At 35.4% G+C, this 63,533-nt stretch overlaps 3 protein-coding genes across 3 annotated transcripts; all 3 read right to left on the bottom strand.

The window, feature by feature from the left end:
- Positions 1–12,388: 12,388 nt before the first annotated feature.
- Positions 12,389–22,468, bottom strand: LOC150109640 (uncharacterized). The gene is made up of 2 exons (XM_090413881.1): positions 20,761–22,468; positions 12,389–15,058 (listed from the first exon to the last, which is right to left on the bottom strand). Exon 2 carries the CDS (start codon positions 15,022–15,024, stop codon positions 14,338–14,340), a length of 687 nt encoding a protein of 228 aa, XP_090270007.1. The 5' UTR covers positions 15,025–15,058; positions 20,761–22,468; the 3' UTR covers positions 12,389–14,337.
- On the bottom strand, positions 19,847–38,553 carry LOC150109641 (uncharacterized). Its single transcript, XM_090413892.1, has 2 exons — positions 38,520–38,553; positions 19,847–20,700 (listed from the first exon to the last, which is right to left on the bottom strand). The coding sequence occupies exon 2, from the start codon at positions 20,671–20,673 to the stop codon at positions 20,206–20,208; it is 468 nt and encodes a 155-aa protein (XP_090270018.1). The 5' UTR covers positions 20,674–20,700; positions 38,520–38,553; the 3' UTR covers positions 19,847–20,205.
- Positions 38,554–43,301: 4,748 nt separating this feature from the next.
- Positions 43,302–57,865, bottom strand: LOC150109642 (uncharacterized). Its single transcript, XM_090409463.1, has 2 exons — positions 57,792–57,865; positions 43,302–44,432 (listed from the first exon to the last, which is right to left on the bottom strand). Exons 1-2 carry the CDS (start codon positions 57,836–57,838, stop codon positions 43,955–43,957), a joined length of 525 nt encoding a protein of 174 aa, XP_090265589.1. The 5' UTR covers positions 57,839–57,865; the 3' UTR covers positions 43,302–43,954.
- Positions 57,866–63,533: the final 5,668 nt, after the last annotated feature.

Below are 63,533 nucleotides of genomic sequence, written 5' to 3' on the forward strand. Positions count from 1 at the left end.
AATCCATGGATAAATGGTGACATACTAAATAGTATTACTCTAAAAAAAATCTATGGAAAAGACTAAAAAAGTCACCCAGTGACACTCAACTACAAAGATTATATAAAACACAAGAAATGAACTAACAACAAAAATTAGTAGGGAAAAAAGGACACTACTACTTCCAAAAATTTGCAGAATATAATCACAGTATGAAACAAACATGGGCTATACTTAACGAATTACTGACACGAAAAAATAAAACTTTAGCACAAAATTTAATTGCAAAAAGCTTCGGTCAGGATATAAATCAAGAAGAACTAGGAGAGCCATGTATTCACAAACAAAATATCACACAACTCAAAAAATAAAAATAAACTAAAATAATAATAATAATCTACCAACGATAAACAAAAAATTACGAGCTCAAAGTGAACAGCAAATTATGTATTTTCCACCCGTAACAAAGCAGTAACCGAAGGAAGCACTCTTACAACTAAAACTAAAGACGGCTCCAGGAATAGAAAAATAAGATCCATAGACCTTTTAACACACTTTGAACAAATAAATCCGTGTGTTTTGACGAACACGACAGTTCGTCAAAACACACGGTCACTCTTGGCACTATAACTCGGCTTGTAATGAATCAAATGTCAAAAACACTTAATGCAACACTAATGAAAATTGCCGCTATCGACAAAAAAAAAAATAGCTACACCCGGTGGCGCCACTAGTTTCTTCTATTTTCGAAAAGTTCGTTTCTTTTTGGACAGAGGGTGTACATTCTGAGTATTCATTTTAGAAACAAACAAAAACTGGAAACGGAAAACAGAACACGTGAAACATCTTTCATTACAAAGTATAAAATGATAAAACTTCTGGTTTGCATTATAACTGCACTCTTATCATTACGTTACACCTCCAGGGAGTCAAGTGTTCATCAGCGAACACTAGAAAATCTCCTGTCGGACCCTTCTTCCGAATATCATTAATGCACAGACTGAACATTACTATTAAGATTTTGTACATAAAACTAGAATTTTGTGTCGTAAGTAGAATAGTTATTTTTATTTAAAAGTAAAGTCAGGAAGTTTACGTCAAAACAGAAAATAGATACACGAATGTGCTCAAGAAAGGATTTAAAAAAATAAAGTATACACTCAAGCGTAAGTGCGTTCTCATATCATGCTGAGAAAGGGATACGCCCTTTCTCATTACATAAATATATTCTCCATATATTACGAGTATCTAATTCCGTCTTCAAGCTACGTGAAATCACCGCTTCTATACACGAAGACCGTTCTATAACACTAACAGTAAAACACGTGACATATTTGTTCTCTCTTCTTCACTATCTTTTTATTATACCATTGGTAGAGTCCTGGTTCAGTAAACTCCCTCTTGTGCCATTAACTTGAAATTTTCAATTTCTCCTGTTGTATAGGGTGGCCCACGGAAGGGTTTATAATTTGAATAACTCATAACTAATAAAAAGAAATCTCCACGTTTTGTATTTCATCATAATAACAAAAAAGACGACACAATCCCACTTAGTCAATATTCTGTCGATTGTCTGAACATTTATTAAAATGCTTGGCGACTAAAGTGGAAGTCATAAACATGACTTCCTTTCTTACACGAGGGAAGCTTCTAATTAATCTCACACTGTGCTGAGCTTCACTAGTTGTATATCAATATGATTTCTGAACTTCAAATCCCTGTCTCTCAAAATCCCCAAATCTTTGTATTCCTTAATTTATTCTAAAGCCTGTGCATTCGGCTTATATCTCCTCATATTACCGGTTGGATATACTTGCATTTATTCACCATCAAATTTTAATTCCTCAACTTCTCTGTCTGTTCTTTTACTCCTCTACGATCATCCAGTAAAGAAATTGTCATCCTAACAATTTATTATTCTTCTCAAATTTACATAATCAGCAAATGGAAATATCATGTGAATCTATCTATGAATATATTAAACAGCGAAGTCATAATATTTACTTTTACACTCTTTACCAATATAATCTGTTTTATTTCTTAATAATAAAAATAATAATAAAATGTTTGATACATTAAATTTAATATTCAAAATGAAAAATGTATGAGAACTTTTTTTATAAATTCTAAAAAATTTAACAAACCTTTTATTTCTTCATATAATAAAACTACAATTAAACATCTAGAGGTATTGAAATCGACGGATTGCACCAGCACACCGGAGCAGTCTTCCTTGACATAGCGAAAGCTTTTGACAAGATATGGCACTTGGGACTGCTACACAAACTCATTTCAGCAGGTATACCATCAAGTATCGTCCACCTAATTAAATCTTACCTCCAGGACAGACACATACAAGTCAAAATAAATGGTACAGTTTCAAGTCAGCGACGGATCTCTGCGGGAGTTCCTCAAGGTTCCCTATTGGCTCCGATCTTATTCTCAATATATATGGCAGACATCCCGCACAACCCAATGTCATCCATCTTAGCACTTTATGCGGACGACACAGCAGTTCTTGCCAGATCTCTACGACCTCATCTTGTCACTAAAAAGTTGCAAGAAAACCTACTACAACTAGAACATTGGTTCTCCAAATGGAGATTACAAGTGAATCCTCAGAAGAGTGTAGCAATACTTTTCACCAGAAGAATGGCAACTCCCATGGGGGACCTTTATCTTTTCAACACCAAAATCCCCTGGCAAACAGAAACAAAATATCTTGGAGTAATTCTGGACAAAAGATTAACGTTCAACCCACACACCAAAGCCTTATGTACGAAAGCATCTAAAACTATTGCACAACTTTACCCTCTAATAAATAGAAAAAGTAGACTGAATACCAGAATCAAAGTGCTCCTCTACCTGTTGACGATCCGCCCAATGTTGACATATGCCTCTCCAGCCTGGAGCCACACATCCAACTCCAACATCCTCAGACTGCAGAGAGTGCAAAATAGGTGTTTACGCATGATATTGGACGCACCGTGGCTCGTAAGGAACGTGCAACTGCATAGAGATACGAACATCCCTTACATCTACTCCTTCCTATTAACTACAGCAGAAAAATTTTTCTCAAAGATCTCTACTCACCCCAACGATCTAGTTAAACAAGCAGCAGGCTATGAAGAGACTGACCTCTTCAAATACAAGAGGCCAAAAGCCATCCTAAATACTTGCAACAATGACTGATCTCCGTGCCCCCCAGGGCGAGCTCTCAGCTCATAAATCTTTCCTTCAATTCATCCTCCTTATCAGACAACGGGGAATAAAAGCATCTTGCTTCACCCTTCTGGCCAATGATGTTATGTTATGTTATGAAATCGACGGATTGATGTTAGACTGATTCATTCAATCCAATACCCTTGGAGGGTAATGGATGGCAATGCAGTAGCCAATGAAGTTCTAACTGAGGCTCGGCTATTGCTGTTACCCTCCTGCCATGATCAGAGCTTTAATAGCTCAATAACACCTTGTCCCTACACTGTCCTCTACAGATAACGGGGAAGATGAAATGCATTCTTGCTTCGCCCCTTTAAGCCAGTCCTTATAAGGACTATAAGGATGAAATCGACGGGAAAGCCCGCTGTGTTTTCATGAGTTTTGCTGTTTTGGAATTGTGGTGCGTTTATTATTTATTATATTATGTGTCTTGAAGATCATGCAATTTTTGATTCAGTGCTCTTGCCAGAACAGTACAGAGTCCTGTAGCAGTGTCCGTAAGACTATAACAGCACGGTAAGCGTTTTTTTTTCTTTTATTTTTTTTTTAAAGATACTTCACATTGATAATTATGGAAAAAGAGCTAAATAAGAAATCAATATTCGAGGAGGTATATAAAGAATTTATAAGACTAGGTGAACTCCTTAACAACAATTGACCGGGAAAAGTGAAACTTTACGACACGTTTACCCCGGAAAGTGTCACAGACGTTGACGCAGAAGATCAATTAGAATCGGTGCCTTCTACTCCTTCAGACTTTGTAGAAGTGCGCGCACGCAAAAAAGCCAAGAATAACAGAAGAACCGCACAATGACAATGATGAAATGGAACAGGATCCTCAGGTTTCGGACGCCGCTATTTCTCCCAAAGAAAAGGTGCCTCCAATCATCCTTAGAGAAAAGCATAAGTGGGCAGCTTTAAGATCCACAATGTCCAATCTGCACAATGGCTTCATTAAGGCCAAAAACATGGATGAGGGCATAAAGATCCAGCCAGCAACAGTGACAGACTATAGAAGGTTGACCAAAGAACTGGACGACAAAGGCATCCAGTATCATACCTTTGCGCTCAGTTCCGAAAAAAACTTAAAAGTGGTCCTTCCTGGTGTCTGTGAACACACTGACACAGCAGAAATAGCTGTTGACCTGAACTCTCAGGATCTGCCTCCAGTCAAGGTCAGCAGAATGTGCAAAGCAGACAAGACTCCCATGCCATTAGTCCTAGTAGAGATTCACAAAATTTATAAGGATATCTACAACATAAAAACAGTCTGTGGTCTCATCGTCACACCAGAACCACTCCGGAAAAGATCATCTTCTGGGCAGTGCCACAGGAGCCAGAAGTTTGGCCATGCCCAGAATCTATGTAGGGATGAATATGGATGTTTGAAATGTGGGGACAGCCACCCAACCAATATCTGCACTAAGCCAAGGACCACCTCGGCCAAATGTGCCAACTGCGGTGGCCCTCATCCTGCGAACTACAAAGGATGTACTCAGCACCCAAAGAACAGACGGATGGAGGCAGTCAATCAACCCTCCTCCTACAGTATAAGAACACCAGAAGCCCAGGCACTCAGCGGCCACAATCGGAGACCTCCAAAAATAGAGACACCCAAAAGCAAACAAGAAGTTATGCCGATGTGACCCGCACAAATAGACCAATACCAGAACAAAATCAACCAACAGCACCTAAAAATCTAACAGCTGTTATTACGGCCTCACTAGCAAACATGCTACAAAATTTCAGCCTATCAAACCCTACTGAAATCTCCACTAAAAGATTTCTTCGTGAAACGCAGGTCATCCTCACAGCTCTCATACATGAATAGTAACAAACTCATTCCAGCATCTCTTCAGATCGTTGCTTGGAATGCAAATGACCTCAATAACAAAATTCTGGAACTCCGAGATTTTACATATAGGCATCAACCAGATGGTTTATTAATCAGTAAAACTCATTTAAGACCCTCAGACAATCCTAAAATAAGGAGTTATCGCCTATACAGAAATGACAGATTACTCTACAGAGGGAGTGGCACTGCCATCTTCACTAAAAATTATATTAAGCACCACTCTGTGAGCAACCCTCCAACCACTAACCTTGAGATCACAGGCGTGGAAGTAGTCAACAGTTCTGCTGGCAGATTGAAAATCTACTCAGCTTACAACCCCTCCCCAAAAATCTCTACTACACTCTGACCTAAATGCCATCTTATGTGTCAGAGAGCCGACCATTGTAGCCGGGGATCTGAACTCCAAGCACCCTGCGTGGAATTGCTCAACTACCAAAAAAAATGGTTGCATCCTTTCTAATTACTTAGGATCAAGCAACGCTGTTGTAGCAGGCCCCACCGAGCCAACTCATCTCAGTACATTTGGCACTGCTGATATCCTGGATATAGCTATCCTGCAGGATATCAAACTTCAATACAGCATTATATCCATGGATGAACTATCATCCGATCACAACCCAATTTTAATACGGCTGGGAAAACAAGAATACCTGTCTCCTCCTTTTCTCTCCTACATAGCATGGGACAGACTGTCAACAGCACTGAAGGATTATACTGGACCTGTTCCTCACATATGCACAAAAGAAGAAGTAGAAACTGCAGTTAAAAATCTCACACAACAAATTAATTCTGCTATACTGGTAGCTACCTCCTACAAATCTGCCCGCAAGCTGGATCGTTTGCCTGAAGACATCATGAACTTGATCAGTGACAAAAACAAAGCTAGGAAAAGATTCCGTAACACGTGTACACCGCAAGATAAAACAAATCTAAACAGATTATCAAAAACAAAGTCAGATCCCTTCCCCCAATATTCTCTGACCAGGGCCTTGCTAACACAGTTGTAGAAAAAGCAGAAGCTATAGCATATAATTTTGAGGCGCAATGCAGGCCTTCGTATGAAAACCTTGACTTTGACCACATATATAAGATTCACAGCAAGGTCAGACACTCACTCAAACTTCTTATCACCAGCACTGACCATATTGCACTAACCTCACCTGCTGAGATTATTATGACATTATTAAAAAGTTAAAGAACAAAAAAGCTCCTGGACCAGACGGCATTACTAATCGGGTGATTAAACTTCTTCCCCGTAAATCAGTAGTGCACCTGATCAATATAATAAATGCAATTTTAAGATTGCACTATTTTCCTTCCACCTGGAAACTGGCTAATGTAATTCCTATACATAAACCAGGCAAAGACCAACACCTACTGCAAAGTTATCGTCCAATCAGTCTCATCTCCAATCTGGGTAAGGTTGCGGAGAAGGTCATCCTCTCACGACTTCAAACCTCAGTAAATGACCTAAACATTCTCCCTAAAGAACAGTTTGGTTTTCGGCAACACCATAGTACTACCCAGCAAATCCACAGAGTTGTTGAATGCATCACCACCAGCTACAACTGGCGTCAGTGCACAGGAGCTGTTTTCCTAGACCTATCCGAAGCAGTTGACAAAATCTGGCATTTTGGACTCCTGCACAAACTTATCTCAGCCGATCCCTCACTAAAAATGGTTCATCTAATGCATTCATATCTTCAGAATACATCAATGCAAATTAAAATCAACGGTTCTACATCGTCCCAGCGTCATATCTTTGCTGGCGTGCCGCAGGGATCTCTACTGGCTCCATTGCTGTTTTCTTTATACATGTCAGACATCCCACACAATCCGATGACTTCCATTTTGGCCCTGTACGCGGACGACACGGCAATACTAGCCAGATCTCTCAGACCCCATTTCTTACCAGAAACCTTCAAGAAAACCTTCTAAAGCTGGAGGGTTGGTTCTCCAAGAGGAGATTGAAAGTCAACCCCAGAAAAGCTCAGCCGTTCTTTTCTCAAAAAGGCCAATGTCTCCGGCAGGAGATGTGTTACTATTCAATACTAAAATTCCCTGGCAGAAAGAAACAAATTACCTGGGTGTAATTCTCGACAAAAAGCTATCTTTCAACCAACACATGAAGTCTGCGTGCGGAAAGGCATCTAAAGCTAGCTCAGATCTATCCACTAATTAATAGAAATAGCAAGCTCAACAACAGAATCAAATTGCAACTATACCAGATGACGATTCGTCCTATAATCACCTATGCCTCTCCAGCCTGGAGCCACACCTCTAATACTAACATCAAAATACAGCGAGTGCAGAACAAGTGCTTGAGAATGATACTGAACGCCCCGTGGTATGTTAGAAACAATCAACTCCATAGAGACACAAATGTCCCCTATATTTTCTCTTTTCTACAGTCCTTAGCATCCAAGTTTTTCCTAAAGACGTCCACACATCCCAACGATTTGGTTCAGCAAGCTGCAGCATACGATCCAACGGACATATTCAAATATAGAAGACCAAAAGCTATATTAGCCTCCTATAACGATGCATAATCTCCATGCTCATTCAGGGCGAGCAAACTGCTCGTAAAGTTTACCATCACTGTAACCACTACAGATAGCGGGGAATAGGAAAAGCATTTTGCTTAACCCCTAAAGACATAAATGTCAATTGTCAATTGTCAATTGCAATCGACGATTCGCTTCGGTTTGTTTTAACTTGTCGAGTATTCTTCTTTTTTTTTTTTGTTATTCGCCTCCCACTCATTCCAATGACCGACATTTCCATGTTTCTCATTAAAATATCATATTTGGGAAATGAGGCAAATGGACTTATATCTGACACTTTACGGAAGTTATATAATACTGTTATTGGTGCATTTTTTTTCTCATTTTCTTTTCAGCTTCCTCATCTTGGAAATGGCTTTTTTTAGGTATGCCATGCTTTGTAGAACAATGGTGCAACCCAGCCATCATCTGCGAATTAGATCCAATTAAGTACAAGATTCGGTTTATTAAAGTAGCAGCAATGTTTATAAAATCGCTTTGTCCATTCCTTTAACAACGAAGGGGTAGTTCTAAGCGAACCTAGGCTGCGAAGGCCCAAAAAGTTGGCGGGATAAGAAAGATTCTCCCAGACGACGAATTTTACTCTTTGTTTGTAGTGAAATAGATGACAAAATGATTGTACACAGCAAGTATACAATCATTTTGTCTGTAATATATAATGAACATCATGAGTGAACAGTGCGTATGGGCGCTTAGTAAATAATCAAATGCGAAAAAACACAGAGAAAGTGTAATTCATCAAACTGTTGCGTTATTTATCGGGGGGGGGGGGGGAACTAGGTCATCAACAAAAAAAATTCATATGAACATAAAGATAATGGGATGTTGACATGTGAGGATAAGGTAGTTATTTTGTCTCTTTATACGGTCTATGACACCGCACCTGGACTACCCACACATTTGGTCTTCTAAGAAGCTGTGAAAAGGATGCAAAGAAGAATTACAAAGATGATATCAGGATTATGGAATGTGGACACTAGTAGACAGGAGAAGGAGAGGTGATATGATAAACTTCTTAAAGGATGTTATAGTTTATCAACTGATGAAATTTTTCGTTATATAAAAGGTAAAAGAGGACGTTTATGGAACTTAAATGTGTTTTCAATTAAGAAATGGTTCTAGAGTTTTCTCTCTCACAGAGTAATGAGTGAGTGAAGCAGTTTGCCTGCTGAATCACCTCACTTCTTCCAAAAATCTGTTTTCGCAGCCTAGGGAAAATTATTCTTAAATACTACACACCTTGAACACAAAAATAATACTCTGGTCCATGAGCTAATGAAGTGATTGTACGGACTGACTATGAGGTTCAACTACACAATCGCCCTGGTCTCATTCCTATCCAAATGATGTAGGTCATCAACAATCAATGTGTTCACTAACTAGAGGTCTACCAATTAATAAATAACCACCAGTGTGGATTCGTCGCTCTATATCAATGACAGGTTAACCTACATCAACAACCAGCGGAAATCTGTGCAATGAAAAGGTATGGAGAAACGTGCAGTTGCTCTTTCTTGGCATTTGCAAAACATTGGATGGTTTGGAATCGAGGCCTGCTCAGTAATTATGTAGTCAGATTTCTCTCTTTAACATGTTCATTGCCAAACACGCGATACCGCGCGATGCAAGTTCTCACGAAACGGCCGATCACGCGTTATCGCGTGGACGTCGTAAACTAAATAAAAAAATATAAAAAAGTTGGCCACCACACGAAATTCCAATTTTCAGTTTGGCAATGAAAGTGTTAATCATTCATATGGTGGATGGTTTCCTCTTTTTGATGACAGCACATTCCAATCCTACTCATTCAAAAACTGTGCATGCTGAAACGTCTCAATCTTTACGATCCACAACCAGTGCTTTTACCGCATCTCCTTGCCGTTCTTTAGTGGAGCGAGGATAAATACATAACGTTCAGTGCTACTAAAATGCAAGCTTGCATTCTTTCTTGCAAAGAAATTCTTAGCCTACGTTTCCATAAAGATCTTCAATAATACATAAATCACAAGACAGGATGAGATCGCTCTTCTTCTTCTTTCTTTCTTTTATTTTTATTTTTGATGTCTGAGAAGACAAAAAAATAATCAAGATATTAATATCTTAATTTTGAACACACCATCTATTCATTTTTGTTCCTTTTCGAATTTGAGAACACATTTTTCATTGTTGAATGACACGTACAGGATTATTCCCTTGCTATTTCAAAAACCTGAGCCATCTTGAAGACATCGCTACCAACAGGAACAAAGACAATACGACTTTTCTTGTCGTATTGTCTGTGTTCTGTGCATGTGAAAATGTGCACATCTTTAAGTTAAAGCATGGTGTTTGCAATGACCAGTGTCTGAACAGAACTCGACAGGTACTTACCACGATTATTAGTTTTTGTTGTTTTTTCATTTTCTCTAAATTTTTTCAAATATTTCATATGTTTGGTATTTGTTTCCTATTCTGTCGGACCTCCAAGGGCCACATTTTTCTTCCTTCTTGGAGTCAGTTGCCTTCTATGCGACCATCGATCGCGATATACAGACTTTGTGTCTCAGAGGATGCAGTTGATGTTTTGGTATAACAAATTCAGTATGTTTTCTAACGTTGAGACAGTGTATGTCTGTGAATTTTGCGGTGGATGTCCCCGAAAACCAATGACATATCAATTATTTATGGGGGTGGTCCACAAAATCCTGGAAGGCCGCAGAAACAATAACAGGAGGAAATAAGATTACGGTCCAAGAATTTTGGAAAAATTTTAACATTAAACACTCAATTGAAAACATTCATAACTCGTGGGAGCAAGTGTCTAGCTGCATGAGAGCTGTTTGGAAAAAACCTTTTGCCAGAATGCGCTAATGACTTAGGTGGTTTTCAAAATCCTGTGAACAACGTGGTCGAAGAAATCATTGCAATTGGTGAAGACCTTGCTTTTGATGGTGTTGATGCAGAAGATGTTAAAGAATTATTGCATTCAAATTCAAAAGATTTTAGTGACAATGATCTTCTTGAAATTGAACAGCAACGCGCGCTGTTCAATAGATAGCAATCAAAGAACTGGATGGAATATTTCGCAGTTTAGAATTGCTTAAGCAGCAAGTATTGGATATGGATCCAGGTATTAATCGAAGAATGCTTGTTGCAGGTCTAGAGTCATTTTGCTCGTTATCGTAAAATTTATGCTGATAAGAAAAACTAAATCTGTTCAAACGACTCTTGATAACTTCTTTTGATAAAAAAAATTGCAGTAAATAATGTAGCTACAAGTATTTATTAAACATCTATTTTGCATTCATTTTTTTATCTTTCCTAAGGAAGTACCACATAAAACGAATTATTAATACAGTAATCGATCATGGACGAATTGTAATTTTTACCATTGATTATTAGATTTGATTAACGTAATTTTGATATAGGATACCCGTATTACGCTCTATTATTTGTAACAATATCTTTCTCTTAATATGCTTCGAGACTCCTTAACTAAATTGAATAACTTGTAATAATATTATGAATATTAACAATAAAAATCCAAAACTTATAAAAATCGAAATAGCAGCTGTTTACCAGTTGTGAGATGTAAAAATAAGGAGAGTTTGTCTGATGGTATTAATGACACAAGAAAAGAAGCGAATAATATTTATTCAAAGGTCATATATCTCAGCCTTAATATACAGGCCATCATCAGTAGCAGTGCTAAGCGGAATGCAAATACTGGATTGATTTGAAACAGTATGAGTCCAGGGATGTTATACTTAAAAGAACTCAATAGTATAACCGAGGAAACATTGTAATATTAGTCATTAACTGTATTATTAATTTAAAAAACATAACAGTAAATCGTGTGTGATTAAAAAGACTCTCCCATATCTTAGAGAGTGAGAGGCAGTCGTACCGATTTAAGTTAGGATGGTGAAATAAGGCTTCAGCGATGTCTTTAAACAGGTGCTCAAATTTATACCAATACCGATGGAGTTAGCGTGTTTCAGACAATAGGATATTGCGATCTGAATCTATTCCGTGGTGTGCTATGCCGGATTCATTGTTGGTGTAATACTGGTGTTCTTGTATTCTCTTTTTCACTTTTGTTGCCTGAGAAGACAAATCGTTATGGGATTATATTCCACACTGATAATAGACATCTGGGAGAGCAGTTGTCCAGATGTCTGAAATTAGCAATGAAATATTAATAGTTTGCGTTGGACTGTCACTGCATTTTCGGGGAATACTTTCCTCGCGAAAGGTTCCACAAATTGAAGATAATAATACATTATCATTATTATTATTATTATTGAGACCTCCAGGAAGTCAAGGACTCATCGAGGGGGGCTATAAATCACCAAAACCAGCTTTCGTACCTTTCCTTGAATTCATTCACACTAGATGCGCTCACTATCCCTAAGGGCAAATTATTCCACTCACTCACTGCTCTCTGGGAGAAAAACCTAGTTCTTACCCCTTTCTTCACTGAGAACAACCTTAACTTCCATGGATGCCCCCGTGTTCTCTCCCCGCCTTCCATATAACGAAAAATTTCATCATTTGAAATGCTATAACACCCATTCAAAAATTTATAGACCTCTATCACATCACCCCTCTTTCTCCTGTTAACCAGAGTCTGCAATCCACATACTCGCAATCTGTCCTCAATCTAAATCCCATAATCCGGATATGAAGAAGTGTTTATGCTTTTAGAAAATGTAGTCATTTTAATTGTATTCATTACAATGATTTTTTCTTCGTTTTCATGGTTGAAAGAATTTTTCCAAACACAAACTGTTTTTACAACATCTTTTTATTCAGTACAACAGCATGCTAATATGAATCTTCGATCATAATCGAATTTGCAACATATAATTTTTTTCTTTACATTATGTACACTGTCTCCAAAAGTATTGGGACACAAAATAATTCAAACAAATAAATAGACTAGAATAAGGTCCACCATTCGTCGGCAATGCAGGGCCTAGATAATTACATATTTTTTTAACAAACTCATTGCAGCAGTATTCCCTCACGTAGGACAGCTATGCGATATCGACGGAAACTAGCCGGTTCATTGCCATGAAAAAACACTCCTCTGTTACTTACAGGCTTTATTTTTTTATGATTGGCAATTGGGAATAGAAGGAATAACCGGATTCATTAGAATTATGATTAAAGCAACAAATTTTCTCTGACTGCTTCTTTTGTGGATGAAAGACAAGTTTTCAGAAAGTAAAAAACTATTCCCCATTCATATGAGAGCAGCTAACTTGCCTTCCGTTTAATAAATCCTTATAAAGTTTTATCGGTTAACCTGGATTCGATTCAGTTTTTTTTTTTTCTACCAAAGGAAAGCCAGATAATCTGGAAGCATTCGCTGATATTATGTGATAATCCCAGCCATGACAGGTGGTAAAGATATCGCATGTTAGTACCTACAAGGATCCGTGGAAGATTAATCATAAAATTGCTTTGGAGACCCAAATACAGAACTTAGTGGTGGTATCACACCAAACGATGACATTCATCTACACCTAAAGACATTTACAAGCACCCATGCCCTCAGCGGGATTCAGATATATGACCTGCTGGCTGAAGAGCAGACACGTTATTCATTTAACCAACTAGGTCTGTAAATCGACCAAAAACCATTACAACCTTCGCTATGCATTCATATTTATTATTATGGGCTTGTAAATTACAATAAATTCACGAATTACCTACTTCTGTTGCAATGCTTGGGAGACTGCAACTTCAATCGAATACAATGTAATGAGATAAAATGCAATATATAGACAAAACTAGGGGCGACTCGTGCATAGTCACTACGTAACTGCAGCACCCACAATTTTTCTCGATATATAAATATATTTATTAATTTATTTATATTTGCTTGTAATATTTAATTTTATTATCAACAATCCTATACAATTCTCTTATTTTGTATAAAAAATAATAAAAATCCATCTTGGAGGACGAAGGACGCTAGCAGCACTGTGTTTCCAACAGTGTTATATTGCTACGCGCGCAAGCATATGCACGTCATAGTGAGATGCGAGCTATTACCGTAATGAGGCACTGTCCGTGGCGCAGTTCCACTGTTGTTTACATGCAGTTTGCGCCAGTAGTCGAGTGTTCGTAGTGCTTATCGTGTTTACGTCTCTTTAAATATTTGGACATTACAATTAAAGGCATAACATTTGTTATAGTTTTTATTTTAGAACATTATTGGGGTTATGATAATGGATTTTATTTTTGAGTAATTTTGAATTATACCAAACTGTATAATTTTATCGATAATAAACAATATTTTTTCATGTTTATTTTTTTTTTAATTTTTACCATAATTCTGATATTTTATCCAAACACGTATACACTGTACCGGTGTGTATGTATATTTCGAAAGTTGCAGCAACCCCACGATTTCAAGCCAACTACCACTGGACAAAACGCTTTCTTTCTTGGTATTATGAGAACAAAAATTTTGCATATTATGCACAAATATTCAGGTGTCCCAATAGTTTTAGATACGTGTGGTGTATAACCGAGTTTGTTTCTGAAAACATTTTAGAAAATACTTAAGTATTTTCAACGTGTTTAATAAGCTTCCAAATATGCACACTCAATGCATCCTGCGAAGGAAGAGCATTAAATAATCTAACAAGCTTTTATATGAAGTGCGAGCTGGATCATCGCCATTCTTCTACCTCCCCTAGTTCAAAGCAGTCGCTATATCCATTGCTAAAAATTGGATTTACAGTTGAAGGAGGCGTCACCGTTTCCATTCCTAAAATTTGGATTAAAAGCTGGTGGAGGCTCAGCACTTATAGCTGGAAGAGGATCGTGATTTGCACTCCCAAAATTTGGATTTAAAGATGGTGGAGGCTCAGCACTTATAGCTGGAGGAGCATTGTTTTCACTCCCAAAATTTGGATTAAAAGCTGGAGGAGGAACATCACTTCCGTTATTGAAATTCAAATTTATAGGAGGATTATAATAACCACTACTAAAATTTGGATATGGTGGAGGTGGAGGAACTGTCGCTGGTTCAGGTACTTGTTGGTGGTAGATAAAGCCGGGATCATATGGCGGATTTCCGGTAGTCGGTACAGCATGGATAGAAGGATTAGGGAAGAAACTATTTACAGGAGGTACTCCACTCATCAATGGCGTTTTCTGTTGCTCTGCAACAGGAAGATTCGTCTCAGGTGAATAAGGATTCCACCCAGGACGATTAAGGTAATTTCCATCTGCAGGACGTGTTCCGCTCAGTAGTGGAGCAGGATTTAACTGCGGGTTCAGCCTTGTTTGAGTCAAAGCAGCGCTCTGGAATCTTTGCGCACGACGTATAGAAACGTAGCAGCAACCGACAATAATCACGAAGGCTGCAAAGAATCCAAAGATGATCACCATAGGCAAGAATTCCATCAGAGATAATCACATGGATCTTGTTTACTTGAACCTGTAAAACAATGACCAAAGTAAAATACTAAAACAAATCAGCGACTTTAAACAGTAATGATTTAGCCTTTTTTTAGTTCAAATTTTTGCAACTACACTATGTTGACAAAAGTATTTAGACACACGTGTCATGCAAATATCGGATTCCACCACATGCAAATATTCAGGGAATGCCTGTTTAAGTCTGGTAAAAAAGGATGTCAATACGCCACGTTCAGCTGAACTGACAGACTTCTAACATGGAATGGTATTAGGTGTCACATCAGTGGTCTTTCCATCCTTGACTACCCATCTCGGTATACCGAAAGCCACTGTTGCTTATGTCATTCGTAGACGATGCTACCACAGCAGCATAACGCCCCGGGAGGCCATTGACACTCACTGATCGAGATTGACGAGCTGTCTCGGAATATTCGAGCATCCGGCACATAGATTACTCGGGGAACGGTTCTGGCAGGACTGCATCATTCCAACTTTCAAGTTTGGTGAAGGCCCGGTAATGGTATCGGACTGTTTCTGTTGGATGGATCCTGGTCCATTGGTAGACGTGTCCAAAACCATAACGTCTGATGGCTACCTGGATATTCTGTTATGTGACTCTTGCATGTTTCAGTACGACAATGTGCTCCATGCCATATTGCACTGCGTGTCAGAGATTGGTTACACAAAACAATGTTGAAGTTTTGGATTGGCTGACTTAGAGTCCAGGCCTCAACACTCAACCCATCGAACATCTTTGGGACGAATTAGAACACCGAATTCGAGCAGACAACAGCGGCTGTCTTCAGCATCAGCAATGGGAGTAGCTTTGTGCGAGGAACAGAATATTCCTATTGTGGCGTATCAAAAATTGGGTGAAAGGATGTCCTGAAGGAGAGTTGCTGTCATTCAGGTCAAAGGTGGTTCTACTCGGTAGTAGAAATGTAACCAAACGGCTTTTTTGACCACAACTAGGTATCCAAATACTATTGTCAACATAGTGTTTTTATCAAAAGTTTGCAAACAATTGTCACCAGCGTGTATGAATGAGTAAATAGCATCGCCACTCTCCAAACCACAGCATATGAATTCAAATCTCACTGCAGGAATGATTGTTTAGCGAATGTTTTTAAGTTGGGGTGAATTTCATCACCTCTCATGTGAAACCACCGTCCTGGTTGGAAGTTTGAAATGGCTTAACACTTTCATTGCCAAGCTGAAAATTGGAATTTCGTGTGGTGCCCAAATTTTTTTTATTTTTTTTTATTTAGTTAGCGACGTCCACGCGATAACGCGTGATCGGCCGTTTGGTGGGAACTCGCATCGCGTGATTGGCAATGAACGTGCTAAAAGAGTTCCACATAAACAGATTATACAACTCTCAGCTAATGTACAACAGGTTTACAACCTTTTGTGGATGGGATTTACCTATTACACACACACAGAGTAGTCTAGATAAATAGCCAATTTTACATAATCTCAACTGATTGAAAATTTGAGTTCATAGAGTACAATACTAATTCGAATAAAATCAAGTGGTCAGTTTGTAAAACTTGTAATAAAGAAGCTCTGTCAGTTGTTTCCACCATTAAATGCAATATACTGCCCCTCATGAAAGCCACTGAAAATGATTTCATATGATTTCATTTTAGATGGAAAGAGTGGAAATTTTGGGGGAAAGAGCTGATGAATGTGGAGATAGTTGGAAACTTGTAATAAAACCTGGTTTGTTTCGACCCGGTGACGCCATCTAGTGATTATTTTTTCGCATAAGACTGTGCAAAAATAAAATATGGTATCATCAATAAAACAACAACGCGGCCTATACTTGCCGAATACAGGATTTCTTAAAATATTATATTATGAAGAATAACTCAAGAATAATGAATGCTGGACGCGTTGTTTCAAAATGTAAGAGAACCCATTTCGAAGAGGGAAAGTATGGCAGAACAAGTAAATCTTGGAAGGAAAAAATTATCTAGATCTTTATTTGTTTTATTACACCTCTTATACTGCAAGATTGTTTTTTATTATGTAAAATTATTTTTGATTTACAGCCGAAGCAGCTAAGGCTATGAGACCAGGATTATTATGCCTGTAGATTGCGTGTGTTCTTCTTCTGGCTGGTTTGCTTGTTTATCGCGCGAAAAAACTCTGCACCTAACTCACCTTCAACTGAAAAGTCCTTATAAAGGCTGATAGTGCAAGAAGAAATGTTCTTTTTTTTAAAATCGAACAAAATGGTTATTTAAATTAGGGGAAAATGTTATTTGAAATAACTTCTAGTTAGTGATAATCTTTGGTTGAGGGAATTTAAGTCAGATGCAGCCAATAAATAACTTTCATTTCTCACATGACGGCTTGCGAGAAATAACGAAAATATTGTACCTTATCTGAAGCATTTCAGTTGCATTGTGATAACTTCAATAACACCAAGAACGATGAAGAAAGACTGTTAACCCAGTTCCGAGCTAGTCAATTATTGGCGCAAGCAAGTACGTTGTTATCTACGAAAACTCTTAATTCCCAGATCAATCGACTATATAAATCACGCTATTTCAGCCAATAACGTAGAAGGTAGCCTTAGAACCACTAGATGACAAGAGTTGCGTGCTGTGTTCTTGTCATCATCAAGTCTACAAATCGTTGGTCAGCTGTCAATTAAGGCTAAACCATTTCGGGAATGAAAATGTATCAGAGAATTTATATTATTTTACAACATTCAAAGAAATAATGATTGTTAACTAAATATTTTAATACGATTCATTTCATTGTAAGCTAAGAGATTTCTATTTCTGTTTGTTTTTTTTTCCTCTTTTTTGTGTGATGTAACGTGCTAAAATTGTGATGGTACTTTCCAGATCTCAGAAAGATTTTCTTATCCGTGAATTTCAATTGATACAATCTTAAGAACAGGATTTTATAAAAAATATACAATTAAGACTCATGCCTAAAGTGTATCAGTAGTTTAAATAATATAACTAACACTAACCACATTTATCATTTACACAATTTAAAAATATAAGAACATTTAGTGTAATAGAGTGGAATTTTTTGTAGCGTGAAGGAAAAAGGCTTCCTTCAGATAAGCACATGATCAAGAAAGGCAACAATATAAAAAATATTAACTAATTCAACAGAGAATACATTCTATTTATATTTGGAAAATAACAATACACCATACGCAAACACATTTCTCAACTGTTTATTCAAGTCACACCCAGTAATTATATGATGGGGAGCTGGACAGTTCTGATAAACAGCTAGACAAAAATGATATTAAAGCAACTGATAAAACAAGAAAGAACATATCAGTAGCAGAGTTATGAAAGTAACTTATGTTCTTTCTTGTGGTTATATGTTGCTTTAATATCATTTTTGTTCTAGGTGTTTAACAAAACTTTGGGACTAATAGAGGATTATAAATATACACCCTCTGTTCAAAAAGAAACCGAACTTTTCGAAAATAAAAGAAACTAGTGGCGCTACCTGTTGTATCTTTTTGTTGTGTCAACTGTTGATGACATTTGTTTCATTAGAAGCCGAGTTAAAGTGCCAAGCGTGACAGTGTGTTTTGACGAACAGTCGGAAAATGAGCTTCAAACAGAGAGCTGCAATTGACTTTTGGGTTAAACTTGGTAAAAATTTTACCGAAACGTGCCAAATGCTCCAAAAAGCATACGGTGATGAATGCTTATCCCATACTCGAGTTTACGAGTGGTTTAAACGATTTCAAAGTGGTCGTGAGATGCTTGAGGGCAACGAAAAGAATGGGCCGTCCAAAAACTGGACTGAACGAAGTTAACATCCAAAAAGTGCATACTTTCATCAAAGAAAACCCGAAATCGTCCGTGAGATTAATTGAAGATGAATTGGGGATTCCAAAATCAACTGTGCACAACATTTTGACCAAGAGTTTGGCCTTCGTAAATTGAATTCGCGATTTGTTCCCCACAAGTTGACCACGACTAAAAAATGTATCGAATTGAATACTGCAAGGACCTGATTAAAAACCGTTCGTAAGGACTCAAACTACCTTGAAAGGATCGTTACTGGTGACGAAACGTGGTGTTATGCGTATGAGCCCGAAACAGAGTGCTGAGTGGAGACCACCAGAAGAGGGACATCCGTAAAAAAATCGCTTGGAGAAGTCAAAAGTAAAGACAATGCTGATTTGTTTCTACGATTCCAAAGTTTTGAAGCGACTGATAGCTAAAATTCGTCGCGTACAGCATGAATATCGTGATGACCGACAGTTCGTCAAAACACACTGTCACTCTTGGCACTATAACTCGGCTTCTAATGAAACAAATGTCAAAAACAGTTGACACAACACTAATGAAGGTTGCCGCTTTCGACAACAAAAAGATACAACAGGTGGATCCACTAGTTTCTTCTATTTTCGAAAAGTTTGGTTTCTTTTTGCACAGAGGGTGTAGACAAGGTAAAATATTTAATATAATAAATCAGTTATTTCTTAAAAATGTCCACCGAACTTTTTTCGCGGATATTTTTGGAGTAAACTGACTGATGGATATTTAAGGTTAACTAATATTATTCGCCTTACAATACTGTTAAGCACATACTAAAGTGGCAAGCAAATCTGATAAATGTTTTTTTTTTTTTCTATTTTATTTTAAAATATGGCCAATTTTGCATGCCTTCTCTGGCCATATAAATTAAACATAGTACAAAACAATCAGTTTCTGATGTACAGAATGAAAAATTTGGATTCAAGTTATTGTTGAGGAACATGCCTTCCATTCTATCACAGTGAATGAAATTGTACAACGAATATAGGACATTACAATTACTTTAAAATTCTTTTATTCCATATAAACAACATAGAAATACAAATCTGGAGTTCAGTTGGACGTTTATGAATTGCTTAAGTGTAAGTTATCTTCAAAATGCTATTATCAACATCACTGTACATCTGCCTGACGAATCATGAAGCAATTAGTTTGCAGAACTCCTAAATGTTACATTATATACACCTATAGATACTCAATCCGAGTTGTTACGAACACTAACAAAATGTAGATATTTTCCCATTTGAAAAACAACATAAAGATTGAGAATATTCACACTTTTTGGTTCAATCAGAGACCGTCTTGACCAGATATTCGAAAAATGATTCTGTAAACATTCCTATCACCACTGTACTAACTAGTAGTTATAAGGTGGAGGAGGGTCGCCATATCCACTCCTAAAATTTGGATTTGCAGGTGGAGGATGATCACAATATCCACTCCTGAAGTTGGGATTCGCAGGTGGTAGTGGAGGAGGAAGAGGCATTTGTTGTGTGTACACAAAACCAGGTGCAGATGGTTGAAATGGTGGACTACACACATTCTGAGGAGGATAAGGCGCCCACGTCGGTGAAGTTGGATAAGCAGCATTCGTAGGCACAGGGGCTCCGCTCATTGATGGATAAGTAGTTTGCTGTTGGTATGAACTCGGAGAAGATACACATGCTGGATTTAAGGCACTGTGTTCTGCTGGGGGTGGATAACTTGTGTAAGTACTGGAATACTGGTGAGCACTCAGACGGCGTATACAAGTAAAGCAGACTCCGATCACAAAGAGGAATCCAAAGACAACGAAGATAATGATCATGAACGGTGGTATATCCATGCGTGATAATCTTGTTTCTTTGGTAACCTACAAAACAGCGATTAATAAATGTCAGATTTCAAATAACGCAATATCTATTCGTCCTACCTCAAATGAGTTGGAATTGGGACCGACGCAACTGATGTGTCTGTTAACTGTGTGTTTCTTCCGGCAGTCGGCTTCCTCTGTAAGATATTTCCAGCAAGTTCCTGTGTAGTTGAGAAAGTTAAGGGAAGTAAAAAACGTTTCACTTTTTAATTTAAAAATGTTTTGGTTTTATATACAAATCCATAATAGGTGTGACTGCTTTTTAATAAATGAAATCATCTGTTTTGGCTCACTCAAATATTCTCATCCATTATCCATTCGCAGCCACATGAAACATTCCATCTGCCCAACTTATTTAATTTACGATCGGTGATTAGGTTACTACAACAGAAACCCGATTAACAGGTTTATATCATTTGCCCTAAATTTTTTTCATTACGCTAATGTATTATCACTGCCACATCACGGAATTTTGAGCATTTATTCCCTTGAAACAATATCAAGTCCAGAGACAAGTTTGAAAACGATGTCAGTGAAAAAATTGGATCATGAAGGAGTGAGTTTCTACGCAGTCTAATTGGCTAGTGACAAACATTTATCTAGCAGCAGCAGACGTCTGATAAATTCATGTCCATTAACAGAAGAGAGCGTGTAAACAAACCCATTAATCTCAATGTTCTCTCATTTCGTATATGCTGTAATTGGAGATCCTTTTGGAGTTAAATATAGTACACTAACTTTGGCTACATCACTACCATTTCTGATAGTTTTCGATCAGGGATGCACAAACTTGTTAAGGCCGAGGGCTGCATAGTTCCACTGTTACTTATGGGAAGGCCGCCCAAAAAAAAACTTGAAAGTTATCTACCATATATTGTTTATTTTATTTATACCTATCATAATTGTTACAAAAAAGGTAATAAAAAGTAAGTGAATTTAATTTGATGCGTGACATCAAATTGCATTGATTTGACAATTGTTTTGATATTTCGTTTTCGAGTTTTGTAGTAGCCAACCGCAAAATTGATTCTAAATTTTCATCAGTCAAGCGGTTTCTATTTTTCGATTTGTTATTATTCGTGACTGAAAAAGTTTGTTTACAAATATATGTTGAGCCAAAGAGGCTTGTCACATTTTAATGCATTATCTAGCAACCCTTTATAATTGTTTTTATCGAGACAACGATAGAAGTTTAATAAATTGCCTTCGTTAAATTTATTTCGCAGGCTCTCATCGTTTTGAATGTCGATGAGTTCAAGCTGTGCCGATTCGGGTGCATTTTCGGGCAAAATGGCAAAAGGATTGCTAAATAAATCTAGCAACGGTTTCGCTTTTTTAAAATCAGAAAACCGATCCTTGAAGGGATCGTTTTCAACATACATAGTTTTGAAGTTGACATTGAACTTTGCAGAAACTTTCTTATAATTAGGAAAATGGATGCAATTTCCTGACTTCAGTTGGATTTGAAATAGATTTAACTTGCACTGAAAACACAAAATGTGGCCGTAAAGTTGAGTAACCAATTGATCTTTGGCCTGAAGTCGCATATTTAACGTATTTAAATGATTAGTAATGTCAACCAGAAAGGCTAAGTAACATAACCAATCCGGATTTTTTGTCAGGGACGTTTTTGTTTTTTTCAATCATGAAGATTTCAATTTCATCAATTAAATTTAGGAACCGCTCCAATGTTTGTCCACGACTTAGCCACCTCACTTCTGTGTAAAAAATTAAGTCACCATATTCACTTTTAATGTTTTCAAGAAACTTTTTAAATCGTCGGTGATTAAGGCCAAGGGATTTTATAAAATTAATCGTTGAAACCACAACTTTCATGACATGTTCAAATCCAAGTTTCTTAGGGCACAAGCTCTCCTGGTGGATTATACAGTGGAATTGTATCAACTCATCGTCGTGCCGTCCCAAATGCTGTTTCAATAATGTCACCAATCCAGAATTAGCTCCTATCATGGAAGGAGCTCCGTCAGTCGTGATACCTGATAATTGTGTCAGATCTAAATCAATTTTAGAAAACTGTTCCAAAAGCCCAGTGAACATGTCATTACCTTTCGTTTGATCTGACAATGAACTCATTCCAATCAGCTCCTCACTTACCTCAAATTCTTGCGTTATTCCACGTGCAAATATTAACTGGGTTGTGGAAATGTCAGTTGATGTCATCAATAGCTAATGAAAAATAGGCAAATTTCTTTGAATAAGATGTTTATTGGTCCTTTACATTTTCCGACATTGCAGTAATTCTTCTTTGCACAGTCATCCTGTTTAACTGAATTTTCTCAACATTTTTAGCTGATTCAGGACAAATTAGGCAATCTTTAACGAAATCTCCGTTAAATGGTCGGCATCTTTTTGCTATAAGGCGAAATATTTCAAAACTTATTTCTGTTGCGATTTCAGAATCTTGAATAGGTTTTGTAAACATCACTTGCTGACTTGTCAATTCTGGTTTCAAAAATGAAATCTTTTGTTTACGTAGTTCTTCGGGTAGATTTGAAAATGTAGAATGCAGACTTTCAGTGTCTCCTTATATTGTATTCGTTTGGTATGGCTACAGCACTTTTGCAAATCAAGCGCACGATATTATTAAACGAATGCACAAAACCATATTTTTCGGTCCAGCTATCCTTTTTTAAAAAAAGACTTTCTGAATATATGATAAAATAACTAAACTGTTCGTGTAAGGGCCAAGTTTCAAAAAGTATTAATAACGCAAAATGAAACAAATTTTGTTATGCAAATAGACTAAAAATCTACTCAAAACTCTTTAGGTACATCAATTTCTTGCTAGTCTTCTTGCAAAAGTTGTCTTGTTTCTTTGGCCAGTTTTCACTGGAAGTATAACAGCCTCATTGTCATGCCGCTCCTTCCATATTTCGTCCAGCAATTAAAACTCCCTAGCTTCGTGCTAAGTCATCATTGCGAAGTACCTCGTTTAAATTGAGATATGTGTTGGTGTAGATGTTTCCTGTTCCGGAGAATTGTGCGTGGGACAGCAAACACACTGTCAACATCACGGAACTACAGGAACAGTTCTTAAGGCGAGGATCTTAATGCGCTTTCTTCAAAACTTCAGAAGCTGGAGAATATCTTGGAATTATAGACGAAGCAACTAAAGCTATGAGTTTTAACTTCGGCCTCCTCTTCTGTCCAGTTTACCTGTCTTGCGGGATGAAAAACCAGTTTCCAGAAGCGCTACCGCCTCCATATGAGAGGGGGGGTAGAATTAGTGAACCCATAGCCATGCCTTCAGTTTGGAAGTACATCTTTTTATGATAAACACTGGCCTGGTTTGGTGGGGATAGCGTCACACACCTGCTCTACAACCAACAGGCTGAACATGTTTGAAATACATCGCAAGCAATTTATTAATGTCCCTTCGGCTAGATGAATTTCAATGACCGGTGTCATACCTTACTTATTCGAGGCTCTTGAGAGACTTGAACAAGTTCCATGTGCAGGGTTTCCGAATTATCCAACGGTGCTAATATATATGAAGGTTTATAACCGTTCATGTGTAAGAGTCACCTTGTATTGCATAAACTAAACCACAGAGATATCCATCATTCATTGCAAGCTAAATGTTGCATTCTAACGTAAAATAAAACTGATTTCTAAACTTTTTTTAGAATATTCAGATACGTTAAGCTGGGTGAGATTGCCGAAATGTTGAACACAATATTTGCAGTAAAAATCCAGCACACGATAAATGTAACTGTCACATTAATCACACTCCTGATAGTGTTCGGCCGAACAAATCAAACGATAAATTTAGAGAATTTTTGAATGATAAATCCCTTATTTCTGAAAATAAGTAGCATAGTTCAGTTGCAGTTTTAGATACAGATGAAAACTATCTTCACCGGATTTTTATTTATTGTTGTTCGTATATTGGGAGAGTTGCAGAGGTCCACGTGCGACGAGCGGTTAGGAGGCAGCTAGATTTGATTAAAATAATGAGATGCTTATCACATTCATGAATCTTAGGTCAAAAGATTAGCCTAATCGTTTTTACCTCTTCTAGATTTATTATTATTATTAAGAGACCTCCAGGGAGTCAAGAACTCATCAAAGGAGGCCATGCTATTCGAACCAGATGTCAATACTTGTTCTTGAATTCATTCACGCTACTTGCACACCCAACCCATTCCAATACTCTATGAGAGAAAATTCCAGCTCTTACTCCCTTGACAGCATTCATTCTCAACTTCCAAGGATGACCTCGCGTCTTTTCCCCACCCTCCATAAAATGAAAAATTCCATCAACTCAAATCCTGTATGACCCTTTCAGAAGTTTGTGTCAATCATAACACTCATCTTTCTCCTGTTTGCAGCTTACAAATTCTCAAACTGTCTTCATAATCAGTATTTCGCAATCCTGATATCATTTTTGACACTCTCCTTTGTACTCTCTCTCTCTCTCTCCACTGTATCAGAATCACCACGAAAACAGGAGACCAAAGCTGAGCACAATATTCCAAGTGAGGTCTTATCAAGGCCTTGTAAAGAGGCAAAATAACATCCTTATCTTTACATGTCAAGGTTCGTTTCAGCATTGCAATCATTCTCTGAGTTGTATTTACAATTTTTGCTATATAACCCTTGAACTTCAACTTCTGTCTACTAAAATTCTAAGATCCCTAGGACCCGAAGTTTTATTGAAACCCACGAATCAATGCATGCCCAACTGAATTTTTTTTTTATATATAAAACTGAATGCATACAGATTGTTGCTAATTTATGGATGTTTGATTGTCTTTAGATGGAAGATGAATTCCACTCCTGGTGTCAGATCACTTCTCCGCTTATATTACAGACCTGGAGTTTCTTGAAAAAAAAAAAAAAAAAAATCAATGTTTGTTCTCAAAGGCCGAATTTCACGATCACATAAAACTAAAATCATCTTAAAATTAATAATACAAAAATGCTCAGATTCTACTATCGTACGCCTACTCTGCGTACGAACGTACAAGTTTATAACCTTTCGAGACTGAATGAAATCCCTTCATGTTTTAAAATATCATTGCTGTGCTAATCTTTGGCGTCGTTCTTCCCTGTATATTTTTCTAACAAAGTAGTTAAAAAGAAAATGATGGAAGATGAAATTTAAATTATTTAGAATGGCCTAAAATTTGTTTCGACTATACCACTTTTGCTGTAACGTTCGTAAAATGGTAGGTAGCTGGCCTCCACCTTTTGTCATCATCCGTAGCCCAGTTAGTTATAATAATTTGTGTATTTACGGGTCAAAATAGTAATGGGGACACTAATATGAGATGGAGGGAGACGACACGTCATCTCATATTCTAATACCAATTGGTATTGTGAGAAGTCCAGCCGATTGTAAAACATTTTGTTGCTAATGTCTACAGTCGATTTTTCTGACTTGCGGGATTGAAAATGTGGGTTTCGAAAAAGAAAAAAAAAAACTACAATGTGTACGTCGATGATCATGTTCCTCTAGTCAGCAACTAGAATCTAATCCACGACGATCATCTGTAGATCTCGCATAATGGAAGTTATAAGGTTACTACACAGGCACCATAAAATTACATCTAGTATACCTAGATGTAAATAATCTTTTAATAATTTAAGATGCGTATGAAAACGCCATTACGCACCTTTTTTTTCTATTTAATTTTCTGCAAGAATTCCCCAACCAGTTGAGAATCCAAATGAGATTGAAACTGCAAAAACCAAGACGCTGGGATTATACAGCATCTTGGTGGTAATTTTCATGGGATTTCTTGTGTCGATTACTTCAGTCATTCCGTGTAGCTCTGCTGATGGCCATCCACAGTTCAGCTTCAAACCAACTGAAGTTATTCTTTTATTCCGACCGTGCCCTCAGAAACATCTCTCACAATGCTTTACTGTTCAAGAAACCGTCAACATGTTTCTTAACTATTGCTGCACACGACACTGATATTCTACAGGATTTGAAATTGTAGTGCATCTAAATTACACAATTTTTTTCCTCGCTGATTTTGGTAGCATTCCTGAAGCCAAATCTCAAAAATTCATACAATAGTTGCGTTGTAATGATGGTTGTAATACGAGATCATGGCCTAGCAAACACATTCTGACATCGAATACACCATAACAAATATAGAACTGGGAACTTTTAGATTATTATTATTTTATGCGGTTGATTCTGTAAACATGTGCAGACTGAGATACAAACTGTGTTTGCGCCTGTTTCTTTCGAATGCAAAATGTTGAAATTCCAAAGAAGTATAATCATAAATGACACACAAAGCCGTCGAAGCAGTTAATAAATAATAGAAACTGAAGTATTCACATCGCATATTCAACTAGAATTATGTTGGCTACAGAAGTAAAGGACATACAAGTCAGTTATATTTTTTGAAGCCTTGAAAGAATTATACCACTTAAAAATGATGGATGAACTCTGCCCCAGGGCGCGTATATTCGCCTTTACTAATATTCAAGGTTTCGATGGTCAGACAGCTGTCAGACCAAAGGTTGGATTCTCATTAGTTCTTTGTAATAGCTATTTGTTGTCTCACTTGTTAGGAAATATGTGCTTTATAAATAGGCGCCACTAACATTTCCCAGTACACCATAACTTGGCTGATCGGATATTACCGATGCGGTCATGAGTGCAGTTCCACCCCTACCCCCTCCCCAGCACGGGAAGAGGCACAGAGAAGTCACACATTATAGTACACGTATATAACTGGTACGCTAACAAGATTAGATCGTAAGACGTCAACAGTAACGTCTGAAATTTAACTAATAGGATGAGGTATTTATTTTTGTGATACTAGTGTTAAATTCTACACTCAGTACTAACCTTGATTATTATATCTCATTAAATCAGAGATCATGTTAAAGTTTTACTAAAAGCCACATGTGTTTTTAAATTAATCCCTGATATAAAGCAATATTTGTTTGTGCAAACAAACCTCACTTAAACACACAGCACAGTCACATAAATTACCAATACATCTGTAAATAAATTACCACAAGAAGCCAGCGATTTAGCTACTTTGATAACTGAAATAAAGCAATGTGCTTTATAAATACTTTAAATCACAGCGAAATCAACCAGTTTAATTAGTTTTGTATTATAGGTGTTTCGTCCATTAAACTTCCGACATTTTCAGAACAAAGTACAGCTGATACTTCGGCTCTATGCAGAATAGCCTAATCATTCTACTTCAGGAGGCAAATCTTGAAAATATATTATTATGCAATACAATATTACGTTCCATCTCACTTGAAGTGTTGCCACCAAAACAACCCAAACCTTTGTTGCTTTCTTCACAATTATTCAGATCGTCAGAACTAAATTCTATGAGAAATGGAACCAAACGTTGAAATTTTAAGACTGTGAGATGCTCTCAACACAAAATGCAATAACGATAGTCCTCTCCATATCAAACACTGTATTTAAATAATTCCACGAATGCTGTTGTAAATTTGCCTTACTGCCGATATTTATCATGCAGTCTGGATAAATATCAAGGCGGTATGATATTACTGATGCACAATTTAAATGACGTTTAACAATAAAGGAATATTCTGATATGAGCGAAATTATCGCAGTCAACTCCTTCGCGACGAATGCAAAAATACACGGGCGTTACTCGGCCTTAAGAGAGAGAAAACTCGACCGTTCTACAAATTTTCCGTGACGTACTTGATATCTACAACTTCGATGTGGATATGACGTAACACTTCTTCCTTTCCCGGAAGTTAATATTTTAAGGCGGTACCGTACTGTTTTACGTAACAACTACCCGGATTTTGTTAGTTTTTTTTTTCTATTAGTAAAAGTTTGGTTTTCGTTTGCAGCAAGGATATGCAAACAAATAACCATTTCGCTTATTTTATCTCTGAATAAATAAAATTCTCAAGAAATTTTATTTATTCAGAAGTTTTATATTACAAGTTACATTACAAAAGCGTTCCTTCTTCAGTATGGAAATTTTAGTCTTGTTTTTCAAGAAACAACTGGTTAATTGAAATTCAAGTATACGATTGCTCTTTTTATAAACTTAGCATGTGAGCCTCGTATATGGGGGTAGGAGGGTTTCCCCTCCTAGAGTTTTTGATCACATAAAACAGGCAAATCGGCCTTGGAAAGAAAGAGCAGAAAATGGTAACTAGTGAAAAGGAAATGTTTGGATTTTAAATAAGTCTGGTGCTGGATGGAATATCACATATATTAAGGAAATGTGCACAGGAACTAACGCCTCTCTTGAAGTTGTTTACCAAGTCTGACAACAAGAAATGTTCCGCTTTATAATTGGGCAATTGAAAATACAGAGATGTGTCTAGATTTTGAAAAGGTGTCCGAATGAATTCCATGTGTCAAACTATAGTTGAAACTGAGTACGGCAGGGTTAGAAGGTCAACGGGTACTCTAGAATAGTTGGCGGATGAAGCCAGCTAACTGTACACGTACGTGCCATGTATCAAAAAAAAAAAAAAGGTCAAAGCAGTGTCCCATAAGATTTTTCTGGAACCGCTGCTGTTTAATTTCTACAAGTTGAGAGTAACTACAGAGGGATTAGAAATGGCTGGAGCTTTGGGAGGATGATTTCAATATTTCAAAGTGTAGTTATACGGGTTTTACCAATACGAAAACTGAATAAGGTGTATTGTATTAGGAAAACTTTGCTTCAGGATGGGAAGGTGCAAGGAATCTAGAAATGTTGGTAGATAGTGAGCTGAAGTTCAGAGGACACACAGGAAAAGTTGTAAAAGCTCCTCAGAAAACTGCTGATATAATGTGATAAAAACTCCAGAGACGAGTGACTACCTCGAGACGGTGGAATGTTGAGCACAAGGACAAAAGTGCTGCATAGAGCTGAGCATACAGGAAGGATTGTTGTGGTTATAATCTTTCAGCTGTTTAGGGGCAGTTATATATACAGCATGTTTCAAAAAGAATGTCCCGATTTGAAAATTGTATATCTCCGTAACCACGAACCACAAATGAATGCGACATTGAGCATTTGTAATTGTGGTGAGTGAAACTTTAGACCTTACTTCATACTTCGTAATTTATTTTGTAACTGTACCACATTTTCATTATTAAATATAATTATTTGAAATCGGATCATTCTTTTTGAAACACCCTGTATATACACGCCACCATCTAGGGAAATGACTACGAACAAGATGTTTCCGTTGCCTTCCTTGCTGTATGACTCTACCCTGTGTGTTCACGGGGATTGGTTTGCATTCTTGCGGGATGAAAAACCTTGCTGTCCAAGCCCAAGACCGACTACCTTGGCTATGGCCGAGGAAAATCCTTAAGTTCCTCACGTTTCCGACGGGAATCGAGACCTAGGACACTCCTTCCCCAAGTATATCGTTGCGATACGCAAAGCCACTAGGCTAACCGCGCGGACACAGGAAGGAATATGAAATAGTTAAGACATACGTTAATAATAGCAGTCTATTAGATGGAGTTAATGTCAAGATAGTAGAACGAGGCCATGTGAAGGTTCATGTGAATCACTTTTTTTTTCTTTTTTTTTTATATATGAAGCATGGATGAATATGCATTCTGATACGAGTCCGAGCTAGGGATAGCACTATAAAAATAAATAAATAAAAATAAAAAATAATAAAAAAAATCGCAAACTTGCTATAATATCTTTAAACTTAATTTACTCGACTAAAAGCTAAAAATTTCCAAAAACTCCACCTCACCATAAATACAAGGGATATTAAAACAGTAAAGGAACAGAAAGTTGTTTAAATTGCAGAGCTTAATCTAGAGATATTTTTAGCAGTTAAAATGCGTACATCAACTGATAAATGGCATTTCGTAACCCATGTGTTTCAAGGCGAAAACATTTCTTCTGAAATATTTCAGCATAAACATGTTTTCGTTATCACTAATTGGGAGAAAACACTTTTTTTCCATCACCGATTTTCAATCTTGCAATGTTTTACTTAAGTTTTTATTTCTTCGTACTATGTTCTTAATTAAGGATCGTATTTTACAATGTGCCAAAGATACCTAGTCACAAACTTCGAACCTAGTCTTGCTAAATAGCAATCGCTAAATTGCATCAATGAAATAAAGAGCCAAAGAGCTAAACTGCATTTGTTATTTCACGCTACAATTCGGATGAATTGCAGTCTTCCATCTTATTTCAGCTACTGAACAATTTTTTTTGTCCCAAAATAGATGCAAACACCGACTACAACTAACCATAATATTAATAAGAATGAGTGAAATTTGACATTTTATGTTTTTGTGTAATATTTTATGCAAGTGGCATTTTTGTCTCTTAATGTTTGCTTTTAACCCTATTCTTTCAATGCATATTTCTTTCAATGTGTGCTTTTAATCACTTATATGTATGATCTTACATTTTCTGTAGTTCGCACGTGAAATAAATAAAAATGAACTGCTATTTCCACCCCCCACGTGGCAGATGCTGAATTGCATACACCTCCCCAGTCCTGATTTGTCTTTTTTTTTAAACAAGCAAAAGACTGTTAGCCTATAGTACATGATCCTTAATGTTAATCTTATCTTAATCCTTAGCTCAAGGTGGGTGAGCTAAGGATTAAGATAATCCAGAAATCCTTCCCCTTAGAGTAAACATGAAACTATTTCCAGCCACTTCAGGTCTCCAAATAAATAGAGTGGTGGTCCCACATCGGGCAACGAAATGCATCTCCTAGCTACAGACTTTCATAGAACATCCAGTTGGCTTAAAGCCACCCTTCATATGTACTAATTTATTATTCCTACCAGATTTCCAGGGAATCAAGGGCTCTTGATTCCCACCCACACCTATTCTTGAATTCGCTTACGTACACTACATGCACTCACGACCTGCAAAAGGTAATCAATTCCAATCACGCACTACTCTATCTTTAACACACACACACACACACACTGTATCTGCATTGCCTCGGAAACCAGATCTACGCACAACAGTCCAAATGACATCGTATCAAAGCCTCTTAAAAAAAGCGAAATGACTATCTTATCCTTACGTGCAATATTCGTTTCAGACAATTAGCCTCTGAGTTGTATTTGCAATCTTTGCTATATATATCCTGGAACTTCAAATGTACTAAAATTCCAAGATCAGCCTGATCAGTTTCTTGTACACTGATCCCACCAATATAATACCTCATTTGATCTCTCACTACACCAATATGCACACACCAACACGAACCGACAGCAACTGTCCCCTGACCAGCCTATGCTTCTCAAATAATTCTGCAAGTACTCCATGTTAGTTAAATTCCTGATTACATTGCCTATCTTTGTATTATCAGCAAGCAGCTATACGTCACTTTTCGAATCCTTCTCAATGTCACTGACGTAAGATTGAATAACAATGGACCAAGAATTGATCCCTGTGGTACACAGTGGTCACCTTAAATTTTGCACTCACCCCCACCCCATATACCACTTTTTGATATCTGTTAATCAACCATTCTCTTATCCTAGCTAACAGTTTAATATCCAATCCCATGTCCTCCAACTTATACAACAGCCTTCCATGCCCTGTCAAGAACTGCAGCAAAGTACAAAAGTATAATTGTGTATGTAATTCATCTATAAAGCAATATTGATAAATTAATCATTTTTTATTATTTGTTGAAATTAACTCCCTAGTTAGCTATGAAAACAATTCTACGTTGTATTTTTCTTACTTTAAAAATCCATGGCATTATAAAAAAAAAAAAAAGAAATTTGTTCTAGAAAGCAATTTTTAAAAATTTGTACGAAGACATTGAGAACGTTGATTTCTGCTTTCCAATCAACATGGTGTGGGTTCAAATCTCACTATGGTGGTTTGAACAAGTATTGACAACTGCCGATTATACAAGAAAGAAATCTCTTTGAAGGGGAAAAAAATCTCATATGTTAAAATGTGAACAAGTAATGAAAGCAATGGGTCAGTTGCAATTTACTGGTTTTATTGCTGCTGCTGCTATAGTATTGCTCGTATTTCAGAATAGAATTTGAATTCAAGAATGACAGCCAATTTCGATGATACTTTATTTTTATTTTTTACAATAGCAAGTCAGTTGTTATTGGAAGAACAATAGGACGCTGCACCCTTCGATTAAAAAAAATCCAACGTCAATTCTCGCCATGAAGAATGGGGAAGAAGCTTTATATGATTATTTTCAATTAAAGGTGAGTTTGACGATCTCATACAAAAGTGACACCCCCCCCTCAGTAAACTCATTTTTAATCTCACATGCAGGCAAATGCCAGAACACACTCAATTAACAGGAAAAAATGCAATCAGTGGTAGAAGAGAGCATAGTGTGGGAAAAGGCACCCTCTTGTGATAAGCATTTGGACTCTGTGGGGGTGTCAAGTAAAAACACATTTTTCGGGTGATTGTAATCAATCTGCACTCCACTCTCGTCACCAGCAAAAATAAAAATTGTTCATGACAGTTATTTTTCCATACAACACAAATAATGAGGAAATGAAACGTTCTGACATCCACACACCTTTCTCACAATTAATAAAATACTGAAGTCTTTTTTTTTTCGTTATTAATTTTCCACTTACTCCTTTTGCAGAATTAAGGATAATTATCTATATTCTGTATCCATTAAAAGTACTCGGTGATCTCAATTTTGAATGACAGTCTCGTCCATTTTGATGGGAAAATGGACGAGACTGTTATGTAAGAAGAGCAAAGAACAAGTCTAGATTTAATTGTAGTAAATCAATGACGTCACTATACAAGAAAGCGATTATGAAATGCACTATTTTGTCTCCAATCGGCAGACGAAGTCCGAGTGTGGCTTGATATCACAGAAATATCTACAATGAAAAACGTGTTTTTTTTTATTGGTTGTCAGAATTTTTTTCTTCTGTTATTTATTGATTTTTTGTGCCCAGTGTAGGTGAGCATAAACATATCTTGCCAATAGGAAGTTAATTTAATTGCCAATTTATGAAGAATGATAAATCTGAGACAGAGAGAAACCAAAAAAGAGGAATAAAAATAAATGAAGGTATATAAAATTTTTATAACAAACTAATTAAATGACAAGTTTATATACCAAAAATATCTTAAACGAGTATCAAAGTCATACGGTAAAAGTTTAAAGTTTCAAGGTAGAGGAGTTGGGATAAAAACATGTGGTTTGACAAACAGAAAAATCAGCTATTGAAGCAGATGGGACACAAGACATAAAATGATGATGGTTCAATGTCAACATTTCCTTTTAAAATTCTTTTGATGCATAAAGTGCATTTTTATTTGCAACAGTAGTAGAGTGTTCGTAGTGCTTATCGTGTTTACTCCATCTCTTTAAATATTGGGACATTACAATTAAAGGATTTAATTGTAATGTCCCAAAAATTGTAATCCATTCCTTTTCACCTGAGGTTGAGAAAAATGCATTTTGAATTGGGAGATGAAGGCAGTATTGTAACAAAAATAAACAGAAAAATGTAGTGCATTCATTATTTCCTCTATCTAGTCATTTGGATAAATGGAGAAAACAATTTTGCCTGAGATTGAGAATAAATACATTTTGAACTGGGAGATGAAGGCAGCATTGTTAATGACAGCTGGTAACTGGCAATAAAACACACACAAAAAAAGGACATGTTTAAAACTCAGCAGATGATTATTGAAGGTCAATTAACTCCTTTTATTTTTAATCTTTATGTGAATCCATCAATGAAAGGTTTCAAAAATCAAGAGTATATGAATAACATGGGCATGAATTGTTATCTTGAATGTTAGATAACAAGCTAGAAATCCTCAAAATACCAAACAACTTTTTCAAGTAACTTCAGACCTCCAATAATCAAGGCAGCAGTCTCACACCAGATGATGAAAATCATTTACCAATAAGAAAAGAGCCATGCATACCACACTAAGATTAGCACCCACATTGTGATGGAGAGCAGAGATGAGGTCCACAGGACTAGTAACATTGGAAATGTAGTTTCAGCAAGTGTGAATCTATGCTGACAAGCAATTTATCCCTTTCAGTTCAGCAAGTTTGCCGTCTCAGTTGGTCAGCCACCAGAGATCAAACTGGTATGACATACACTGTATATTTTGTATTTTGCAACAAGAATCAATTCTTGACTGGCCTCGGGAGAGAGCCTATTTCAAAAACATCCAGTTATATCACTGTGTGGTATTCATCCAGACTTAAGCAAGTTCAGTAAAGTTATAGCATATATGGAGATTGAATAGAAATTAACAGTACAGGACAATGGGTTTATTTTTTTTTTAAGACAAACCTCACTCAGATTTGATCCTGTAGCTTTTACAACTAAGCTACCTACATATCAATATATTTCAAAGACTACTAAGAATTAGGTTAAAGACAGTCTAAGTAAAGTGGATGATTCACAATCTGTAAGAATTGTAGGAAGAAATTTTATGGAAGATGTAAAGCATGGAACTTCACTTCTTAAGTATGAAGTGAAAGTGTTATACTTTTTGCAAGAAACAGTGAAAAAAGAAAAATTACACACGTGAGAACCTTCAATGTAAGAATATGAATGTGATTCTTGGTCACTGTGCTGATTAAAAACGCAGGATGGGATGTGTTTATAGTCTTTGTACGTGACTAGCTAACTTGGCTTCAGTTGTATATGGAGCAATATAATAGGTAAAAAGTGTCAGTAAAGGGATATGAAAAGATGAATGGGAAAATGTAAGTACAAAATGTAGCACTTTTGAATGAATTAACATAATCCCAATTCGCAGTTAATTGTAATTAAATGTTTTTATTAAGTAAAAATAAAAATACTATTAGTGAAAAACTGAAATTAATGAAAACAAATATTGAAAAACCTATTTTCTTTTCGAAGTAATGAGTACATATAGTTACCATTTATACCATACAAATAAATTCAGAGTATTTTAGAAACACTGATTTTAATAACAAAAAAAATACTTTTAATATCTCAGTTTTGAACAAAGTAATAAAGATCCACCACTTTTTTCTATCAATGCAAAATAATACTCAATCAACTTATTAGTATAAACCAGACAAGTTTCTTATTCACTCAGTTCACAAATTGATTATATGTTTAGAAAATCAACTCGCTTATCATAAATTTGCTTATACTTCCATTTTATCCTTAATTTTTCTGAGTGTGTGTGTAAGTAGGCAGAGAGAATGAGGTCTGCTTACAAAGTGCCTGCTCAACTCAAAAAATAATAATAATAAACTATCTATGTATTTTTCAATTCTGTTATTCCTTTATAAATCGAGAATATATTGATAATTTTATAGGTTTTCAATCCACAGTTAGATGCATTTGATAAACACTGCAATAAAGAAAGCCTCAATAAAGATTTATTGGGTTGGATTTACAGCCAAAACAATTATAGCTATGAGGCTAACATATGTCTGTTAACTATGTATTCACTGACTGGTTTGCCCTGTGAGACTAGTAACTTAAGTCACTGTGAAGACTCTAAATGTTGTAGACAGGATCTGAACCCCCCCCCCCCTCCACATAGCAGTGAAGAGTTTCTGCATTAACTTAGAGATACCACATTGCTACATTATATAAAGAAAATGTCTTCCTCAAACCATCAGGCCAATTGATTTGAAACAAACATGTTTGATTTCTCATATGTAAAGAGCTAAATTGTGATAACTTCTGCCACTATTGAGGTTATGTTTGACTTTTGTATAATCTGTTAATTTTCTCTCTCTTCTTGACTACAAAGAAAAACATTGTATGCAGTCTGATACAAAAAAAAAAACATCAAATGAATCCATAAGGTTTTGTGGTCAGGAGGATACTCAACCCAAAATTCCTTCATCTCTGTATAAAACTGAAGTGGCTTATGTGAAAAGGAGATATGATTCGAACAAACTTGAGAGACTTCTCAAATGGACTGTCAGAATTATGGGATCATCCCTGGAAGACGTATAAAGATGTAGAGGACAAATTAGTCAAAAGCATCACGAACCCCCCCCTCCCCCACCAGAGATATGAATACAAATGGCAGGAAAGGCATGTAATGCATTTTTTATTGGTAAGTAAAATGCATTTTTATTGCTACATAAGTAAACCATTCGTGATTTACTTATGTAGCATCTATTTATAACATTCGCTATAACTCCAGGTATACACATGTTTAGGGATATCTCTGCTTATCAAATACTTTGCTGCAGAAAGATGCAACAGTAAACGTAATAATAACAAATTATTATTATTACGTGACATCTCCAGGGAGTCCAAGGACTAATCGTGGGGTCACATAACTCTACTTTGCTAAATACATCTCATCCTCTCCCCTACTAAATTATCCAACTACGACACCACTACCATCAGCGCCATCTATCACCAATCACCACCAACAACAGTATTTTTTGTCTGGAAATTGCGTGTTCTGAAGGCCGATTTGTCTGTACTATCCTCAGAGCCACATGACTTTCTTCTGCATAGGTGCTGCATAATTCCACAAAAATTCTCAATAATGAAACGCCAAAACTTTTTAGAATTGATGAAAACTAAGTTTTCTTCAATTCATGTATTACGTCTACTCAGCCTGTTATGGTCAAATGAATTTCATAAATTATGTGTGCTAAGTTATTTCTATTTCCATTGCCTGGAGGGTATGTGCGTTCTCTAGTATCAGTTTCACTAAGACCTCCAGACAATAAATCTCCAACTTAGTCTGGTTTGACAGAAAGAAATTACTCTCGTTATACCGCTGAAGCTAATAGCTTTCGTGGGCAAGCGACTCGTGATGAAACCACACGGCCAAGTAGCACTCACTTTGCAAGTTAATAACTAAAAACGAAAGCGATTTCTTTTATTATCTGCATAAAGCGGCGTGTCTGACAAGTTCTAACATACACGGCATCCGTGATCTGGTTTGCTGATAGGAAAGAATGAGCACATCAAACAATTGACTGCGTACTGCAATTCCCCCTAACTAAAATTTATTACACAGAGCTAGAATTTTTCTAATATACCAAGACTGAGCAAAAAAAAAAGTTAACTCAGCAAGGGTAAAAAATATCCCTAATAACGAGAGCATCGATACAGCTCTACAATTAATAAAATCTATCGCAATTTTTAATTGCGATATGATTTGCTACGACATGACATGGCATCGCTCTAAACATCCATCTCTCACCACCCACATCACGTGGTATTCAAAAATAACTCTCCCTTAGAGTAAACATCATTTAAGAGATGATTCCAAAGATCGGACAAACAGTATTAACCCTACACTAATTCAAACAACTGTACCAGATACGTCCAAACATTATATTATATACAGTCGTCCTTGCTAAATTCTCTTTCCACAGACAAAGTTGTGGAAGTAGGTGTTCTCCCGCGATGAATCTTTGGACTCCTTGGAGGTGTCACGTAATAATAACTTCTTCGTCAACCACTCCACCTGTTAAGAGATGTCAAGGTCACAAGTATTCATGCACGTGGCTATCCTTCTCTGGAACAATCTTCGCTTAAGTAAACACCTTATGCTATGCAGCTTAGAAAATTCAATGCATTCGCGAACATATATAGTATCAAACTATAAGAAATAATTTAATAAGGAAATATATGTATATAACACGATGAGTTTTCTGGCTCCAAAGATCGGACATATCGATCTTTGGAGATATCGAATAATAACTCAAGGCAAGAACACAAATTGCTTAGGCTATTCACAATATAGCTAGCTAAGATTGGGAAATACCACAACTGTTAGCAAAAGGTATTGTCGAAATATAATCATCCTGAAATTTCAGCCACAAAATCTAGCTATTCTAAATCCTCCAACTAATTACTGTCTTTTTTAAAAACATGAAAATTATCTTACCTGAATTACGTACGTCAATGACGCAGCACGGAAAGATTCAGTCCTAACGTTGCACAAACTAAACAAAGCTACGCCAACACCTATTGGTAAGTTTGTTCCGCTGCGCACGCATTTTCCGAGTGGCCAATCGTGACAGAGCTCGGCGTTGTTACACATATACATACATCACACAAAATTCGGAAAGTTTCGAACAGGAAGTTGTCACGTTTGTGTTTTACTTTCATTCTCTTAGGCAAGATCACTACTACAACTTTTGATTCGTTATTTCAACATGAAAATTCTTAACACTTTTTTTTAAGAAATTAGGAGGTTTGTTTTATTGGATTCTTATAGAAATTATGGAGTGAAAATACATATTGTACGCGTAAATAAGTCCACGGTATCAGTAAATATTCGAAATTGGAAGGAGGATGTATATGATAATATAGTGATGATTATGGTGTTAAGGTAGTTGTGTAATACATTTATAAGTAATTAAAGTTCAAACATTAAGATTTAAATTTCTCCGTTTGGTGATGTCCTGAAACCGTGTCAGTAATCAAACTGTTCGAATGATTTTTTTTTTTTTTTGACACTATCTTCAAAGATTGGAATTGCGAGTAATTAAATTTAAAATGTAGAGACGATTCTAAGAAAGTAATATTCCGAAAATGTTATTATGGCACCTCCAGGGAATCCAAAGACTCATCGAGGGAGAGTGTGCCAACAGCAGCGAACTATTTTCCCTTTCCAACTACTAACCGCGCTCAAACTAACTTTTTGCGTGAGCCATTAATAGCAGAAGCTCTGCCAATCGACCAACCTTCAAGATTCATACCAGTATGATAAAGCTCAGCATATTCTAGGTTGTAATACCATTATTTTTCGCATGCATAACTACGCATACGAGATAATATAATGGATGTCAAAAAGACTGTCATTAAAAATTAACCGTGTTAAAGTGCGTTCAGGGATTATATCAAGTTAGGTGTAACTTGTTGAATTTACCAAACAGGAGACAGAATGGAAATTTTACTCTTGCATGCTATAAAAATACTTAAATATTTGAATCGGGTATCATAGCGGATGAGGGGAGGGGGGTAGTAGATAGCGTTGTGTGTAATTGGTGGAAACGGAGAGTTATTGAGTTCGTGTTATTTCAAAAAAAAAAAAAAAAGACCACTCATTTTCATCTGTAGGAGTTGATTTCCTCCCACTGGATTTTTTTATTTCCCGCCGTTTTTTCTTTACTTAACATTAACTTTCCTGGATTCACTGAGGGAGAAAGAGAGTTTTATACCATTAACAATTACATTATATACGTACACAGTGCATCATATTACATTACAATGTGAAACAGTGGGGAACCCAGAGGGAGGGCCAAGGGGCCTTGGCCCCCTCCAAAGAAAAAGGGAAAAAAAACACTAGAAAAATTTCTAAAAATCTTTTCCTAATTATTATTTTTTTAAATTTATGTTGTGTCGTGTCTTCTATTTCTATACTGCTTATGAATTAGCGATCATTGCAGATGCTCGGTCATAGGTCGTATGAGAATACACACTACGCATTGCATATGGTCATATGCAATGCGTAGTGTGTATTCTCAAATCGTCTACTCAACTCGCCCCCCCCCCAAGACTAAATCCTGAGTGTGCTACTGATGTGAAATAAGTATACAGAAATTACAAACTCCACGGACTTATGTTACACGCAGCGAAAGATTTTCGATATCTATCATACCAAAACTTAAAACGCATTCACACACTTATCATTCATAATAACATACTTAGGCAATGCATGCTTCTCGCCTCCCTATTTACCACTCCTTCATGCAATTTTGGGGATAGCTTCTAGTTCTTGGCCTTCATTTTCCGCTGTCTGAAAATTTTCTCTTGTATCTATCTGGTAAATACCTCTCAACAGCTTAAAGGTCTCGATCATATCACCCCTTCGCCTTCTGAATCCACCCCATCACCCTCTAAATCCTGGTGCCCAAATTTGAGCACAATAGTCCACATGTGGCCTGATCAGGGCCTTATAGAATGGAATCACTACCATTTTATCTCTGCTGGTTAAATGTTCATCTTAATATTGCATCCACCTTCTGAGTTGTCTTTGCTACCTTAGCAGCATGTCCGTAATTCATTTTAGTTCCTTAATGTGTTTCCTACGTAGGATTTTTTTTATATTTTTATAATCGGATTAAATGATATTTTCCTGTTTAATTTAAAATAACACTGGAATTTTTTTTCCTGTTGATTTTCCATCTTTCAACTCTATAGGTTAATGTTGGAACAACAACAGTTTGATGCTTTAATTTTTAAAATGAATTAAAGTTGCCAAGAAATTATATTTTTGGTTTAATCCATTATCCAAGTGAAGGAAAATAATGTCTGCATGTGAAGTATCTTCATGACTGAGCTACTTTTATATAGCAGCTAATAACTTCACATCAATTGCCTTAGTATCCGATAATGCAAAGCACATCCTTTTGAATGTGTATAATACTATGCATTATGGGAAAAGCCACTATCCAGATCTGTTTCAACCTTTGAGGTATGTTAAAATACAGGGATACCTCTCCAACAACTTGTGCAGTACCTTAGATCATTAAACAATGAGTAACTCAAAGAATGATTTAACTCATTACTCAGCAGTGGTAGGCCCGCCCTACCACTGTTCAGTGGTATCCCAGGGATAAGCATCCGCCAGGGTAGCTGTGAGGTCTCTTCAGCAGACTTTCCACATCCACATAAAGACTACATCAGTGGTCTTTACCATGGGTCAAATCCTAGTCAAGTAACCTAGTTGTGAAGGCCAGCCTGGTTGGCCGAGTGGTCAGCATATCCGCTCTCCAGCCATAAGGCTGTGGGTTCGAATCCCACCATGGGCATGGATGTTTGTGATTGTCTGTGAAAATACTAGTGGTGATGATGGGCAGTAGATGGCGTTGGTAGATTGTGAGTGGTGGAGATAGAGAGTTGTAGAGTGGATGCCCTCCCTCAATGAGTCTTTGGACTCCCTGGAGGTGTCACGTAATAATAATAATATTTTACATGCAAACATTTTTGGCTTACACTTGAGTAATGTATTAAACCAAGAATATAATTTCTCGGCAACTTTAATTCACAGTTTATCCAGGTGAAAAAACTTTCAATGTCTAAGTTTAATTTTTCATCATCATCACGAACCATGGGCTCACTGCCCGTTGGTGTCCGATGCCTCTTTCACTATTTTCTTCTGCCTTTCTTTGCCCAGTGCACAATGGCATAGTGTCTACAATTTATTCAAATTGTAGAAGAAAAAAAAATTCCATTTAAAAATAAATGGAATATTTAGATGCAAATGAAAAATAAATAAATAAAATGCATGCAAGTATTGTACAGAAAAAATCATATACGTGTTTTATACATGTTAGAAAAACATTCAATGTGAATAAAGTTTTCATATTAATATGTATAGAACATTACTTGATCTTTATGGTAATATTATTTTATTATTACATGGCACCTCCAAGGACTAATCATGGGAAGGTACTCTATTCCTCTCCACTACACACATATCTCACCATCTCCTCCACTACTTAATTTTCCAACATTACTACCATCTACTTCCCACTACCAACAATCTTACTAGTGATTCTTTTTTTAAATCCCAGTTTCATATTTGTTATGGCAGCAAACATCTAGTATCTGTCAGTCTTTTCTGTAAGGTGGGAGTTTCATACTGATCAAAATCATTGTTGAATATTGTAAGAAGTGATCACATTAAAGTAATGAATTTTTTAAAAAAAAGAATTGCCACGTATCCATGAAGACCTTTTGCATATCCTCCCCTCCCAGGGGTACACATACTGCACTTAGAAAAAAAAAAAAAAAAACACTGGTGTAGGAGATAATGAACCAAAGAATGTTTCTAAAGCAGCTAATTTAGGATGATTTAAGTTATATATAATTAGTGTATTTAATCATATGTTGAATTTTACACAGCTTGATTTTGTTAATCATGTAATCAATAAACAAAATTTAGTAAATATTAATTATAAAAATATTAATAACTGATTGACAACCTTGCATAGGGTTGTCAATCAGTTATTCTACTACTTCTGAATAGTTACTAGCATCATCAAGAAATTCAGTATTCTTTATGGTCAGTGTTGGGATTAGTATATCTGGAAACTGTACAATGCAAGGAGGGAAAGAAAAATGTGGAAGGCTATTTAAAAAAGTCATGGACCTACCAACCACTTGGTGTGGAGATTTGAGAATTCATGAGTTATCACCATTAAAAGGTTCCACACTTATCTGTATGGTAGGAAGTAGCACTACTTTTCTTTACCCAAATGCATTTGCTAACTATGTAAAAATTTCATTGTGAAATTTTTTTGTGAGATTATTAATTTTTGCTTAGTTAATTTGTTAATTAATATTACAAATTAATTAACAAAACTACAAAACTAAGAAGTTATACATATTTTGTGTGCATTCAACTAATTAGAATAGGTTTCATCTCTTCTCCAAAGAATACTGAGGTATATGGATATGTAATTAGGTAAATATATTAATTAGAAAACTTATACAGGCTCCAATATTTCAATACATAGTTCGAAATATTGGAGTAAAGAAGAACTGAGAGCTATGAGAAAATGGGTATTTCATCCTTTTAAATGATAATTAATACATATAATTAACTTTTCTTCTTTTGATATTCCTACTTCTCAAAAAAAAATATGAAAAACAACAAACACATTTACTTATATAGATTCTTTAATAGAAATATCATTCCATGTAAAATGGTCAAAACTTTAATAAGAATAAATATTTTGTATATTTTATAAATATCTTCCTACCATTAACAATGTTCAGAAAAGATAATATTCAGTCACTTCTAATATCAGGTCAAATGCAAACAACCTTATGTTACATTCAGAACAATTTTCTTTAGCACCACTAATGAAAGTACACAGTATTTGGTTTATTTTCACTTAAAAGTTGTGGCATCTCCAACTTCACATTTTTCTCAATTACATTAACACATCTTTTAGTGGTCTGAGATCCAATTCTTAAATATAATTCATTTTGGTTTATTTACCATTCTTATTATTTCACAAGTTCAAAATATTCACTAGACTTAGATTTGAAGGAAATTTTTTATCTTGACATATAAGTGATTCAGATCACGTAGGTAAGGTTACTAATTCACATTTAGGCATACTCTTGGAACAGACATCTGGCATGATATATATTCAGAAAGCACTAAATATATGCTGTATGTTGATGTTGCCTATTAGAAATGTGGGCACATTCAACTTTAGTAAAAATATTTTTTTCTCAGATTTAATTGGCTAATAGCATAGTAAGTATATAATGCTGAAGTAGAATGGAATAATATGGAGTAATATAGTTGTACTGTATATGGCTTAGGAAAAAATGCTTTTTTTTTTTAATTAACAGCAGCTAACTAGGAAACAGCCTGCTATAAGATGGGGGTGGATCCTCATATTCTTCTCCAACTGTTCCATTTACAGCTGGATTATAGTCTTGTATTGGCATACGAATCTGTTGGTAGTGAAAAGTTGTTGCTGGAGGAGGTGCTGAAGGAATGGATACTCTGTTTTGAGCAGGCAGGTCAGATTGAGAGTTTGTTGGTACTGCAGCACCACTTATTACAGGTTGAGGTATACATTGCTGATAGAAGCTGTCTGGTGGTGCAGGCATTGGACAGGTATATCCATTGTTTACTTGAGCTTGTGGATAAGGTGTGTAAGTAGCCTGTCTGGCTGCAACTTTCTTGCAATGGTGGGATAGGCGATAACATAATCCACATGTACATACTAAAAATGGAAGAAGAAATATCAACATTGGCCCAATTGTAGACTCAAAAAAATTCATCCCAGCTGATCTTGTGAATGCTACTTTACATTTAATCTTGTATCTACAAAAGATCAAAAGAAATGTGTTAAATTTTAGTGGACAAATAACATGCTACCAATTTTAGTTGCCACGAAGGGAAGAGAAGCAGTGATATTTATGACAGAAAGGCAGTCGTACTGGTATAAAATACTTACACATGGCATATATAACAGAATTTCTATTAGTAACAGAATATATTCAGCCACCTCAACAGACAAAATCTTTTTTTTTTTCATTCAGATGCAGAAATTAAATTTTAGGCTTTCAGTAGATCTCCACATGTGGACATCTAAAGAAATATCAAGTGGTTCATCACTTATCAGGTGTTTGATAACATGTTTATTGAAGTGGATTTAAGCAGTGATTCAAATGCTGATGTGGCATGGCATCATCCTTCAGTGTTTTAAAAATAAGAAAAAAAAAATCCTTTATATACATGCAAGAAAACAGATTTAGAGGTATAAAATTATTCTAGTTTCAAAGTACTGAGAAATTAGGTCTACTTGACTAATGTTGATTTTAATTGTTGCAGCAACACCATCAATAAAAAAAAATAATCATAACTAATAACATTGCCACTTCTAAACTGCAGTTAACCTCTTGCTATCTTAATGCTTGTCTCACTTTATTTTTATATGTCCAATGAGATTTTTATTACTGTCTACTATATCAGAGGATTAAATAGGGGTGATCACCTATGCTCTCCACACCTGATCTGGTAATAAATTTAGATTTTATTATATACTCTTTATTATATATCAGATCACAGGATGCCAGAGAAGAGGAAAAGAATTACCCCCTCCCAAAAAAAAAAAGTTGTGAATTTTTCATTTCATTAGCAAAAATGAAACATTCTTTATTATTATTTTAATGCATATTAAGAAAAAAAAAAACAATCGAAAGAAAATCTTATACAAAAGTTTTAAAAGGAATTAGTTTAGCATTTGAGTCTGTGAATTTGCCACAAGACTTCCAATCCTTGGAAGTCTGGTGGAAAATTCTGAACAATGATTGATCAACTTGATCGATCATTGAGGTTACAAAAGCATATAGTGAAGTTGTCTGCAGAGATAGAAACATCAGAACTTTGTAGTGGACTCAAATGGAAGTCCACTACGTCAGAGGCAGTCCTGGAAAATAAGAAAAAATATTAAATTCCTGATAAGTAAGTCAGCATGTTCCCTGAAAGAATATAGAAGGAAAAAAATTTAAAGCAAAATTATTATTGCAGAAGCAGCTGAAAAGTTATGGCAAAGCATAGAAGGTAAATATCATGAAGGCAGCAAAATATTCTGTAAGCTAGTGAAAAAGTTTTGAAGTAGATAAAATAATGATGACATAACTGAAGATTTTCTGGATGTATGGAGTAATTACTTTAAAAATAAATTTTTCAATGAGATAATCAGTGCTATTGAAAATATCCAGGAGGAATGAAGCTTCGTATAAATAAATCTCATTACTGGAAGCAGAACATGCTATCAGAAACCTTTATTGCAGAAAGGTAGCTGGACTACATATTTAACCAGAAATGCTCAAATGTGGAGGTTGACTTAATTGGCTGAGTAGATATTATCCAGCAGGATATATAGGCTTTGAATTCCTTTTGTCGCATGGATGTTTCTGAATGTCTTTAAAGGGCATATGATTTTTGCTGTGATGTGAAGCACCATCCCACTAATTGAGGCCTGACATCATTAAGAAGAAAGTTCTGTGTTTAGCATAGTTTAGAATAGAAAAATTTATATAGTTTAGTATAGAAAAAGTTTTGGTAATTCAGCAAAAATTTTTTTATAAATATTATAATTTATAAAAATCAAGTGGATATTAAATCCAACATTTATAGTGATGCATAGTTGCATCACTGAAGTGAAGCCTTCTGGCTCTTTATTTTAGTAAATACTTTTATAAACACTAGTTTACCTGTAATTTCTTATTTTCAAAAACCATTTTATTAAAAAACAAATATCAATAAAAAAAATTTTATTGTAACATAAAACACGACATAAAAATATTTTAAAAAAATTATTCTAGAGAAAAGATATTAATATAATATTTTTTTTTTACTTCAAAACATAAATATCAATTTAAAATATAGTTCATGTATGTTTGTGCTTTCCTTTTTATTAAAATAAGAGCATGGAAAACATAATGTATCAAGTATTTTGATCTTATTTTGCATTAATTAATCCAGCAGTGGAAAAAAGCTCTGATTCTAAACTTGTTAGGCAATCATTAACCACTCAAAGCCATTTTAAAATATTTTCCTCTTATTTTTTCTTCTTGAAATACATCAATTCAGTGGCATAGCTAGAGCTGTTGCCGCCCGGAGCAGTCCCTGAGTTTGCCACCCCTCTCAAGATCCACCAAAAATGTTACAAAAAGTCAAAACGACGTATAAGGAAATAAATTAAACCTTATGATCCATAATGGTTTAATTTATCCATTATGGATCAAATACACATCCTCATATGCTTCGTATCCATCATATATTTCAATGTAATATCAATGGTATTACAATTTTAATATGCACTTCGCATCCATGATAACCTTGAAGTTTATAGATGTCTTGGCTGGTAGCGTGGTTAAAACGTTTATTTTTGAAGTAAAACTTTAATTTCAACATTCTGAAATGTTATTTTTCTTGCTTTTCTGTTAGCAAAATCGTCATTGACATTGGCAAAGTCTATTTCAGTTACAGGTGCTATATCTTCTTTGTATCATGGATTTTAGGCCATATGGCTTGTTTCAGTCTCATGCCATCATTTTCTTGATCTTTCAGTTCTTTTTCAATTTATTTTGTATCTCTATATTATTTTTGGTAGTCTGGCATGGTCCATTTGATTTAGATGCTTTAACCATTATATAGTGGTTAACTGGTTTTATATTGAGTTCTGTTTTTCAGAGAAATTTGATTTTTGTTGTTTGAATCTGTTTTTCATTCTTTTTTTTTGGAGTAAATGTTTCACTTCCATATAATAAAGTTGCTTTATACAATATTATAGTCTGATTCTGACAATTGCTTGAATATATTATTTATTATGCCATTTACTTTAATAAAATTTGATATTTTAATGTCTATATCTTTTTCATCTTTATAAGTTGCATCCTAGGTATTTGAAAGTATTTGCTTGTTCTAATATTTTATTTTCTATCACTATTTTACTTATTTGGTTTTCTCCTCCAAAAGCCATTATTTTTATCTTTACTTTTGGCATTGGAAGTTTTCACTTGGTTGAACTATAAATTAAAGATGCCAAGAAATTATATTCTTAGTTGGTTTAATCCTTTATCCAAGTGTAAGCAAACAAAGTTTGCACCTGAAGTTATTTTCAGGACAGGGCAACTCATATATATAGATATAGAGGCTAATGATTTCACATCACTTGCTTTAGTATCCCATAACAAAGCATATATATTGTTATGGACATGTATAATGCTATACAATATGGGAAGGGTTATTACCCAGACCGGTTATTGATGTGTCATCAGTGGGAGCCAGAAGTGATACCAAGGTTGAAGTAATGCAGAGGTCGTATTTCCATATAACAAGTAGCCAAAAGGTGTTACCTTATTATTAAAATACTCTGGATTAGAGATAGATATTGGAAGTTTTTTCCACTTAGTATAAATTAAAGATGCCAAGAAATTATATTCTTCATTTAATATAATTTCTTGGCATCTTTAATTTATACTTTTGATATTCTCATATTTTATTGTTCCGAAATTTTCATTTAATGATTTTACTGATCTCTCTAGATAATCTTCTGATGTAGCTAATACAGTCTGATCATCTGCAAATAATAGTGTATTATCTATCTTTTATTTGGATATATTTGTATAGCAAATATACCACAATTACACCTAGGGTTATGCTGTTTCCAGATTCTTATAATTTTATTCATGTGTGTATATATATATATATATATAGAACTGGTTTGGTATATTTAGATCAGTTAACATTTTAAATCTGTTAATTTTATCAAAGGCATTTTCGCAATCATTGCACACCAAGTGTTTCTTTTTGAAATTCTCTTCACTTTTCAATTAATATTTTTAGAGTAAAAATTGAGGCCGGTCTATGGACGACAGGCCTTTTTGGAATCCATTCTCTTCCTCCTCTACTTGTTTAGCTTCTCTTTTAATATTCCTGCATATATTTTGTACTCTGCATTTAGCAGGCTAATTCCTCTGCAGTTCTTGCAGCTATCTTTATTTCCTTTTTTTATAAACTAGGATAGCCAGTGCTTTTTGTCAAGTATTTGTTGTTTTTCCAGACATTCAGGCCATGTTAAAGAATTTAGAAGTCTTTCAATGAAATTTTCAGCCACATTTCTGTAGTTCCATATTTATATTGTTTTCAACCTCATGTTTTCCTATTTTTCATCTTATTTATAGTATTTTTTAGTTCTGACATCATTTTTTTTTCTGTTAGATCATTGTCATATAAAATTTTACTTCTTTGTTATCATTAGTCTGAAGATAAATAATTTATCCATTTTTCTAAATCTATTGTTTGCATTTTTAACTTTTTCATTTTTATCAATTCCCAAGCAACATTTATTTTCATGTTTTCCTTTTTCCAGTTTTGTTTACCTTTTCCTGAATAATGGTCATTTCCTTGATAGTCTGTCCGGCTGTACATTAAGTTTCCCCAGGACAGATTCTATGTGCTGTGTCATAACTTTTATTCTTTCTATGTGTAAATAAAGGCTTAGGTGTTGTTCATTATTCATAATAATGCTTAACGGTATAACTAACATCAAGAGGAAAAAATACTCTTATAAATATGGGCTGTGTCATTTGAACTCAATAAGAGTTTTGAGGATGTCATACTGTTGGGAAGGGTGGTGTGTGATTGTTTATGTAAATACCTACCAGTATTAGTGGATTTTGTTTTATTCTTTCTTTTTAATAAATTAATTTTAATCTGCTAGTACCTCTATGACTTTTTTTTTCCCCTAGCATTGCTTACATGCACCTGCATTTCAGCTTCAGCACATTTAAAATAATACCATGGTGAAGTCACATGAAATATTCTAATTCTTACCTTTTGACTTTACACAATATGTAAACACTGCCATTTGGACGATCAATTCAGAACACAATTGCCAAATATAATTTGGTCATTGATATACATTGTTAAAATACTTGGATGCTTAAACACATTTTTGCAATGAACTGGAATAAGTGCTTCCACCAAAATGAAATATATGTAGATGGAGAAAATGTTTGTTTCAGGGTATGCTATATTGAAACAACCCAATAATTAAGAGAATTCTAAATTTGGTTGGCATATTTAACTAACTGATAATAAGTGCCTTAATAATAAATGTATATCAGTGGCTTAGTATCAGAAAATGACCCTGTATAATGAAAAATAATTTGCTCTCACAAGACACCATACTTCACAACTGTAAACAAAATGCTTGTAGTATTAAATACAGCATATAGAGCTAATGCACTGTGTTTAGTGACAGTTGGAGTAATCATAGTACTTATTGCTATTAAGTACAACTGAAACTTATAATCCTTCCCCACAGTCACAGTACTGCAAAGATATAAGCTAAAGCAGAAGTTTTTATTATAGCACGAAATTAAGTGCAGTGTCCTAACAACCTATTTCAAATTTATTGACAAGGAAATTCATTCATATAAATTTATGCAATGCAAATTTTTTTCTTCTTTTTAAAATAAGACAGTATTATTACTATTATTTATACAGGTACTACATAGTCAAGACTCATTACAGGAGATAACACTATCCATTAGCACAATACCTATCATACATTTCCTTAAACTTATTCACTGTTGGAGCACTCACAAACCACTTCTGGCAATCCATTCCACTCATACACCACTCTCCAAATAAAGAAACTAGTCCACACGCCTTTACTAACCACACTCTTAGACAACTTCCAAGTGTGACCCCTTGTTTTCCTCCTGCTTCCCATGTATTGAAAAATTTCTTTTGTGTCAATCTTATAGAATCTCTTTCCCCTCTACTCTGCCTGTCAGCAAAACTGCAACCCACACATTTTCAATCTATCCTCATAGGGAACATTCTTCAGACCTGTCATGAGCTTAGTCACTTGTCTCTGAATCCTCTCCACCACCTCCTGGTCCACTAGAAATGCAGGTGACAAAATCTGTGCACAGTAGTCAATATGTAGTTGAATCATATATGGCCTTATAAAGAGGGATAATAACCTCCCTATCTCTCTACTTGTCAATGTGTTCAACATCTCAGTAATATTTAGGATTTTCTACACCACTACAATGGTTCAAAAGTCTATACCAACTGGCATGTCACATATATTTAGCAATTTGTAAAAATGTCCTCCAAATGTCAAAAGTGACATGTTATATGGTTAAGCAATTCTTGCCTGATAGGTATAAGCTGCATGAACATGTTAACTTTATGAGTTACAAGTGCTACAAAGTTAAATTAATCACAAAATACTTGAGGTGATAATATAAGCAGTCTTGTGGCTACACAGCTACGAGACTCATTAAGGTCCAAGTGGTTTATTCAAACAAGAAACTATATTTTACAAAATTAATCCACAATAAAATTCTTACAACATGCATTAAAAATGTTTTTGATTTACCAAAATACTCATAGAAAACTTTGAATTTACTTGTAAATTTTAAGGGATTTTTGTGCTATTTACTGGTATTGCAATCCCTACATTTATAGGTGGCTGCAGAATGCTGATCCTCTACCTACTGGTAGAGGAACAGCATTCTTGCACCTCTTATCTTGGGAGAAGGAATTTAAGTTTACCCCCCCCCTGGCAGCTAATAAACACTTAAAGTAATAACCACAACAACGAACAAAATATTGCATTGGACCAGAAATATAATAAAATAAAGTCATGTATATGTTCAAAACAAAATTGCTACTTTAGAAAGTTTTTTAAAAAGATTGTCTCCTCTTATGACAATATTCAAGCAAGAGGGAGTATCACTGAAATAATGCAGAAAAACTATTTTTATCCTGTATTTAGATGGTTCCTTTACTGCCACCAAGATTAATTATAGCAACATTTATTGAACTACAAGCACTCTTAGCTGTGATTACTTAAGTATTTTTCCTTACTGTGGCACACAAAATTGTGAATTGCAGCAAAATTCTACATTAAACCAATTTCAGATCCATTCATATCAAACTGATATGAATGGATCAAAAATATTTGGTATCATTCAGTGAGTAGAAAAGTTGGCTGGGTCCCAAGTGTTTACATTTTTTTTTTTCACACACAGGATAATCTTCAGTATTTTGTTCAAAATCTGAGATATGAAAGAAAAAAAAATTTCTTGCTGGATCCAAAGTTTAGATTTAGGAAGACAACTGAAAAAATTTAGGTTTCTTTTAAGTTTTATTAATTTAATTCTTAGAAGTAGCTCCTAGTAGGATGAATGTACTTGGATTGCATTAATTCAATTAGTATAAAGTGTTTGATTTTGGAGTAGACTGCCAGAACACAGTTTTCATTCTTGCTATGGAGACCTTTCTTGCATTTGAAAGAGCAGCCAAGAAGATGGGTAGGGGTCTCATTGTAAACAAGAGCGGAGGAAAAACAAACTAAGTATATGTGATGGAAAAGTGTGGACAGTTTCTACATGCTAATAGGTAGTTATCCATTTGAGAAGGTTCAACACTTCACACATCTTCAATCCCAGGTATGAGCAGACAGGTATCAATTGATAAGTGTTTTTCATTATGAGTTGTCAAGCTTATCATAGAAGTCAAACATTAAATGCAACTAAAATCCTTATATAAAGTAGATTGTGGTGAGAAATGGAACATTACCAAAGTAGATTAGAGAACTTCAGCAGCTTGAAAGTTTTGAGTTGGATGTATGAGCCTATTAGAAATGTGAAATCATGGAGAAAATGCCATAAGGAGATTATATGCTTATTTCTGGAATATGAATATTATGAGATGTCAAATTGATGAGATGGAGGGATCAGGCATATCATTCATTTCCAGTAATAAGCAATAGTGGTGAGCTATGAACAGATTGAGAAAATTGTTGATGGGAAGCTCGTGATCAGTGGTGCACCCACATGGGGGGGGGGGGGCTGGCCTCCCAAAGAAAAAGGAAAAAAAAGAAAATTTTCAAAAAATCTTTTCCTAATTAAAATTCTTTTTTTTTTATATTTAGATTGCACTGTGTCTTCTATTTCTATATTACTTATGAATTAGCGATCTTTGCAGATGTTCAGCCATTGGTCATATGCAATGCATAGTGTGTATTCTCAAATTGTCTACTCAACTCGCCCCCTCCCCCTAAGATTAAATCCTGAGTGCGCTACTGCTCATGATGCTCTTGGGTGTAGTACTATTAGTGTTTGAGAGGCTGGTGAGAACCAGAATTCGATTGACAACAATGGCATTATCTTTGATGGATAGTATGGATTTGCTAAAGGGAGATCATGCTTTAGTAATCTACTTATTACAATAAGGTGACTGCTTCATTGGACAGAGGTGAGGGATACACAGTAGTATATTTAGATTTTGTAAAGGCTTTTGATAGATTATAGCATAATAAGTTGATCTAGAGCTGTGATGAGGTTGGATATTATACTTATTATATTAGTGCACTGGATCGGAGATTGGCATCTGATAGATATCAGCAAGTTGTGTGTGGGGGAGCAATATCCCAGAAGAGGAAAGTCAGTGGTGGTGTGTCTCAGGAGTCTGTTTTAGGGCCATTGCTGTATAACTTTTATGTTAATGAAATTGCAGAAGATTTGAATGGGGATATTCAGTTGTTTGCAATGATGCAAAGGTAGGACAAATTATGAGGAATGTAGCAGATGATGTGGCCTTACAAGAAGGCTTGAATAGATTGAGCAAATGGGCACAGGAATGGGAGTTCAATGTTGCAAAATGTAAGGTTTTAAAATTTGGGAAACAAAGATGGGATGTAGAATTTATGCTTGGTGGAGATATATTGTGGAGGTGGAGGAAATAAGAGATCTTGGGGTGTTAGTGGATAAGAATCTAAAATTTAGAGGATACATTACCAAAATTGTGAGGACAACACAATGAATTCTGGGAATGATGCAGAGGACATTGACTTTTAGAAGTAAGGAGATTCTGGTTCCATTTTATAAGGCTTTGATTAGGCTGCTCATAGACTATGATGCACAGATTTGGTCACCTGGTTTTCAAAAGGATAAAGATGTTGGGAAGAGTCCAGAGGCGACTAAGGTAGTTTCTGATCTCTGGAATGTCGAATATGAAGTTGAGAAGATGCACTCTACAGAGTCTAATGGATAAGAGGAAGATGGGGTGATATGATAGAGACCTACAAGTTAGTAAGGGATTATTATAGGATCAGTGTTGAAGAGGTTTTACAGAAAATGGCAGGAGATCAGGAGAGAACAAGAGGTCATCCCTGGAAGCTGTATAATAAAGAGGATGTGATAAAGTGAGTGAGAAGCAGGGTTTTTGCATGCAGAGTTGTGAATGATTGGAATGCCTTGCCTGAGAGTGTGGTGTCTGCAGAGAATTTGAGTATGTTTAAAGCATGGTATGATAAGCTGTGTGTATGATAAAAGGACCTCCTAGATGAGTCTTTGACTCCATGGGGTCTTGGGTGAAAATAATAATATATTGTTTTGATTTTCTGTCTGAACTATAGTTATCCTTAAAAGTTCAAACCAGCTTTAATATTTTCATTTGATAAATCTACATAACATTAGAGCAGTGCTTCCCTGAGTATGATTTGTGGCCCATTATGAGTCCTTGGTATGTGTGGAGGGGGGGGGGGGAGTGCAGCAGTCCTCAGAAAATAAAATTCAAAATATGGCATGTGAGCTGTTGATAGAAAAAAATCAAGCTTTGAAAGATAAAAATTAAATGATGGAAATGTGTAACTAACTTCAAGTTTAATAACACACACACACACACACACACACACACACACACACCAAGCATACACATTTTTTGTGAACCAATCAACAGTTCAAAGTTTATGTTCAATCTTTAATTTTAGTTATTGCAATAGCAATTGCAGTACAGTATAAGGATAGTCCATGATCACTGCAATAGCAATTGGAGTGACTGGACTATCCTTCAACTCATAATATGAAGGTAAGCACTTGTATCATTCTTGTTGAAAAAAGAAATTACTCTTCTTACTTATATATGCATAATTCAAATGATCACCTTGTTGGACTTATTCCACTATTCCTTTGAACACTCTATATGACAGGCCACAAAAGAGAATTATTGGTGGGGGGGGGGGGGGGGGTCCCAGATATGCATAGTTTGGGAAATGCTGTTCTAGAGCAAGGATTAAGGAACTTTTTTTTTTCATTACTGTGAAGGTGAAATAGTAACTTCAAAGGAATCCTATTAGATCACAAACTACTATTGACAATGGAAATTATATTATCCAGTTTTTTTTTTGGGGGGGGGGGGGAGGTATAAGATGCTGCATTCCTTAAATTACCAAAATTTAATTTCTTTTTCTTTAAATATTGTATGTCAAAAAATAATGTACACATGGTATTCTTTCAATATTTTTTAATAAAGACAGGTTTAATTTATTTTACAAATAATTATTGCTAAGACCTTTTTTAAATTTAAAACAAAAGAAGAAATGAACTATTCTACAACATTTTTACTCCAGCTTTGTGTTTAGACATGCCAAAAAAAGTTGCAATAAGGATCATAAAAGGCTGCAAGCTCCTTGTCTTGAAATATTTTTAAAACATCAGCTGCTGAATGGAGAGAACCTATAGAACAAGTAAAATGTTTAACTATTTAGGCATAATTTTAATATATACAGCAAATAAAATATAGAAATAAACAACAGATGAGTAAAACTGGTGTGGTAGGACATCAACTGAATAAACTTATGGAATAAGAGAAAAATCTCCTTATTTCTTCTTTGAATAAGTGAAATTTCTTATTTTCTCAGTTTCCTCTCTTTGAAAAAGTGTTTAAACAAGTTTGAGCACTGTCTTGTTCAAAGAGAGGCATGGTTAGTAAAATACATATTTTGATGCAAGGATATTAGGAAAAAGCCAGAGGAAGACCAAGATCTAGATGGATTGATGTAGTAAGAAGTGCCTTGGAAGACTGAAATATAAGGATCTGACAAGGTTGGAGTCATAATTTGGAGAAAATTGTTGATACGAAATAAGTAATAAAATAGACGTTTCATGCAGTGTTGGCATAGTATCTTGCCACCCTAAGAGTGTGGTTAGCAAGGGTGTGAGGACTAGATGTTGGGGAGTGGTGACTGAATGGAATGGGTTGCCTGAGTCAGTTGTGAGTGCTTTGTTTGTTAATGGTTTCAAGGAGAGGTATGGTAGATATTATGTTGATAGTTTGGGTCTCCTGCATTGAGTCTTAGGACTCCATGGAGGTGCCCATGTAGCAATAATAATAAATCCTTGTGAGAATACATTTCAGGAATTTGATGACATATTTTTCTTCAAAGTTGCTAGAACTTTTTTTTGTATCCAAAAAGAAGTGACTTGTGAGTTCTTTGATTATTTTTCTTAAGAACTGGTTAATTTGTAGGTGAGACTAGTTTATGCTTGACCTAAATTGTTTGTTTGTGGATTCTGAGTAATCTGTAAATCTGAGGGTAGTTGACAAGTTTTGTGAACTATTCTGGTACTGATGTTACTATAGGGGTTAACTTTTTTTAAAAATATGAGTTGTTGGTGCAATCTCTTGTAAGTATAACACCTCCTGGCCCAGAAACTGTACTCCTGTTAAGGTTACTCCAACACATACACAAAAAAAATCAGCATGCAACTTTTTAAAAATAACATTAGATTTTATAATTGATGGTGTGTGAAGTTTAGAATTAAAGAAATTATATAAAAAATGAAGAACCGTGTTAATATTACAAAGTAAATTATATATTGTACTTATGAAATTTTATACAAAGAAAAATTTAATGGAATGAAACAATGGTGGTATCATTCTGTGTTAGGATATATAATATCTGTAAGCAAAGTTCTTTCAAAGGTCTTTGATAATATACTACTCTGTTGGGCAGGGCTGGATTCAATGTGGCCGTGGCCCTAAACTATAACTTAAGATCCCCCCCCCCACTGCGTATATTTTATCTGAGCAAAGTAATCTACGCTGAGGCAGAGGTTCCCTTGTAATGCGAGGTCCTAAGTTATAGCTTGTCTAGCTTATGCATAAATGTGGGATCCATTCTTCCTTTCCCACCCCTGTTCAACACCGAGAATTTTGTCGCGACTCATATTATTAATTCAGCGCAGTAACTTGCGCATTTTTAATATAATAGTCAAATTTAATGGAAATTATAAAAAAAAAAAAAATTGGACTTCTATAAGTTATGTAATATTGATAAATTGATATCATTCTGAAAAATATTTTTAGATTGTCGAAATATAATAGTTTATTATAAAAATAGTGGAGGGTATGGAATGAAAATTGATGTATTTTACTTAAATTTATTAGAAAAAGAGGCTTACGTTATCTGTCACCGAGTTGGAATAAACATCAAAAGAGCGACTTATCACTGCTCTTCAGTGCGTCAGTGTAAGCATGTTGCTTTGTAATTTAAACAGACTATTTTTATGATCGTGACACCGTCCAGTATTATTAGCATTCAGATAGATGTCGTTGCAACGTCTATGGGTGCTTAAGGAGCCACATCAAAAATTGTATTTTCTCACATTTCTCATCTATATGAAATTTCGGTCGTATAATCAATAAAATAGTTGAGTATATACCGAGGCCATTTAGTGACAGCGATCGCTAAATGGCCTCTGTGTACTCAATTATTTTTGTGTACAAGCAGTTCATATACGCAGTTTATTGAAACGTGGCAGAGTATTTACTGCCCTATATCCTCTGCTGTACTCGTACTTGCAAATTATTGTTTTCGATACAGAAATGATGAACGTAAATCATAAAATAATAGTGAACTACTGAAAACTTGCTAATTCAAGGTCAAGTTTTTCTGATCTCGGACTAGTTCGAATTTGGTGTATCTACCACGATTTGCTGAAACGGCGAAAATATTTTCAAGAATGCCCCTTGGAGGATTTCGTGCTCTCGCGCACACAAAAAAAAAATCGTCCCTTCGTTTAACAAAATGGGAAAAAAAAAAAAAAAAAAAACGCTGCTGTCTCTTGCCTCCCCTACTGAATGGCTTGTAAATCTTTCCTCGTTCGGGGAGGAAGATGCGAACTTTTAACAGTGCCATAAACAACAAATGACGATATTCCGACTCACAAAGACTAAAATGAGTTAACCCTAAATTTCCGCAGTACACCAACTGATTTTAACAGTGGAGCGTGCGCACTCGTTTCTATTGTTTCTCCATATATGCTAGTAATTAGTAAATGTAACTGAACTTACGATACTTGCCTGTTTACATAATTAAAGTCTTGCACAATAAACAAAAGGTAAAACATTCCATTTCTAAATGCAACATTGTCCGACAAAGCAACTACCACCTACAGCTCTAGCTATGAACTAACACGGGATTGTCCCGTTGTTATGGTTACAGCCAGGCTGGAAACTACTGTAAATATGTTGCACTATGGGATTGGTATTCCCCCTAGTGGTGCATATTAGGTCATTCGAACAAATGAGTAAGATTCTGGTCTTGTTTATGTACATGTGCATTGATTTCAGCAGCTAGTGAAATTTATAAATGTCATTTTAATAAATTTAAAATAAAACTGATAAATTTTAAATTATTTCATTCCGATAAGTTCATGAAATATATATTTTATTTAAATAAAATGTAAACAAATAAATTATAAAAAATATATAATTTGTACATTGAGGTATCGAATATATAAATAAACTTCAAATACAATGGAAATTACATTTCGAATAATAAATTATGTACATTGTTCGGCAGTAAATATACAAAAACAGTAATAATAACAACAGCCAGGTTTGAAAGGAAGACGACTTCTTTTAAACCTTTTAACATCAGCGGATTTCGATTATGTTGTAGTTCTGAACGTAATAAAATTATTCTTGACGACACTGACGAGTTCTCCAAAATATAAAAAGTGCATTTGACTATAAAATGCTTAGTCATTTCTTCCCTGAGATTTATTGAATAAAACAAAATCAGTTGTCCTTCTAAAAGAATTTATTTGGTCACCTTGCTGGTGTTCTGAGGTAGTTCGAAATGTTTACTATCTGTTAAAGTAGTCCAATATTGTTTCATGTTTTTATAGGAGACTAGTTGCATGTCTTTGAGCATAGCGGGATGTAGAAGGTCTTCTTTCTCCAATGACGGAGGACCCACATGGACAATAACAGTTTCCAAGTTCACAGGATCTCCTCGTTTGCATAATTTTACGCATATTAGCACTAGAGCAACGACTGATACGATAAATAGAATAATGAACAAAACGAGCTGATATAGAAGGATGTCCATGACCTCTTCGGCGCTTGAGGAAACCTATAAGTGAAAATATAAATTTTAATAAAAGCGCCGGAGTCAAAAATAATAAAAATATTTTATTACATTGGTGATTACAACTGGTTGAAAAACAGCTAAATCAAAAAAGTTCATACGTAATATTAGAATTAGTACACTAATAGAATGTTGTCATTTATCTTTAATATAACTAGGCTAATGAAATAAATGGTAAAAGTTTAATAGATTTTGTGAAATTTTTAAATTAGACTATACTGTAAATTATACAGGTACAGCTAAAGTTAAAATTAATCAATTCTTAAAAAGAAGTTTTTTTTTTTTTTTAGAACTGATTTTAAGAAAAAACAAATAACTTATAATAACCAACTCACCTGAGTACAAAATTAATAGTTTAAGATGAGAGTGTGAGGTATCCAAATGCTAGATAAATCGCTTATGTCTGTTATTGAAGAGACCGTCTTAATAAATAGCAAATTTTCACTGTTTTCCCTTCCCTCGCTTTCCTAACTTTGCTGTCTTCTGATTGGCTGTTTTTATCAACTGCTTCTTCGAATATGTAGAGGGTTTTCACTACACACGACTTCCGAGCTTTCGCTACGTACATCGATGCTATTAAACTTCTGTTCTCAGTATTATCTCAAGAGGATATTGCGGCTTTTTCCCGCTTGGGGCTGTCCTGTTTTTCAACTGTTGCCTCACCGAGGAAGTGTGCCTGTGTGTTTCAGCCATTTTAATAGATAGTAATAGAGGGAAGGCCATGATAAATTATGGAAATTACAAGAAAATGTAAATAAATTAAACGAAAGCAAATTGAAACGTGTTTTTTTTTTATCACGTAGGAAGTGAATGCACACATAAAGTGAGTGTTAGAATGCCCTGAATTTTTATAATTCATTATTATATATTTAATCATAATAACCAGCAATGCAAACAAAGAGTCATCTTCTTTCACAGGGGGTACATTAACGTTCATAAGGATCATTAATCTTCTAGGAATAACACGATGTCCTTCAAGGTTAATATAATACGTAACTTTATACGTGAATATTATGCAAGTACAAGTGGGAAGTGAGTACCCAGTACTCAAATGTCACCTGATTTCCCAGGTACCTTATATCCGAAGAGTCTGTTTCTTATTTTTCAGAGCAGAATATAAATCTTTCATGCACTTCATTGTACTTTGATGAAGAAATACGACTGTGAAAGCTGCCGGAGGGGGAGAAAAAAATAAAAATAAACAATACTGTTCGGTGAAACATTAACGAAGTTGGCTACTATACATCGCTCAGACCGTTTGGGAAGCAATTGTCTTCGCTGTACATAAAGAATATATAAAAGAATGTTAATGGCCTTCCCTTGCATTAAATAGAGCTCTGGTATGAAGGTAGTAAGCTTTTCGTTCGCAGTCAAAACTCCAGACTTAGAGCTGTTTATAGCATATATACGTCAAACATTTTTGTCTTGTTTTTACATTACAATGGTCCGATTAAAACAACTCAACATATCCGAACAATTTCATTTTTCCCCCTTTTGCCAATAAAGTTCAGTTATTTAAAAAAATTATCACTTCAAATTGTTTTGTCAATAAAATTATATTATAATGGAGAGAAAGATTTTTTTTTTCTTCTCCTTAACCTCTGGAAAATAGAATTAATTTAGCCACATAAACTACTACACAAGCATACTCACCACACAAAATACACATCTTGAAAGCGAATTGTGGTAATTATTTACATGTAACGCGGATTAACACGAAGTGTAAAAATTTCGATTGTTCAAATTTTCTGTTTTTCTCGAACTATTGTAATGTCTAAAACAAAGTTAAGTTAACCAAAAAAAAAAAAAAAACTATCAAATGCTGGTACTGTTTGTAAAAATCAGATACATTCCTTGAAGTTATAAGGTATTTGTAGCCACATAATTTTGTTATGCCAGTTTTTTCATAGCAAATGGTGCGAGAAAGTTTGAGCCACATGGATGCCTTCTGCATATTCTAAATCCCAACTCTTGTTAAATTCCATCCAGCCGGACTGGAGTTGTTGCAGTTTTAGACTTTTTTTTTCTCTTTGTTCCTATATAAATGGTCGAAATTAAGTGTCTCGACAGATTGTTCCGAATAGAAAATTTAGCTGATGTCATGACTCTTCTAGGTGCGAAATGTATCAGAAATCGATTTTTATAAATTTTAATAGAGTTCCTACATCCCGAATGTGGGTTAAAATCCATTCAGTCAACACTGAGACGATGTTTTGTTATGATTTCAGAATTCTATCCACTCAAAAGGTCCGATGAAAACAAAAAATGAGATGGAAATGTTTTTTGGAAGTCGTTAAATTCATTGCAAAAAAAAAAAAAATGTGTCAACTGCATTCTTGCACATCTGTTCAATGCATGGAATCTACATATGAGATTTTCCTTAATACTGTGTGTGTGTGTGTGTGTGTGTGTGTGTGTGTGTGTGTGTGTGTGTGTGTGTGTGTGTGTGTGTGTACACACACAGCAACATACTCGTATGCATTACGAAAATCTGATTTGGTCCAACATGAACTATATTCTTCAATCTTCACTCATTTCAGCCACTAAATACGAAGAGGGTTCCTTTCTGATGGAGTATCATGTTATTCGGATTCATTAATAAGACAAATAGTAAGTTTTCTTCAAGTCCAAAAGCCAGTTGGTCAAGTAAGATGGCTGCCTCATCGTGACTGCCCACGCAACAGGAAATACAGTGTCAGTTGGAAAATAGTAGCTGAAGTGAATGCGTATAAGAAGGAAGTGCGAAGGCTGTTTTCTGTAGGTAAAACGTATCCCCTATTGTTTTTTTCCGACCTGGAAATTCACCGGAAGGAAGAGCTCGGAAATGGTTCGTCTGAGGTAGGAGTGAGTGTTGGTAAAGTTAAAGCATTGCTGAGCAATCATTCTTACACGTACTCGGAAAGGATTATGTATAACCCTGTGCTTCTAGTTTACTTCCATGCCAGTTCTTTGAAGGTGATGTTTCCATTTATGGAAGTTAGTGAAGATATTTCTTCAGGGTGTGTTACTTCCTTCACGTGTTGCATTTGAGCATGAAACGAAGTGGTATTTCACTGGTGTTTATTTGGATTAATAAATAAAAGAATAATAAAACATAAATTATCATTCCTCATCCCGCCCCAGAGAAATCATCTCTACTACATATGTTTCGAGAATTGAAATAAGAGCATCCACAAATTCAAGCAATTACTTCAGTTCTTACAAACTTTTCATCGGAAACCAGCTGTATTAAACACTGGATTATTTGAAAGAAATAACTTCAGGGGACTTCGGTTTGACAACTGTAACTATCTTAAAGTAAAATGTGTATTTTTTGTAGGTGTGGAGAATTAAACAAAATAGCATTGAATAACTTGGGCTTTCCGGTAGTATAAAATCCACCTTTTACTCGATTGTGGACTATAAAGCCATATCAAAGTTCTTTCTTGGTATTGTTTACATAATATAGACTTCGAGTGTACAGTATATCCTGGATGATTTGTTGATAATTAAATATTTGAGAAACTAGTGTTAGGTATTACCTCCAGAAGACTCCCACGGCAAATTTTAGTCGAACAGAAACAATCTGTTTTTTTAAATCATATGGATCAGCAAGTAGTGGATGAAGAAAAATTCAATTAACAATTGAGCCACACATCTACTGTATATCAGTTAAACACAGTAGCACATAAACATAAAGAATTAAGATTAAATTAGGAAGAACTTAATCAAACCGACTCAAATACATGCACATAGATGCACTTACAAACATCGAAAGCGAAAGTAGTCTAGACAAAAGTCACTTGGAAAGATTCCGAACCTGTAACTTCGCAATCAACTTGCTGATTGGTTGTAAACTACGACTTCCTTGCGATGTAGTGAGATTTTACACATGAAGCTGTCAAGATGAACGAAAGGTCTGTAGTTGAATAAACTCCTGAAAATTTATCTTTCTGGGGTTTCATCCCCACAAAACAAGCCACCCGGGTGGAAAAATACAGAAATATCCAACATCATAATGCACTAGTCTCATAGCCTTCGTTGCTTTGACCATAATACCAAACAAACTAATCAACTCGTGATAGAAGTACTGACACACCAGAAGTGAAGCAATGATTTGACCTCAAATCCTACCATCACTGGGAATTGATGCAGCATATTTCAATCAAGAATTTAATTTTTTTTTTAATCTTAATATTAAACCTGTCTAATTGGACTTTACAACAATACCGGGAGCCTCCGTAGCTCAGACGAGCCTTTGGTTGAAAGACCCCCGTTGGAATCAGTCTATGACGTGAGGAAACGTGTTTATCAGTTATTTTCAGTTAAATAGTGAGTTAACCGGTCTCATACGGAGATTGGGGAGTTCTCCCTTAAACGCAAGTGTTTATCCCTGAAAACAGGTAAACCCGCTCGGTGAACACACGAATCTCTAGCCATAAATACTTGCACTTAAGGGATGCAGTAGAACAAGCTGGCTGCATTAATTGAATAAAATCCCTACGTAGGGAACTCATCCCATCTTGGGTGGATGGAACAATACCAGAACACCATCTTGTACCATAAAATGCAACGATGTCATTGGACCACCTTTGGCGCAATGACAAACATCTGACTCTCCGCGAAGGTCATCGATATAAAGGGATATAGACGATGGGAAAATTTCTTTGCCAATTTACTCCTAGTGAAAT

The sequence above is a fragment of the Typopeltis vanoorti genome, chromosome 2 (genome assembly GCF_054136105.1).
Source record: "Typopeltis vanoorti isolate ZY-2024b chromosome 2, IOZ_Tvanoo_1.0, whole genome shotgun sequence".
Classification (NCBI taxonomy): Eukaryota; Metazoa; Arthropoda; class Arachnida; order Uropygi; family Thelyphonidae; genus Typopeltis; species Typopeltis vanoorti.

What these genes read in the sequence shown, in the direction of transcription:
- LOC150109640 (XM_090413881.1), bottom strand. Translation starts at nt 15,024, where the DNA reads ATGGAATTCTTGCCTATGGTGATCATCTTTGGATTCTTTGCAGCCTTC.
- LOC150109641 (XM_090413892.1), bottom strand. Translation starts at nt 20,673, where the DNA reads ATGGATATACCACCGTTCATGATCATTATCTTCGTTGTCTTTGGATTC.
- LOC150109642 (XM_090409463.1), bottom strand. Translation starts at nt 57,838, where the DNA reads ATGTTTTACCTTTTGTTTATTGTGCAAGACTTTAATTATGTAAACAG. An exon ending in GACTTTAATTATGTAAACAG is followed by an intron (nt 44,433 to 57,791) that starts GCAAGTATCGTA and finishes GATCTTTTGTAG; the next exon opens with ATACAAGATTAAATGTAAAG.